The following is a 71,354-nucleotide window of genomic DNA, read 5'->3' on the forward strand; positions in this document are numbered from 1 at the left end:
AACTGATCGTCGATCATCACCTTGCAGTTTGATGGCCCTCCAGAATGTAGCAACGCAAAAATGATTTGGGCTAGCTGTGGCTCCTGTAGTTGACGAGTAGCACGCGTGCCATCGTCCCATCAACGATGGCACAGCTCGTGGCAGGGTGGCCCTGGTATGTTGCTCCCGTTTCTGGCAAGCGCACTACTGGACTTGCACAGAAACGTCCAGGTTTCCGGTTCAACATGCATATGGAGTGAGGACTCTGCATCCCTGCATACAGGTACTGATAGCAGTGCAGCCAGGCAGTCAGCAAGTCCCTCCTAATAGCTTCTTGGTTAGCTAGTACATACAGGTACTGATATATGAAGCTCCTACAGTTTCTATTTTCTACCATCAAACCAGACTACAAGCACTACATGAATCGTGAGCCAGTGACGTGTTGGAGAAAAACAAAAAAAACTTACCATCTCCATGTAGAGGCACGAGAGTGGACATGTCGATCAGATCCTTGCTTGGTATACTTCCTCATTCTCGTTTTGTGGTGATCTTCGAGATAGTAGCAAGAACGCGAACGCAGGTGGTTGAGGCCCTTCACGAGTACTGAAAAATATATCTATTACACCATCAGTACATGCTTGGTCGACTTCATGCATTGGAATGGTGGTTCCGACTTTGAATTCTGGCAACACGCATGGTTGACGCCCTCGCCCAAAGCCCCGGTGGACATCAGAGCTATTGTTGCTGTAACTCAGCATAAGTCATTGCCACAATTACCAAGTTTCCCAGTTGGAGAGCCTGTTAGTCGGCCACATGTGCGGCGATAGAAACTGAATTAATGTAACTTCCAAATACTTGTAATTTGAGATATATAGCAGCACGATCACTAAGACAATACTTTGATAGTAAATTATTAGTATTAAACATACTCAAAATATAGCGAATTAATGTTTAGTTTTCTGAAATAAATGTTCAAGATGATCTGGCTATACCATTTTCACAATTTCATTTGAAACAAAGAGATGTTAACGATCAGTTTCATTTGTCCTGCCCGATAGCCATGGTGATGAAAGCTGCTAATAAGCAGAGAGAAACATGCATATGGTGTGGACAAATTCATTTTTTATGAGATTAAATTAGCTGCTTGTGTCATTGTGTCTTTCAGTTTCTAGTCGTTTATTTCTGTAATTTATTCCTGTTGCAACACATCTGTAAGTTCCATCGAACCCAACATATCTTTTCCATGAAAAAGTAACATGAATAACTCGTGTTGCTCCAGTCAAATGTCATGCATGCATTTCAACAAAAAAAAATATCATTGTTTAAATGTTGGGAGCAGAGTTTGCAAATACTACAATAATATAACCATATTAAATATTTTCTAAACAGATGTGTATATTTTCAAACCATGTTCGCGACTTGAAAGCCATATGTGTATTTTTGAAGTGGAGGAAAAAAATGGAATTGTACAAGCTTATTCAGAAAAACAATGTATTATCCAAAAAGATATTTACAAAAGGTATTTGTATTTCATATTCATTTATCAGTACTTTCACATTAACGGTGAAATCCGGATGCAATATGCCATTATCAGGCCACATGCATGCATGCTTCCTTTGCTGTGTCCATGCATAAAGAGATCATCATTATTTAACGAAAAATGCATGACAGGTCAAGAATAAAGACAATCATGCATATGCCATGTGCATATCTGCTTCTCTGTGTATATAGTATCATTTTTTTCAGACATCTTATTTCTCCATGATTCATTTCTGTTCTTGTATGGTCAAGCCCACTTCAGCTGACCTGTGAGGTTTTGGAGAAAAACAAATCCAGTCGCATCAAGAGAATGGAAGCTTACCTGTGACTAGCCCACGAACATGATCTTTCGTGATTCATGTAGATTTGAATTCACTTTCTTTAGGAAAGAGAGGAGCGAATGAAGAAGAAGTTGGAAGCAGTTCATCGTCTGTGGAAGCTGTTCATCGTCCGTCGAAAGAGAAGAGCGAATGAAGAAGAAGAAGTAGTCAAGGCCCCTGTTTGTGTCGTGCCCTAACAAGAAAAGCTGACCGTAGGAGGGTGTCGACACTCCTCGACGACGGAAAGCCCCAGTTCAGGCATTGCAACACGAGTGTCGTCGTCGACTCATGGCACTCGCAAACTCTGTTGAAAAAGTCGGACGCCATCGGCATGACTCTCCGTGTGCGCCATGCGTACCCAAGGGTGGCGATAGAGTGTCAACATCCCTTTGAGTGACAAGCATGCAAGCAATGGCTGGCCATGGAAGAACTGTGCACATCCGGACTGAGATCGATGGAGGAACAGGGAGGAGATCACAGCTGTTGTATGAGTGTGATCACCACTCGATGATGATGCTGTTAGTCCAAATCCGCTTGAAACCGTTACAACAACACAAAATTTTTGAAAGGGGAAAAAGCGTAACCACTTTTCTCCCCTCATCTTCTTCTTTGTCCGTCCTCTTTCCTTTGCTGTAACAATTAGTTCGATCCTCTGGTGTACGTAGAATAAAAAGTTGGTGTGACTAGGTCCACTTGGCCAGCATGGACATGAGCCCAGCGCCGACGAGCATGGACACGTTGATGCCGAGCTGGAGCTTGCCCCTGCTCTGCACCTTGGGGTTCATGAAGTCCTCGGTGAGGAGGTCCACGAGCGCCATGTAGACCAGGATCCCTGCCACGACCGAGTTGAGGATGCCCTCCACGATGAGCGTTGTCCGGCTGTCCTCGTTGTAGACCGATGAGATGCCGATGCCGACGAGGATGCCCACCGGCGTCGTCAGGCAGAATAAGAGGACCATTGTCACGATTGACCGGAGCTTGAACTTCGCCTGTGTAAGAGATACAAGTCAGTGACGGAGCTGGCTAGAAAACATCTAAAGAGAAAGCCAAACTAGTATATATCTTAAATATAAGAGGTAAATTTTTGACTTTTTATATACCAAATTTAAGCTTGTAGAAACCACATGTATGTAACAGTATCGATTAAGGAGGGGGGGTGTGGCATGGGTCCTCCTAGGTATGCCTTGCAACAGATTGTTCAAGTTAGCTCATTTACATGTTCAGTTTATTTATTTGGAAAAATATGGTGCATGGTTTATCCATTTGAATTTGTATAGCGCTATTGAACACTATCCAAGTGTAAGCACAATCAGTCTGCTTCTCCAGACAAATGCGCGAAGACAGAAGAAAACGTGTGAAACTAATCTTTTTTTTTGGGGGGGGGGGGGGGGCAAAGTGCAGACCATAACTGTCATGTCTGTTTGACTACATTAGCAGGTGGAGTACAAGTAGAGGGGGGAAAACCAGTTTTGAAAAAGGGCATCCAAGTGGCGTCCCTAACTTTGTTCAGTGCATGCCTGGGAACCACCCGAAGTGCTGTGCTGATGTACTTTATTCTCGCAAAAGGGTATCGGACACTCTTTCCTCAGTTGATCATATCATATCATGCTTTAGTGCGATCGGCCGTACCTCTTCGTCACCTCTCATTTCAAATGCCCAAGTCAAATCATGATGGTAATTTGAACTCCATCGTCCAAGGATGAAGTGCTCGCTCAGCTACTTTTCAACAAAAAGAAAAAGCAACTGCTCTTTATTTGGTTGAGTTATTCTACTTCTAGTACGGACCATTGTATCTAAGATGAGATATTTTTCCCCTTCTTTTTTAACACAAATGATGCTAGAAATTGGTCGGTCGGTACAGATGTGAGGGTTAGAGGAAGGAATCGGGGAAAAAGAGAGGTCGGCAAGGAAGGAGGCGACTCTCTACATTTGTTTCATGCATCCGCCACTTGGTATAAGTCTTAAATCTTTTCTTTTTATTATATGAGATAAGGTACCTGAACGATGCAGTCGCCAGAGGCCCATGCCCTCGAACATTTGGTGGAAGCTCAAGGCGATCACCAGAGGCTTGATGGTGCTCGGGTCCTCCAATGCGCCGAGGGAGATGCCGATGATCACTGAGTGCACCTCGATCCCAAGCTCCAAGACCTACACAATCAACCACTATTGTTGATCACAAATTATGTGCAAACAGTATGATCATTGTCGATTGTTTTCCTCGCAAGTGTTTGTTTCAAAGTTTCAAGCCGGATATGTGTCCTTCGAATAATTCCATTTGCAAGGATGTGTGACTCTTTTTAAATCAAACTGGATTCTAACCATCACTGAATACATGCCACATTTTAGACATTAGAGAACATATATAAGTAGCTTTCAGTGAATCTAACTTTTTTCTTTTTTTAAAAAAGTCTCCTCTAGTGTTCGTCGCTATTAAAATTTGTTTTTCAACGGTGATAAATAAATAAATCCATAGTTTAACTTAAAACACAGCTGTTACTCTTAGAGGAGACCGTATGCGTTGTGCAACTCACGATTAGCTGGAAGGAATTAATTACCTGGGCGATGGCGCAGCGCGTGCTCCTTGTCGCCCTCGCCGCCGCCGACGGCGGCCACGAGCGCCGTGGAGCCGTGCGCGTGGCCGTGCGTCGCGTGCATGTGCATGTGCACGTGACCCTCGTGATCGTCGCTCCCTCCAGCGTGCGGCGCCGCCGCCGTCGCCTGCTGCTGCTGCTTCTCCACGTCGTCCCCGACGGCGGTGGCCGCGGCGGCGGCGCTGTCCTTGAAGTGGAGGCGCGTGAAGTAGCCCGTGGCGACGGTGTCGACGACGAGCGTGCCGATGGCGCCGACCATGGCCCCGAACCCGGCGAAGGGAAAGTGCTTCCACGGCCCGCCGGCGGGGAGGCACTCGGAGTTGAGCTTCTCGAAGGCGTCGGGGAGGATGTGGATGAACCCCGTGGCGAGGATGACCCCCGCGGCGAACGCCTTGACGAGGAAGAACACGTCGCCGTCGGCCCGCAGCGCCGGCACGCGGCGGCCCAGCACGGGCAGGCAGCACCCCAGCGCCCCGCACACGAGGATGGAGAAGAACGCCGCGATCTTGAGCGCCCTGGCACGTGGTTGCGGCCGCAGCGGCGCGGGCTCCGAGCCGTGGCTTGGCTGACCGCTGGGCGCTGGTGGCCTTGCTGCTGCTTCATCGTCTGATGGTGGCAGGTGCTTGCTTCTCTGGTGCCATGCGGCTGAGGGTCTTGGGGAACTCCAGGCGAAAGCCATGCCCGATATACTGTCGGTGCTTTCGACGGCGGCGTCCGCTGATGTCGTTACCTCCTCGGAGGCGTCGTGATAGCTCTCTCTACCCTTCAGCCGCAAGGTTCCTCCGGGTGAAAATCTTGCTCTGGTTGTACCAGACCGACGGCGACGGCGTCCTTGACGTCGATTCCTACTTGTAGGCGTCGTTGTGGAGGAACCTGCTCGGCATCAACACCAAGTGCTAGCGCTACAATGTCTCTTTGCTTAAATCCTTCCTGGATGGTTGCACAAGCTAATTACCGGCGAGTGTCTGCTTCGAGTCTCTATGCTCCGTCATTATCCATGTCATTGGTTGCATCGCCTCACCAAATGCCGGGCTGCGAGACCATGAACCCCTCTTTGGGATCTCCTCGTTCTCCTTTTGTCGTCCCCCCCCCCCCCCACCCCCCTTTGAGGATTCCTCCCCTCGAATGGCGTCGGCGGCTCGTCGATTGGATCCTGGATATGCTCCATAGACGATGCAAATCACGATCGTCGTCTGTCAATTTGACTCTAAGCTTTACGATCACTTGTGGAATGAAGATTGATGGACTTAGCTATTTGGAGGTGGTATTGTTCGGTGATCAGTGACTTGCCCCCGTTTTGGAGGACAAACCGTTAGTCTTGTAGCTATGTGCGGGTGTGTGTGTGTTTTGGTGATGTATGCTCTTGTATGAGCACCTTAGCTTTTTTCTCAAATTGCTGAAGATCCGATTGTAACAGTTTTTAGCTTGCCCAAAGCCCTTTAGTGAAATTCAGGTGGTGATGCTCTCCCCCGGTGACCGTAAAAAAAATATATAGAAAAATGGTGGGAGGACATGTGTTTTACCGGCTCAGCAGCTTTCGCGGACATGCTGGCGGTGTGTAGTTTTTTTCAGTTTTTTTTCATGGATTCTGTATGAATAGAATTAAGCATAGTGAGAAGAACGGCGAAATGAAAGCAGCAGCTAGCACGCCCAGGCGGATCAGTGATCCATCGACACGGAGTTGGAGTTGGCCGAAGCGATCGACGACGTCAGGGTCTTTCTTAAGTTGTGATCCAAATTCATCTATACACATATAAAGACCGACTTCGGACATAGCGAAGCGGAGGTCCGTTGCCGGAGGCTTGGGCCGGAGCGAAGCGGAGCGGAGCGGAGACCGAAGTGGCCCATTGTGATGGACTCCTGCACCCGGGGACGCCTGGGGTGCGGGGGGCGTAGCCCCCCCCCTCCCGCGGTGTAGATCGATTAGGGTTTCTATATATATATAGACCTCTTGTAAGCCGCCGTTCGGGATAGAGCTAGATCATTGTAAATCCCCAGCGTTTGTAACCGCACTCGATATAGTGAAGTTCTGCTGGCTGGCGCCCGTAGTTTTTCCCTTCGGGTTTTCCACGTTAAATCCTCGTATCCTCTGGGTTGATCGGTTCTTCTTTATTTTTCTTTGTCATCTATTTTGTAACAGCATTGTGTGAGACATGCAGATATCCATGCTCTCTCTTATCTGCTCGATCAACCATTTCTTGGAAACGGCCGGCAAGGACCTACCCCGCTGCTCAACATGCATGCTTGCTCGTGCTCGAGCTTTTGATCGGCCGAAGCGCGGTCACTTCCAAGTTTCCCAATCTAGCTATACAAGCCAGGTCGCTGTCCTCTCTCTCCCATCCCGTGATGACTAGGGGCTGTTTGGATGGTTGCTTAAGATGCCACAACCTAACCTTAGACGTGCCAGACCATATTAGGCAAGCATTTGGACACGCTACTAATGTTAGCGCGCCACAGATTGTTAGGCACGTTGCCACCAGCTCGCCACAGCAAAATCACGCCACGGTGCGGCGCTCGATTTGGCCGCCGCACCCTCTGGATCGCGCCACACTCGCCTCCTTCCTCCCGTCCGCGCCGCCAGGTCCTCCCCCCCCCACCCCGCCGGGGCAGAGCCCGCCGCACCCCCCCCCCCTGGCGGAAGGCCGCCGCCGCCCCGCCCCTCCCGGGATCCGCTGGGGCAGAGCCCGCCGCCCCCGCGCGGACGCCGCGCGGAGCTTGCCGCTCTCGCTAGCATGGCCGGCCCGCCTGCCGGATGCGCCGCTGCAGCCGGCGTCGCTCGCCCTCCACCCTCCCGCACGGCAGGCGGCCTCCTCTCCCCAACCACCCACTGCCTCATCTCTTCCATCTCCGGCTGCTGAAATTGATCCTACAAATTGATATGTTCATGAGTTGATTTGGCCTTCCAATTGCACTCCTCACTGATACGAAGAGCAATCGAATTGATTAGTCAAATCAATCACACATGGGTAAGGAGGCGGTGGATGAGTATGGGATAGACCTTCACGGCCGCGACAAGGATGAGTGGATGATGGAGGAGGAGACGGGCCTCTTGGGCGCCGGCGAGCTGACCCCTCTGTCCCATGCGCCGGTCTCCGTGGAGCTCGATGGACCGCGCCCGCACGCTGCCGTGCGGCTCTCCGCGCCGCACGCTGCTGCCGGCCAAGCTTCTGCAGGTCGGGAGGAGAAAGATTGGGGACGATTTTTGCGGTCGGTAACCTCACCTTTAGCCAAGATATGGTTACTGTATCAGATGTACAAATAACCAAATACAATCTTGAACCTTACTGAGCATCAGATGAACCTTACTGTATTTTACCTAGCAATAATGAATGGAGTTTTTAATATCTTGGTCTAGTATATGATTGATTAGATGGATAATATTTTTGTGTCTCGGTGCATGGCTATTTTGGCACCTTTTCAACAAAAATGAAAAATAAGCAAAAGGCTGCAAGTGCATGGCCATTTGGTTTGCCTCAATTTGTGCTCTTACATGCCAAATTGCTTACAAAATTGTTTGGCGCGATCGAAGTTAGGCAGTGAAACAAACAGCTACCACACATACAATGATTTGCCTAACTTGAGTTGTGGTAGCAATCCAAACGGCTGCCACACTTTTTCCACGTACGCCTAACGTTAGGCGCAGGGCTAAGGAGAAGCAGCTTAGGCCGTCACATGTGTGGCAACCTGCTAACCTTAGGCTGCGGCGCCTTAGGCGTCCTTCCAAACATACCCCTAGCCTTTGTGATTGAGCATTAGCCTTAGCCTAGCTATCTAGCTTGCTCATCTTGCTCCCCTTTGAGCTTTGAGCCAACTTTGCAGTGCCGGTGGCCAAGCCAAGTCGCTCACAGGTCTGTGCTGCAGACTTGTACATGAGAAATGATGGTGATCGAGCAGATGGGACCAGACCAGACCGGACCGGACTTGAGCGCCTACATTATTGTTTGTACCGCACATCCAATTTTTTTAAAAAAGAAAGTACAAAATTAAAAATGATGACGAACACACAGACTGACAGACCTTCCATCGATCAAACTAAACCCACATCGCACCAAACCACACAGACACCGCTGCAACTCACGGTGCCGGCGGGGCGCCACCGTTGCCACCGGCTCCGGCGGGTGGCAGCACCTGCCCCTCCAGCGGCGCCTCCGGCCGGGAGCTGCCCCTGCCCCGCCGCTACTGCCGCTGCCAATGCGCGCCGCCTCCCAGTCCTCACGGAAGAGACGGAGATCATGATCCCGCCGCCGCCGCCGAGGCCGATCAAGAAGAGTAGGTCATTGACTAGATGCATGTCGTCACGAGCTAACTTCTCACAGTAGCATATGCATGGACGCATGGAGACGTACCACATGTCAGTGACGTGAGATGCAGTAGTATGGATGCCGTGCCCAAGGTTATTACTGCATTTCTCTGCAATATCTCTTCAGCTTCAGCAGAAGAAAAAAAATGAAGCCAGGATCTTTTCGTACTTGGTCTTTTGCTTTAAAGATGAAGAGTCTAACTATCTTTCGGAAGTATTGATGCTTCACCTCACTCTCTTGTTTACTTCAACTAAAAATAAATTATTACTCCTTAGTTGTCCCTCTAAATCATCTAAAAAATTGCTTCCAAGTAAGAGAGGCGCACATTGAAGCTTTAAGAAGAAGCGGAAACAGAGGAAAACATTAGTCGAAGCAGAGTACAGATCAAGAATGAGATGATATTTCGATCTTCACTTTCTCCATGCTATTTGATTCTCATTCATGTGTTTCTGACTTGTTCTCTTAGAAGCAGGACCGAAACACCGATTCATGGGGGAAAATGGAGCATGATAACATGTACGGAGCTAACAATAACAAGCTGAATTGGTTTATTTTTTTGTCTTTGAAAGGAGAATGACTCTGTTTTCATTGAAAGCATATGCACTTTTACAATTCAGATTTAGGTTACCGGTTAGCATAAAAGGGTACTACACAACACAACAGCAAAAACAAGAGACAATGCAAGCCACTCCCACAGCCCAACAGCCCCACTTTCTGTAGACGTCGTGAGCCAGAAATTGGTTCGTTGAGCATTAATGATTTAGTTTATTGAGCTCCAATATGTAAGTACCCTGAAATCCCAAGCTTCAGCTATACTCAGAGTCACTTTACCAGAGCCGATCCAAATCTTTAGTTTCCTCCAAACTCTCATTGTTCTTGCAGCACACTTGCTCATTCAAACTAGACCATCATCGAAGTGAGGGTGCATCATTCGGCGGTGCCAGACCAAAGTGGGTGCATATATAGCTGCAGATTACTTCTTCTTCTTCATTCGCCACCCTTGGGTACGCATGGCGCACACGGAGAGTCATGCCGATGGCGTCCGACTTTTTCAACAGAGTTTGCGAGTGCCATGAGTCGACGACGACACTCGTGTTGCAATGCCTGAACTGGGGCTTTCCGTCGTCGAGGAGTGTCGACACCCTCCTACGGTCAGCTTTTCTTGTTAGGGCACGACACAAACAGGGGCCTTGACTACTTCTTCTTCTTCATTCGCTCTTCTCTTTCGACGGACGATGAACAGCTTCCACAGACGATGAACTGCTTCCAACTTCTTCTTCATTCGCTCCTCTCTTTCCTAAAGAAAGTGAATTCAAATCTACATGAATCACGAAAGATCATGTTCGTGGGCTAGTCACAGGTAAGCTTCCATTCTCTTGATGCGACTGGATTTGTTTTTCTCCAAAACCTCACAGGTCAGCTGAAGTGGGCTTGACCATACAAGAACAGAAATGAATCATGGAGAAATAAGATGTCTGAAAAAAATGATACTATATACACAGAGAAGCAGATATGCACATGGCATATGCATGATTGTCTTTATTCTTGACCTGTCATGCATTTTTCGTTAAATAATGATGATCTCTTTATGCATGGACACAGCAAAGGAAGCATGCATGCATGTGGCCTGATAATGGCATATTGCATCCGGATTTCACCGTTAATGTGAAAGTACTGATAAATGAATATGAAATACAAATACCTTTTGTAAATATCTTTTTGGATAATACATTGTTTTTCTGAATAAGCTTGTACAATTCCATTTTTTTCCTCCACTTCAAAAATACACATATGGCTTTCAAGTCGCGAACATGGTTTGAAAATATACACATCTGTTTAGAAAATATTTAATATGGTTATATTATTGTAGTATTTGCAAACTCTGCTCCCAACATTTAAACAATGATATTTTTTTTTGTTGAAATGCATGCATGACATTTGACTGGAGCAACACGAGTTATTCATGTTACTTTTTCATGGAAAAGATATGTTGGGTTCGATGGAACTTACAGATGTGTTGCAACAGGAATAAATTACAGAAATAAACGACTAGAAACTGAAAGACACAATGACACAAGCAGCTAATTTAATCTCATAAAAAATGAATTTGTCCACACCATATGCATGTTTCTCTCTGCTTATTAGCAGCTTTCATCACCATGGCTATCGGGCAGGACAAATGAAACTGATCGTTAACATCTCTTTGTTTCAAATGAAATTGTGAAAATGGTATAGCCAGATCATCTTGAACATTTATTTCAGAAAACTAAACATTAATTCGCTATATTTTGAGTATGTTTAATACTAATAATTTACTATCAAAGTATTGTCTTAGTGATCGTGCTGCTATATATCTCAAATTACAAGTATTTGGAAGTTACATTAATTCAGTTTCTATCGCCGCACATGTGGCCGACTAACAGGCTCTCCAACTGGGAAACTTGGTAATTGTGGCAATGACTTATGCTGAGTTACAGCAACAATAGCTCTGATGTCCACCGGGGCTTTGGGCGAGGGCGTCAACCATGCGTGTTGCCAGAATTCAAAGTCGGAACCACCATTCCAATGCATGAAGTCGACCAAGCATGTACTGATGGTGTAATAGATATATTTTTCAGTACTCGTGAAGGGCCTCAACCACCTGCGTTCGCGTTCTTGCTACTATCTCGAAGATCACCACAAAACGAGAATGAGGAAGTATACCAAGCAAGGATCTGATCGACATGTCCACTCTCGTGCCTCTACATGGAGATGGTAAGTTTTTTTTGTTTTTCTCCAACACGTCACTGGCTCACGATTCATGTAGTGCTTGTAGTCTGGTTTGATGGTAGAAAATAGAAACTGTAGGAGCTTCATATATCAGTACCTGTATGTACTAGCTAACCAAGAAGCTATTAGGAGGGACTTGCTGACTGCCTGGCTGCACTGCTATCAGTACCTGTATGCAGGGATGCAGAGTCCTCACTCCATATGCATGTTGAACCGGAAACCTGGACGTTTCTGTGCAAGTCCAGTAGTGCGCTTGCCAGAAACGGGAGCAACATACCAGGGCCACCCTGCCACGAGCTGTGCCATCGTTGATGGGACGATGGCACGCGTGCTACTCGTCAACTACAGGAGCCACAGCTAGCCCAAATCATTTTTGCGTTGCTACATTCTGGAGGGCCATCAAACTGCAAGGTGATGATCGACGATCAGTTTGCAATAATGTATGCAAGCTAGCAGTAAGCCAGTAACTAGAGCAGCTCGATTGGCATCGAAATCAAGCATGATCACAAACACAGACAGACCATGAAATTCTTTGCACATTACTACTACCAAGACCGGCCATCCTCATCACGAACAGGCCATCTGCTCATCCTCCAACTTTTTTGTTTAGGGAGCGAGGGGAATGAAAGACATGACGAGGAAGGGAGCAGAACACTGGCCAATGCAAATTGTCGCGCATCCACCCCATGGATCAAACTTACCTTGCAGACTTCGATCGCACACGCTACAGTCAGACACACGCTACAGCCTACTAGCTAGCTTAGCTTGTTGCATTTGCATCCAATCTGACGCCGCTGCAGCAACTCACGGTGCAGGCGGGGCACCACCGTTGGCGGCAGCTCCGGCGGGGGGCGGCACCTGCTGCCCCTGCGGCGCGGCGGCGGCTCCATTGGGGACCGGCGCCTGCCCCTGCGGTGGCGCGGCGGCTCCGGCCGGGACCTGCGCCTGACCCGCCGCCGCCGCCGCCGAGGCGCGCCTCCTCTTCACGAACCAGACGGAGATCATGATCCCGCAGCTGACGACGACGAGCCCGATGAGGAAGAGTAGGATCGCGATGATGGTGTTCATGGAGCTAGCAAGCTGGACTGCTACTACTACTCAAGAGAAGGAAGCAAGAGCACTTGGCCGTTGGAGCAAAAAAAAATGAAAAATGGACACGGACTCCGGGAGGCGACTGGGACGGACACATGCTCTTGCTGACTAGATGTCACGACCCAACTCCTTCACAGTAGCATCGAGCCATGGAGACCACATGTCAGTGATGTGAGACGATGCAGCTAGTAGTACGCATGCAGGGGCCAAGGTGGCATCTTTCTACAACATAGTATTTTTGACACGAGAAAATTCAGTCTCTCCAACAATGTAATGGGTCGCCTTAGACATGACAATGCAAAGCAATAATTGGATCAAGGCCCTAGCACTCTTTTTATTTTTGTATTTAAAATCTCAAAATGGTTGAATTAGTTTGGATTCTTGCTAGATTTTTTAGATGATATTTTTTGTTTTTGTATTTTTCACCTTGGACGGAGGGAGTACGTATTAAGTGTGACATACAGGCAATGTGCAAAGAGTTGGTATCATTGATCAGCCATTTCAAATGATCTAGAGGCAAATCATGCATCCCACGCTCCCGTGAGTTGAGAGAAACAACATGTGTGTGATTCACCCATATATAAGAGTGCTTAAATACCCTACAGGCTGCACCTATTTTAGGGGCCATGGATGATAGTCAGAGACTGAAAAGTTTCGTGGGGTATTGGAGATGAACAAACTACGGGAGTTGCAAATTCCCCCCGGATTGCCTCCCGGATGTGAGTGAGCATTCAAGAGAAAGTGTCATAATTAGATCACCATGTCATTGATGGTTGTTCCTCTTCTTCTGCTCTGGTCAATCGTGACACAGGCGAAGTTCAAGCTCCGGTCAATCGTGACAATGGTCCTCTTCTTCTGCCTGACGACGCCGGTGGACATCCTCGTCGGCATCGGCATCTCGTCGGTCTACAACGAGGTCAGCCCGACGGCACTCGTCGTGGAGGGCATCCTCAACTCGGTCGCGGCGAGGATCCTGATATACATGGCGCTTGTGGACCTCCTCGCCGAGGACTTCATGAACCCCAAGGTGCAGAGCAGGGGCAATCTCCAGCTCGGCATCAACGTGTCCATGCTCGTCGGCGCCGGGCTCATGTCCATGCTGCCCAAGTGGGCCTAGTCACACCAAGTTTTTATTCTACGTACACCAGAGGATCGAACTAATTGTTGCAGCAAAGGAAAGAGGATGGACAAAGAAAAAGATGAGGGGAGAAAAGTGGTTACGCTTTTTCCCCTTTCAAAAATTTTGTGTTGTTGTAACGGTTTCAAGCGGATTTGGACTAATAGCATCATCATCGAGTGGTGATCACACTCATACAGCAGCTGTGATCTCCTCCCTGTTCCTCCATCGATCTCAGTCCGATGTGATCTCCTCCCTGTTCCTCCATCGATCTCAGTCCGGATGTGCACAGTTCTTCCATGGCCGGCCATTGCTTGCATGCTTGTCACTCAAAGGGATGTCGACACTCTATCGCCACCCTTGGGTACGCACAGCGCACACGGAAAGTCATGCCGATGGCGCCCGACTTTTTCGACAGAGTGTGCGAGTGCCACGAGTCGACGACGACACTCCTGTTGCAATGCCTAAACTGGGGCTTTCCATCGTCGAGGAGTGTCGACACCCTCCTACGGTAAGTCGGCCCTTTATACGTGTATAGATAAATTTGGATCACAATTTAATAAATGCAAGACCCTGACGTCGTCGATCGCTTCGGCCAACTCCAACTCCGTGTCGATCGATCACTGGTCCGCCCGGGCGTGCTAGCTGCTGCTTTCGTTTCGCCGTTCTTCTCACTATGCTTAATTCTATTCATACAGAATGCATGAACGAAAACTGAAAAAGACTACACGCCGCCAGCATGTCCGCGAAAGCTGCTGAGCCGGTAAAACACGTCCTCCCACCATGTTTTTATATATCTTTTTTTTTACGGTCACCGGGGGAGAGCATCACCACCTGAATTTCACTAAAGTCTTTGAGCAAGCTAAAAACTGTTACAATCGGAACTTCAGCAATTTGAGAAAAAAAGCTAAGGTGCTCATACAAGAGCATACATCACCAAAACACACACACCCGCACATAGCTACAAGACCAACGGTTTGACCTCCAAAACGGGCCGGCAAGTCACTTATCACCGAACAATACCATCCCCAAATAGCTAAGTCCATCAATCTCCATTCCACAAGCGATCGTAAAGCTCAGAGTCAGATTGACAGACGACGATCGTTATTTGCATCGTCTATAGAGCATATCCAGGATCCAATTGACGAGCCGCCGACGCCATTCGAGGGGAGGAATCCTCAAAGGTAGGGGTGGGGGTGGGGGTGGGGACGACAAAAGGAGAACGAGGAGATCCAAAACAGGGGTTCATGGTCTCGCAGCCCGGCATTTGGTGAGGCGATGCAACCAATGACATGGATAATGACGGAGCATAGAGACTCGAAGCAGACACTCGCCGGTAATTAGCTTGTGCAACCATCCAGGAAGGATTTAAGCAAAGAGCCATTGTAGCGCTAGCACTTGGTGTTGATGCCGAGCAGGTTCCTCCACAACGACGCCTACAAGTAGGAATCGACGTCAAGGACGCCGTCGCCGTCGGTCTGGTACAACCAGAGCAAGATTTTCACCCGGAGGGACTTTACGGCTGAAGGGTAGAGAGAGCTATCACGACGCCTCCGGGGAGGTAACGACGTCCACGGATACCGCCGTCGAAAGCACCGACAGTATATCAGGCATGGCTTTCGCCTGCAGTTCCCCAAGACCCTCAGCCGCATGGCACCAGAGAAGCAAGCACCTGCCACCATCAGACGATGAAGCAGCAGCAAGGCCACCGACCACCAAGCGCACGCTGGTGGAGTAGCGACCCGGCAGTGCCCAGCGGTCAGCCAAGCCACGGCTCGGAGCCCGCGCCGTTGCGGCCGCAACCACGCGCCGCAGAAGTGGGCCTCGGAAAGCCCTTGCCGCTGTCCGGCGACGGGATGTGCAGATCGGCCAAGGGACGCACAGGTCCGGCCGTGGGAGGACCGGATCAGGCCCGGGGACGCCCGCGAGCACAAGGCGCAAGATGTAGCAGAGGGGAAGCTGCGAAGATGGGGCGGCGCCAGATCCGGCCGTGTACAGTGTGGATCTACTCCTCACCGGCCCGTAGCGCCGCCGCTGGCACCGGAGCTCTTCCGGCCACCATGCTTACTTTTGAGATGGGGGAGGAAGAGAGCCACAGGAGGAAGCTTGTGGAAGGAGGCCCGCTGCCGCCTTCCTTGAGCCTGGTCGGACTTCCGCGCGGAGGGTGCTCTGGCGGCTGCGAGGTGAGGGAGAGAGGGCGAGGGGGTATGGAGCGGGGTCGCCCCGGGGGACGACGCGAGCGGGAGTAGTCTCATGTTTCTATATACATTGTCTACCTTCAAACCAGATTAAGCACCAAATGATTCCAAATCGGTGAGATGTTGGAGAGAAACGAAGATTCCAGAGAGAAAGCAGCTAGCAGTCGTCAGGTCCTATGTTGATACACTCCTCATTCTCATTCTCAAGACACTAGGAAGCATCACAGTGCTCGAGGTTGAGACCATTGTTGCCGGCTACACAACCTTTCCATAGGCACACGATAAGTTCAAAACAGAAAAACATCCTTTGGGTTTCAGTACCGGTGGAGCACATCATTTTTTTTCCGTGTAAAATCGACAAACTTAATGTACGCATTTTAATTTTAAGTCGCGTGTAGTGAACCTAGACTGAAGGCTTTGGATTTAAGTAGAGCAGTAGTGTACTCGACCTTGCAGCAACATTGTTAATAACAGCAAGTATATTATTGTCGCACAATTGTGTGAAACGTACGGTGGATCGATCATATGGTACGGTCGAGAGTAAGGCCCATGGAAAGCTGCAATCCGTTGTTGATCTAGATGAGTTCTGCTCCATGCAAATGTTGCTACTTTTCTGCATGCTTGGAGCAATTCACCTGCATATATAACTCACATTGACCTCGCGTCCTTTATTTTCGTTAAACATTAGTAAACAAAGAGATGAACTCACTTCGTAATAGGCTCACATTTTGTTACTAGCAACAGTATTACACTGCATGTCTGAGGTGTATTAGTTGCCATATACCTTACTCACAGTACATACCTATAATATTCATTCGTTAAACTGAGAAAATAGAAAAAAAATGCATATGACGTGAAGACTCCAAACATATATACACCGCAAATAAGTCCGTCCTGGAAGCTCCTCAGCCTACCAGTACCGATACAATGCTCATAACGAGTTTTAGTCTGCAGCAATCAAACCAGATACTAAGTGCTCAGTCGTCCATCGCAAATATGTGAAATATTGGAGAAAACCAAAGGTTTTTACCATCTCTAACCAGCGGATCAGAAGAGGAGAGCAACGACACTGACAGCCAGAAGGATCTTGCATCGCCGCCGCCATCTATCTGTGCCTGATGAGATCTGTTTTGATAGACCAGCGACGAACAGTCAACATGGTGTAAGCAGGGTCGTCAAGGTGTATACGTAGGGGTATGAATTAGTGCTAGTACTTAATTACTACTATTAATTGGATTGTAACCTCCTGGTGAAATTTGGCACATATAACATGCAGTGTGAGTAAGTGTGGTAGGATTTAATTACAACAATGAATATTGGGCTGTAACCTACCTGCTAAATTTTGGCATATGCTACAACACAGGAGAGTGAGTTAGTGGTAGTCCTTAATCCTACTGTGAAATAGACTGTAATAAATTAACCTTCCTGCTAAATTTTGGCATATACTAGCTAGAATACAGTAGAGTGAATTAGTGGTAGTCCTTTAATTATATTCTACCATGAATTAGACTATAATTAACCTTCCTGCTAAATTTTGCATATATACTATTGTAGTTGCCATTAAAAAAAACAGCAATTGCTTTTGTGCTAAAGATATGCTGTTTCATGGTTGGTGTCTTTTTATTTCTTGATTGATTTGGGCGGAATTGGATTGGATCTCGAATTTTATTTCACAGGAAACACACACTAGGATGTCGTCGTTGAACGTTGCTGGCATCAGCATGGACTGACTGATCATCTAGTTTTCAACTACGGTTGCAGGAAGAAAACATCACCATCTATCTTGATCTGTGCCTACGTTCAGTCTTGATCTTTGAGAGGACCCATCAATCTATTGTAAGTCCCGCACGTCTAGATTAGTAGCGTGAATAAGTGGTAGTCCATAATTACCATATTTACTATTATTGATAGAGTTGTAACTTGTAACCTCCCTGCTAAAAATTGTCATTTAGATAACGTTGCAGTGTCAGAAAAGAAGTATGTAATCCCTTGCATCAACAACCTTTGTGCAGAAGATACGTACACTGATACGCCATTTCCATGTGATACGTACTCTCTATCATTTCTCTCTCTCATTTTTGTGATAATACTCTACCATTTCTTTACCTGGAAGCATGCAAATGTCAGCATGTATCTTCAGGACGCTGGCTATAAATTCAGGCCTCGATCACCCTCACATCGAGCCAAATCACACAAGCACGTACACTCGCCGGCATCAGCATCCGTAGCTCCGGCACCAACATCTGCAGTCCCAAAGCTAGAGCGGCGTTCGTCGAAGAAATGGCCAAGTCTCATTCAGTCGTCTGCAAGATGGTCCTCATCGTCGCCATCGCCGTCGTCGCCAACCTCCTCTCCTTCTCCGCCGGTGATTATACTCAGCATCTCTTCGATCCTTCTCCCCTACGTACTCATCTGTCTAACCTGACACGCACGAACTCGGCTGGCTGGGCATGCTGATGCAGGGCAAGCGGCGGTGCCGTCTCCGCCGGACGTGCAGTACCCGGAGTGCAACTCCAGCCCCACCATCCCGGAGTGCGACACCTGCTGCCGGAAGGCAGGCCACCCGGGAGGCTACGTCAAAGGCGACCAGTGCATCTGCAACTCCGGCTAGTTTGCGTTGCTCGCCACAACGAGATGTTGATCAGTATCGATCATTTGTATTGACATGATGAAATAATTTATCCGCTTGCGTTGCTCTCAGCTTCAATTTTTCACATCCCTTATCCTTTTCAGTTTCACCATGTCTGGTGTATAATTTTTTTCAAGAAGGAAAGTCTTACTAATTTCAAGAACGTTACGTTTGCCTAGGTGGCACACAACCTTATATGCAGAGCGGAAAAAAAACAGGCACACTAATGACTATCAATCCGAAGACCAGACCACCACCCATGTGCCCAGGTAAAAAAAATTGTCACGCCAAGCATTGAGATACCGCTGTGATCAAAACATGTGAAGTAGGGATCTGTAGGATAAACCGGTGTATAATAGCCAAGCGCATATATACATTGAGTGTCCATACAGCAGTAATAAATTTTTTTTAAAAAAATCAGTTGTATAAACCCAAGGAAAGTTATCATCAGGGACAGCCATGGCGTGCTCCTATCAAATAATATGCTAACCTTTGGATGTTTATGTTTATCGTCAATAGCTTCGGAGACCAGTAGTTAGAGGAGAAACACCATGCATACGCCGTGCACATCTGACAAACATCAGGTCACTCTAGTGCTCGGCCGATGCCATTTCTAACGGTGTGAGATTTGTACTTACTGGTGTAAAAACACCGCATTTGAGCAATGGAGCAGGCTGCACGGCAGCAGGCATGCCAGGAATGTCAAGACGGCCATGCATGCTTAAATACGCTGATTAACAGGCATAAAACTAAAGTTTGTTGGAGAATGAAAATTCAACCTTCAATTCAATTCTATTACCCTTGCGGATTGCAGGTGATTGGGAGCGATTAAGGGCAATAATTTAGTTCATTTCCCTATCAGTCCCCTCCTGTTCCCAAGGGGAATGTTTTATGCAAACTAGCTCTTCACTTCATCTATACATCAATATTCTATCAAGCTAAACTAACAATCCTTACATACCAATAGCCAAAACTAGTAAAGATTGACCAGCACGGATGGATCCCAAAATGATTTATATTTTTGGGTCTGAGCACGCCCATGGTATTAAGCCTTCGAATCAAATTTTCTTAATTTGCATGCCATCTGATTGGTTTCATTATTCAACCATGGCCGAGGCCTTTGATCCGTGGTTTGCCACACCATTTGAATATAATTCAGGTGGGGATGCTCTCCCCTCCGGTAACCATTCAGAAAAAAAAGTCCCAAACCCAGCAAACCTTTTTTTGTTCGTTCAAAAGCCATAGATGCAGCAGAGCTTTACCTTATTAGAACCGGCAGACCATGCATATTATAGGGCGTTACATGTCCCATGCTATGCTTTAGTTCCTTCGTACAAATACAGGCGCCCAAAATAGGAGTACAAGGAAAGAAGCTGAAATCGCGGGGCCCACCCACCCCAGAGCAGCCGGCTAGCTACATATTTGGCTAGCCCCACCCGCACACGAGGATGGAGAAGAACGCCGCGATCTTGAGCGCCCTGGCGCGCGCGCGGTCGCCGCCCCGCGCCGCCGCGGCGCCGTCGGCACCGCACCCGCTGTCGGCGGCGCGCGAGGAGGAGGAGCAGCAGCGCCGCCATGGCGGCGAGGACGAGCGCGGCGCGCGGTGCCGCGGATTCCCGTAGTTTGTTCATCTCCAATACCTCACGAAAACTTTCAGGCTCTGACTATCATCCATGCCCCCTAAAATAGGTGCAGCCTGTAGGGTATCTAAGCACTCTTATATATGGTTGAAGCACACACATGTTGTTTCTCTCAACTCACAGGAGTGTGGGATGCATGATTTGCCTCTAGATCATTTGAAATGGCTGATCAATGATATCAACTCTTTGCACATTGCCTGTATGTCACACTTAATACTTACTCCCTCTGTCCAAGGTGAAAAATATAAAAACAAAAAATATCTTCTAAAAATCTAGCAAGAATCCAAACTAATTCAACCATTTTGAGATTTTAAATACAAAAATAAAAAAATGTTAGGGCCTTGATCCAATTATTGCTTTGCATTGTCATGTCCAAGGCTACCCATTACATTGTTGGAGAGACTGAATTTTCTCGTGTCAAAAAATACTATGTTGTAGAAAGATGTCACCTTGGCCACTGCATGCAAATGTTGCTACTTTTCTGCATGCTTGGAGCAATTCACCTGCATATATAACTCACATTGACCTCGCGTCCTTTATTTTCGTTAAACATTAGTAAACAAGCAAACCTTTTTTTTGGTTCAAAAGCCATACATGCAGCAGAGCTTTACCTTTTCTAATGGCAACCGGCAGACCAAGCATATTATAGGGCATAAAAATACAGACCCTATTATAGTAAAGAAGCTGAAATCGCAGCGTCCACCCACCCCAGGGTAAAGGAGCAGCCGGCTAGCTAAATATTTGGCTGGCCCCGCGGGCGCACGTCGTTTCGCGTTTCCGCTTGCCTTGCTCCTCTGGCCCCCTGGCCCTCCGAAATGCCGGGACCGGCCGTGGAGGCGGCGGCGGCTAGGGGCGGCGGAGACCACGACGGCGGCCGCAGGAAGGCGGCCGCATGGGAGAAGACGTACCTGGATGTCCTCGGCATCTGCTGCCCCGCCGAGGTCGCGCTCGTCGAGCGCCTCCTGTCACCGATCGACGGCGTGAGGGCGGTCACCGTCGTCGTCCCCTCCCGGACCGTCATCGTCGAGCACGACGCTGCCGCCGTCTCCCAGCTCCACATTGGTAACCAAATCATCCTGCCGGTCTCCTCCTCTGGAATTCTTCCACAGATGGATGGGAGTCAATTCTCTCTTGCCCTTTCCGGATCAGTGAAGGTCCTCAACAAGGCGGGCCTCGAGGCCTCGATCCGAGCCTACGGCAGCGGCGGCGGCGGCGGCGCCCGCCGGTGGCCCAGCCCGTTCATCGTCGCCTGCGGCGCCCTGCTCGCCGCGTCCATCTTCGCGCCGCTCCTGCCCGCGCTGCGTTGGCTGGCGCTGGCGGCGGCCTGCGTCGGCTCCCAGCCGATGCTGCTCAGGGCGTTCTCCGCGGCGGGCAACCTCACCATGGACATCAACATCGTCATGCTCATCGCGGTGGCCGGCGCCGTCGCGCTCGGCAACTACACGGAGGCCGGCGCCATCGTCTTCCTCTTCACCGTCGCCGAGTGGCTGGAGACCCTGGCGTGCACCAAGGCCAGCGCCGGGATGCTGTCGCTCATGTCCGCAGTTCCCAAGCACGTCGTGCTCGCCGAGACGGGCCAGGTCGTCGGCATGCGCGACGTCGGCGTGGGCACCATCGTCGCGGTCAAGGCCGGCGAGGTGGTTCCGGTTGACGGCGTGGTTGTCGGCGGGCAGAGCGAGGTCGACGAGAGCAGCCTCACCGGCGAGTCCTTCCCGGTGCCAAAGCAGCCACAGTCGGAGGTCTGGGCCGGCACCATGAACTTGGACGGTAAAAATAGCTACATTTTGCACACACCTCTACATGTGCAAACACCATCTGTTTCAACAATGTTCATACTTCTTCATACATATGGTGAGCAGAATCTGTCACGTTGCAGGCTACATTGCCGTGAGGACAACTGCTCTGGCCGAGAACTCCACGGTGGCCAAGATGGAGAGGCTGGTTGAGGAGGCGCAGAACAGCCGGTCCAAGACGCAGCGGCTCATCGACTCGTGCGCAAAGTACTACACCCCTGGTACGCCGCACGGTCACCTTCCGAGACGATCCTAGTCTGAAGACATGGAATTGACAGCAATTCAGCAGAAGCAGTGCTCTTTTGCAGCCGTGGTCGTCGTTGCAGCAGGGGTGGTTCTCGTGCCCTTGCTGCTGGGAGCTCATGACCTGAAGCAATGGTTCCAGCTGTCCCTGGTGCTGCTGGTGAGCGCGTGCCCGTGCGCGCTGGTCCTGTCGACGCCGGTCGCCACCTTCTGCGCGCTCCTCCGGGCGGCGAGGATGGGGCTCCTCATCAAGGGAGGTAACATTCTTGAGTCGCTGGGTGAGGTCAGGATTGCGGCGTTCGACAAGACCGGGACGATCACCAGAGGGGAGTTCAGCATCAGCGCATTCCATGTGGTTGGGAACAAGGTTGAAATGGATCAGCTTCTTTACTGGTACAAGAATTTAGCCTCTTTGAATTCAGTAAGACCTAACAATTTTACAGCTTTTTAGTGAACGAACGTGATGCTATTCTGACGTGTCATTTGTTTATACCTATTTAAATCGAAAGAATTGATGCTATGTTACTAGTGTTTGAGTTAACTGTATATACTGCTGAAGCTACTGATGAGTGAATCGTTTCTTCTCTAAGGGTATCTAGCATGGAGAGGAAATCAAGCCATCCAATGGCTGCTGCACTTGTTGAGTACTCTCAGACCAAATCTATCCGGCCGGAGCCGGAAAACGTGACTGAATTCCACATCTATCATGGCGAGGGCATCTACGGCGTGATCAGTGGAAAACACATCTACATTGGAAACAAAAAGATCATGGCAAGGTCCTCATGCCAAGAACGTAAGCAATGCAAACCCCTAGAACTTATTCACGAAACTATTTTTTTTAAAAAAAATAGCATCACGAGAACCTGAACTGATGACTTCTGACATGATGAAATTTGACCGTATACAAGCTGTCCAAGAAATGGATGATCACAAAGGTGTGTCCATCGGTCACGTGATCTGCGACGGCGATCTCGTCGGGCTGTTTTCGCTCTCCGATGACTGCAGAACCGGGGCAGCGAAGGCGATCAAGGAGCTGAGATCCATGGGGATCAAGTCGGTGATGCTCACCGGGGACAGCGCGGCCGCGGCCAAGCACGCGCAGGAGCAGCTCGGCGGCGTCCTGGAGGAGCTCCACTCCGAGCTCCTCCCGGAGGACAAGGTCCGTCTCATCGCAAAGCTCAAGGCGACCGCCGGGGCCACGCTGATGGTCGGCGATGGCATGAACGACGCCCCGGCGCTGGGCATGGCGGACGTGGGGCTCTCCATGGGCCTGTCCGGGTCCGCCGCGGCCGTGGAGACCAGCCACGCCACGCTCATGTCCAGCGACATCCTCCGGGTCCCCAGGGCCGTCCGGCTCGGGCGGCGCACCCGCCGGACCATCGCCGCGAACGTGGCCTTCTCCATCGGCGCCAAGGCCGCCGTCCTCGTGCTCGCCGTCGCGTGGCGGCCCGTGCTGTGGGTGGCCGTGCTCGCCGACGTCGGGACGTGCCTGCTCGTCGTGCTGCACAGCATGCTGCTGCTGAGGGACGCCGCCGCGGCGAGGCGGGCGTGCTGCGGCGGGGCGCCAAGCAAGGCGCACGCGTGCTGCGGGGCGTCCAAGTCCATGGCGTGCTGCTCGACGGCGAGGTCGTCCCACCTCGCCGGAGCGCCGAACGCCAAGGGACCGGGTGACAACGACTGCCACTGCTGCCAGAAGCAATGCAAGCCGTCCGAGCACTCCGTCGTGATCACCATACCAGCGCAAGCCGTCGCTGAGCACAGAAAGGAGGCGGATGCTCACTCGATGGCGGGGGAGGGCGGGGGATGCTGCGGCGGCGGCGCCTCGTCCGCGGCGGCGCAAGGGAACGGTGAGGATGAGGTGTGCATTATCATTAGCGCGAGGACGTCCTGCAGTAGCAAGGCCAGGAGTAGGTGCAGCTCGCCCAAGGATGCAGTGTGTTGCTCCGGCGGTAAAGATAGCATCTCGTCACCCCTCGTTGAGCTCAGCCCCTGTTGGGATTTGGGAAGAGATACGAGTCAGTGACTTGCATTGGTTGATTCATTGCCAGGCTTGTTTTGCATGTATCTGTGCATGTTCTCGGAAGCGAAGTAGTGCCAGGACCCAACGTGCTACTGTTCAAGTTTCAGTTAGAAGGTGGCATGTGCAAATAATTTTAGACAACGAAGAAATGACTTTACGAGCGAACACATAATTTATGAACATGCAATAGTAACAATAAACAAAATAGATTCACATACGAATAAATAATTGTACACGAAGAACAAACACGCATCCACCTCACGAACAAAATATATACACATGGTGAACAAATAAGTACACAAAAGAAAAGGTAAAAACAAGAAATATATATATATATATATATATAAAGGGATAGGAAAAAAGTTTCCACATAGCAAAGAGAGTATACATACATGAGGAACAAAGTAAAAAAGAAAAGAAAAAACAATAAATGAAAAGATAAAAGGAGCAATGTGGCCTCGTCTTCGTTCTCAACCTCCTCAGCAACAACGAGCATCCGTACGGGGATGGAGAAAAATATCTCCCGGGAGTGGTGATGGAGATACGAGTAGAGAATTTTCCCCTACATGGATGAGGATGGTAAGCCAATCTCTGGCTGTATATTCCCTACTTACATCGACTCAGCCGCAAATGTATACTATCATGGGTCTATTTTGCCACAGAATCTGTGATGATAAACTCGGTGCTGGCTCAAAGCAGTGGTCCTTCGTCAAACTCGAGCGATAGCTCACCTGTCTGCCTCAAGGGGTCTTTGTCCATGAACTGCCATGTTCATTGATTGAGCAACGCCTGTGGAGTTTGGCATCACACACGTCAAACAAGTTGGGTGGCCATGTGCATCAAGGCCCCCTGTTTGTGCCATGCTCTAACAAGAAAAGGTGACCGTAGGAGGGTGTCGACACTCCTCGACGACGGAAAGCTCTAGTTCAGGCATTGCAACACGAGTGTCGTCGTCGACTCGTGGCACTCGTCATCGACACTCCTAGTGAACCTATGGGTATGTGATCCTTCCACAGTAGGGCCTGGAAGGCGAGGACTGTGCCATGGTGCTGCGCGAAGACAATCTCTACCTTGCTGCCTTCACGCATCTCGATGAGGTACGCGATGAGTTCACTACATCATATATGCGCTGGGAACGATGGTGCTCACGATCCTAGAGGCAAAGCCCTTCGCTTCCATCATCAACGGGTGTGAGGAAGGAACAACCATCAATGACGTGGTGATCTAAATTATGACGCTTTCTCTTGAATGCTCACTCACATCCGGGAGGCAATTTGCAATTCCCGTAGTTTGTTCATCTTCAATACCCCACGAAACTTTCAGGCTCTGACTATCATCCATGCCCCCTAAAATAGGTGCAGCCTGTAGGGTATTTAAGCACTCTTATATATGGTTGAAGCACACACATATTGTTTGTCTCAACTCACATGAGTGTGGGATGCATGATTTGCCTCTAGATCATTTGAAATGGCTGATCAATGATACCAACTCTTTGCACATTGCCTGTATGTCACACTTAATACGTACTCCCTCCGTCCAAGGTGAAAAATACAAAAACAAAAAATATCTTCTAAAAATCTAGCAAGAATCCAAACTAATTCAACCATTTTGAGATTTTAAATGCAAAAATAAAAATAATGTTAGGGCCTTGATCAAATTATTGCTTTGCATTGTCATGTCCAAGGCGACCCATTATATTGTTGGAGAGACTGAATTTTGTCGTGTCAAAAAATACTATGCTGTAGAAAGATGTCACCTTGGCCACTGCATGCGTACTACTAGCTGCATCGTCTCACATCACTGACATGTGGTCTCCATGGCTCGATGCTACTGTGAAGGAGTTGGGTTGTGACATCTAGTCAACAAGAGCATGTGTCCGTCCCAGTCGCCTCCCGGAGTCCGTGTCCATTTTTCATTTTTTTTTCCTCCAACGGCCAAGTGCTCTTGCTTGCTTCTCTTGAGTAGTAGTAGCAGTCCAGCTGGCTAGCTCCATGAACTCCATGAACAAATCCAGTCGCATCAAGAGAATGGAAGCTTATCTGTGACTAGCCCACGAACATGATCTTTCGTGATTCATGTAGATTTGAATTCACTTTCTTTAGGAAAGAGAGGAGCGAATGAAGAAGAAGTTGGAAGCAGTTCATCGTCTGTGGAAGCTGTTCATCATGTGTGGAAAGAGAAGTGCGAATGAAGAAGAAGAAGTAATGTGCAGTTATATATGCACCCACTTTTGTCTGGCGCCGCCGAATGATGCACCCTCACTTTGATGATGGTCTAGTTTGAATGAGCAAGTGTGCTGCAAGAACAATGAGAGTTTGGAGGAAACTAAAGATTTGGATCGGCTCTGGTGAAGTGACTCTGAGTATAGCTGAAGCTTGGGATTTCAAGGTACTTTCATATTGGAGCTCAATAAACTAAATCATTAATGCTCAACAAACCAATTTCTGGCTCACGACGTCTACAGAACGTGGGGCTGTTGGGCTGTGGGAGTGGCTTGCATTGTTTCTTGCTCTTGCTGTTGTGTTGTGTAGGACCTTTTTATGCTAACCGGTAACCTAAATCTGAATTGTAAAAGTGCATATGCTTTCAATGAAAACAGAGACAGACAAAAAAATAAACCAATTCAGCTTGTTATTGTTAGCTCCGTACATGCTCCATTTTCCCCAATGAATCGGTGTTTCGGTCCTGCTTCTAAGAGAACAAGTCAGAAACACATGAATGAGAATCAAATAGCATGGAGAAAGTGAAGATCGAAATATCATCTCATTATTGATCTGTACTCTGCTTCGACTAATGTTATCAGTTGTATAAACCCAAGGAAAGTTATCATCAGGGACAGCCATGGCGTGCTCCTATCAAATAATATGCTAACCTTTGGATGTTTATGTTTATCGTCAATAGCTTCGGAGACCAGTAGTTAGAGGAGAAACACCATGCATACGCCGTGCACATCTGACAAACATCAGGTCACTCTAGTGCTCGGCCGATGCCATTTCTAACGGTGTGAGATTTGTACTTACTGGTGTAAAAACACCGCATTTGAGCAATGGAGCAGGCTGCACGGCAGCAGGCATGCCAGGAATGTCAAGACGGCCATGCATGCTTAAATACGCTGATTAACAGGCATAAAACTAAAGTTTGTTGGAGAATGAAAATTCAACCTTCAATTCAATTCTATTACCCTTGCGGATTGCAGGTGATTGGGAGCGATTAAGGGCAATAATTTAGTTCATTTCCCTATCAGTCCCCTCCTGTTCCCAAGGGGAATGTTTTATGCAAACTAGCTCTTCACTTCATCTATACATCAATATTCTATCAAGCTAAACTAACAATCCTTACATACCAATAGCCAAAACTAGTAAAGATTGACCAGCACGGATGGATCCCAAAATGATTTATATTTTTGGGTCTGAGCACGCCCATGGTATTAAGCCTTCGAATCAAATTTTCTTAATTTGCATGCCATCTGATTGGTTTCATTATTCAACCATGGCCGAGGCCTTTGATCCGTGGTTTGCCACACCATTTGAATATAATTCAGGTGGGGATGCTCTCCCCTCCGGTAACCATTCAGAAAAAAAAATCCCAAACCCAGCAAACCTTTTTTTTGTTCGTTCAAAAGCCATAGATGCAGCAGAGCTTTACGTTTTCTAATGGGAACCGGCAGACCATGCATATTATAGGGTGTTACATGTCCCATGCTTTAGTTCCTTCGTACAAATACAGGCGCCCAAAATAGGAGTACAAGGAAAGAAGCTGAAATCGCGGGGCCCACCCACCCCAGGATAAAGGAGCAGCTGGCTAGCTACATATTTGGCTGGCCCCACCCGCACACGAGGACGGAGAAGAACGCCGCGATCTTGAGCGCCCTGGCGCGCGCGCGGTCGCCGCCCCGCGCCGCCGCGGCGCCGTCGGCACCGCACCCGCCGTCGGCGGCGCGCGAGGAGGAGGAGGAGCGCCGCCACGGCGGCAAGGACGAGCGCGGCGCGCGGTGGCCTCATTGCTGTGGATTCCCGTAGTTTGTTCATCTCCAATACCCCACGAAACTTTCAGGCTCTGACTATCATCCATGCCCCCTAAAATAGGTGCAGCCTGTAGGGTATTTAAGCACTCTTATATGTGGTTGAAGCACACACATATTGTTTCTCTCAACTCACAGGAGTGTGGGATGCATGATTTGCCTCTAAATCATTTGAAATGGCTGATCAATGATACCAACTCTTTGGACATTGCCTGTATGTCACATTTAATACGTACTCCCTCCGTCTAAGGTGAAAAATACAAAAACAAAAAATATCTTCTAAAAAATCTAGCAAGAATCCAAACTAATTCAACCATTTTGAGATTTTAAATACAAAAATAAAAAAAATGTTAGGGCCTTGATCCAATTATTGCTTTGCATTGTCATGTCCAAGGCTACCCATTACATTGTTGGAGAGACTGAATTTTCTCGTGTCAAAAAATACTATGTTGTAGAAAGATGTCACCTTGGCCACTGCATGCGTACTGTGAAGGAGTTGGGTTGTGACATCTAGTCAACAAGAGCATGTGTCCGTCCCAGTCGCCTCCCGGAGTCCGTGTCCATTTTTCATTTTTTTCCCTCCAACGGCCAAGTGCTAGCTCTTGCTTGCTTCTCTTATAAGCCTGTATAAATACACGTTAATTATATTCTACCATGAAATAGACTATAATTAACCTTCCTGCTAAATTTTGCATATATACTATTGTAGTTGTCATAAAAAAACAGCAATTGCTTTTGTGCTAAAGATATGCTGTTTCATGGTTGGTATCTTTTTATTTCTTGATTGATTTGGGCGAAATTGGATCGGATCTCGAATTTTATTTCACAGGAAACACACACTAGGATGTCGTCGTTGAACGTTGCTGGCATCAGCATGGACTGACTGATCATCTAGTTTTCAACTGCGGTTGCAGGAAGAAAACATCACCATCTATCTTGATCTGTGCCTACGTTCAGTCTTGATCTTTGAGAGGACCGATCAATCTATTGTAAGTCCCGTACGTCTAGATTAGTAGCGTGAATAAGTGGTAGTCCATAATTATCATATTTACTATTATTGATAGACACTACTATAAAACGGTCTATCGGTACCAGCACGTTAGTGCCGGTCAAAAACGAGCCGGCACTAACGTGCCTGAACAGTGCAAGACGGGCACGTTAGTGCCGGCTTGACATCCCAGCCGGCACTAACGTACCATCCCCCCAACAGTCAGACGGCTGCTACAACGATCAAAACGCACGTTAGTGACGGTCGGAATATCTAGCCGGCACTAACTTGGTCAATTACATTTAGTGCCGGCTGTCTGCTCTAGCCGACACTAAACGTACACAGTTAGTGCCGGCTAAAACTACCAGCCGGCACTAACTTGCCCCGTAAATACCGGCCACTACATCCCCAGCCCTCCATTTCATTTGCCAGTCCTTCTTCCCGAGACGTCCAACCGAGCTCCTCCTCACTCTCATGGCGTGTTATAGGGAAGATGCTGCCCATTTTTCCCTAAATTTGTGAGGATTTCACCCATCCAAGTGCACCAAAGGTTAGTAGCTTCTTCCACTCTTCTTTCATGATGTTTATTCTTTGTTTCATGCTTTCTAGATAAAGAAAATATTGATTTTAAGGTTGAGGAAAAATGAGCATAATTTTTTGATTTGTTCATTAATTTGAGCAAAATAGAATTGATTTGTTACTTTTTAGAGAAGGTTTTCTAGATAGTTTGACCATCACACATTTAGAATGATTTTTTTGAATTATTTCACGGGAACATGTGTATATGTTATTGTGCAAAATTTTAGGGATTTTAAGGATGAGGGACAATGAGCATGATTCATTAATTTGAGCAAGGTAGAATTGATTAGTTGCTTTTTAGAGAATGATTACTACATAGTTTGACCATCACACATTTAGAATAATTTTTTTGAATTATTTCATGGTGACATGTGTATATGTTATTGTGCCAATTTATTTTGCTATTTAGTTTAAATTTACTAGATAGGTGGCCTATGACACATTTATATTTTTTTTTTTGAATTACTTCATAGTAACCTGTTTTTAGGGATAATAAGCATGATTTTTTTTAATTTGTACAGATGGACCGGCAATGTATGCACGGAAGCCGGAGCACCTCGGCGTGGATTCAGGGTTTAGATTCTTTTCTCAAGGCAGCAATGGCAAATAGGTCGCCAAAGGGTTTAATGTGTTGTCCATGCAGTGTTTGCGAAAATAAAAAGAAATTCCGGAAAAGAGAAACTCTATGGAATCACCTGGCCTTGAATGGTTTCATGAGTAACTATAGCCTTTGGACTAAGCACGGCGAAGTTGGAGTTATGATGGAAGATAATGAAGAAGATGACGATGGTGATAACAATCTTCCAGATTGGGCATGGGTTCATGAAGCAGGTGGCTTTCAAGATAAACCAATGGACGAGGGTGAAGCAAATGTTGCACAAGAGGAGCCACCTGACGAGCTAGGTCAGGCGTTGCTTGATGCACAGAAAGACAGTGACACTGTGAAGGAGGCATTAAAGTTTGAGAAGATGTTGGAGGATTACAAAAGGCCGTTGTTCCCTAGTTGCAAACCGGAGCAGAAGAAGTTGGGTACCACGCTAGAGATGCTGAAATGGAAGGCAACTAATGGTGTCACCGATAAGGGATTTGGTGAGCTATTAAAGATTGTAAAGAACATGCTTCCTGAGGGTAATGAACTGCCGTCAACAACATACGAAGCTAAAAAGATGGTTTGCCCTCTTGGATTGGACGTGCAGAAGATTCACGCATGTCTTAACGACTGCATCTTGTATCACGGCGAATACGAGAACTTGGAAGCTTGTCCTGTTTGTAGCGCATTGCGGTATAAGATCAGGCGAGATGATCCAGGTGATGTTGATGGGGAGCTGGTAAAGAAGAGAGTTCCCGCAAAGTTGGTGTGGTACTTCCCTATAATACCACGTCTAAAGCGCTTTTTCAAAAACAAGGACAACGCTAAGTTGATACGGTGGCACAAAGAAGACCGTAAGGAGGATTACATGATCAGACACCCAGCAGATGGGTCCCAGTGGAGAAACCTTAACCGAGAGTATCCTCAATTTGACAACGACCCAAGGAATATAAGATTTTCTCTAAGTGCGGATGGAATGAATCCGTACGGTGAGTTTGGCAGCGCTCATAGTACATGGCCCGTGACCCTATGTATGTTCAACCTTCCTCCTTGGTTATGCCTAAAGCGTAAGTTCATCATGATGCCGGTGCTTATAGAAGGGCCAAAAGAACCTGGCAACGATATTGATGTGTTTCTGCAACCCTTAATGGATGATCTCTTACTGCTCTGGAAAGAAGAAGGTGTACATGTGTGGGATGAGTATAAACAGGAGTCTTTCAACCTCCGAGCTTTGCTTTTTGTATGCATCAATGATTGGCCTGCACTTGCAAAACTTTCGGGACAGTCGAACATGGGATACATGGCCTGCACCCACTGTTATGATGAAACCGATAGCATTTATTTGAAACACTGTAAGAAGTGCGTATACATGGGCCATCGCCGATTCCTTCCTACCGATCACCCCCTAAGAACCGAAGGGAAGCATTTCAAAGGGGAGCCCGAAACTCGTCGTAAGCCTCTGTTCCATAATGGAAAGCGTGTGTTCTCGATGATCAAGGATGTGAAGGTAGTATTTGGAAAGGGTCCCGGTAGCCAACCTGTTCCGAAGGATGACCAGGGACATGTTCCAATGTGGAAGAAGAAGTCTATATTGTGGAACCTACCTTATTGGCAAGTCTTACAGGTTCGCAACGCAATTGATGTGATGCATCTATCGAAGAATCTTTGCGTCAACCTACTAGGCTTTCTGGGAGTGTATAGTAAGTCAAAAGACATATTGGAAGCAAGGCGCGACATGTGGATGCTAGCTGGACGACAAGGCTTGCAACCCGAGAAGAGAGACAAAGGACGCCACTATTTAAAACCTGCCAGCTATAATCTGAGTAAAGAGGAGAAGGAAAGCATGTTCGATTGCTTGAACAGTATCAAGGTCCCGTCTGGGTACTCCTCAAATATACAAGGCATAATAAATGTGAAAGAGAAGAAAATTCAAAACTTGAAGTCCCATGACTGCCACGTTCTAATGACACAATTACTTCCGGTTATACTGAGGGGTGTTTTACCGGAAAATGTGAGATTGACAGTTGTAAAGCTTTGTGCATTCATGAATGAAATTTTACAGAAAGCAATTAATCCAAATAATCTAATAAAGCTGCAGAAAGACATTGTCGAATGTCTTGTCAGCTTTGAGATGGTCTTCCTACCTTCCTTCTTCAATATTATGACACACCTTCTAGTTCATATTGTGACAGAAATAACTATTCTGGGTCCTATTTTTCTACACAATATGTTCCCTTTCGAGAGGTTCATGGTAGTATTGAAGAAGTACGTGCGTAAACATTCTCGCCTAGAAGGATGCATTGCTAAGGGCTATGGAACCGAGGAGGTCATTGAGTTTTGCGTTGACTATCTTCCTGATCTCAATCCGATTGGGCTCCCCGTGTCACACCATGAGGGGCGATTAAAGGGAAAAGGCACACTAGGAAAGAAATGTAATGTGCACATCCCTTGTAGTGAATTCAGCCAAGCAAACTTCACGGTTCTTCAGAATTCATCCAAGGTGGCTCCATATATTGATGAGCACATGAATATTATACAGTCTGAAAATCTACAAAAGAATCTTGCTTGGATTACATACCAACATATAAAAACTTTTGACGGCTGGTTCAGACGAAAATTATTGGGCAACAACACAGTTGATCAAGAACTTCAATGGCTGGCTAGGGGACCATCAATCACTGTCCAGCAATACCAAGGGTACGAAATCAATGGGTATACATTTTATACGAGAGCTCAAGATAAAAAAAAGCACCAACCCAAACAGTGGTGTCCGTATGTGTATAGTAAACAGTAATGGAGAAAAGAACAACTACTATGGTGTCATAGAGGAGATATGGGAACTTGAATATGGACCCATAGTTGTCCCTTTATTTCGTTGCGAATGGATGGCTGGAGGAGGCGTAATGAAGGACCGGTATGGGATGACCATAGTTGACTTTAAAAAGATTGGATATAAAGATGAACCATTTATTCTAGCCAAGGATGTGACACAAGTGTTCTATGTGAAGGACATGTCGAGCAAACCGAAGAAGAAGTCAAATAAGACGCCTGAAGCAGACAAGGCTGGAAATGAGCCGAAACGGCACATAGTTCTTCCAGGAAAAAGAAAAGTTGTTGGAGTTGAGGATATTTCGGACAATTCGGAAGATTATGACCAGATTGATGACCTTCCTCCATTCTCAGTTGACGTTGACCCTAGCATCCTCTTATCCAAAGAGGACATACCTTACTTACACTGTGATCACGCTCAAGGCACTTTCGTCAAAAGGAAGATTATCAATGTTCCAGTAGATAATGATAATGAGTAGTAGTTTTATATAAATTATGTATTAAATTCTCTCAATCAGTGATGTAATGTAACGCACCGCATCGTATTTATCTCAATTCTTGATACTATTTCTCCAATTATGAAATAATATCATCTTCAGATAATATTATATTTTTGCATGGTATAAATATTTTTACATTCACTAATTTTGCATTACTAGAAGCATTGAAACATTAAATTACAAACAAATAATCAAGTAATATGCGAATTGATTACATCATTGTATAGGCTACTATTGAAAAGTTTTTTGAAGAATTTTGCATGGATCAAAATGAAATGTTTTCGATTTATTATGAATAACAGAAACATATACACATATAAACCCTTTACACTACACATAATTGATAATGGTTGCATATTCGTTAATTTACTTCAATTACTATTATTATTGTGTACATGTAATTACTATAATTATTGTGTAGCTAACAATAAGATATAAATTTTTGTTATATTATTCTAATTATTAAGCCTATTATGAATAAATTTATGAATACTAAATTTTAGTGTAAATGGGAACTGGCGTGGCCAATTCCCGCGCGCCAATTCCCGCGCGGATGGTACATGTTAGTGCCGACTGGTAATACTAGCCGGCACTAACGTGTCCATCTGACGTCACGTGGGCGTGTTAGTGCCGGCTGGTGTTACCAGCCGGCACTAACTTGAGCACGTTAGTGCCGGCTCGTAATACCAGCCGGCACTAACTTATCCATCTGATGTCACGTGGGCGCGTTAGTGCCGGCTGGTAATGTCAGCCGGCACTAACCGCGCCATCCCCCCAACAAATTAGCCCCTTCGCCCATTCAGATTGACGTCGCCCCCAACTTACCCGCCGCCCCGACCCTCGCGCCATTGCTGCCGCCGCCCGAAGCTCCGGCCACCGCGCACCTCGTCGTCCTCGCGCGCGGCCCGTTCCGCGCAGCCCGGCCGCCCGGCTGCCCCTGCCGCCTCGAGGTCCTCGCACCACTGCTCGGCGTCCTCGCGCCATTGCTGCCGCCGCCCGAAGCTCCGGCCGCGGCGCACCTCGTAGTCCTCGCGCCAGTGCTGCCGCCGCCCGAAGCTCCGGCCGCGGCGCACCTCGTAGTCCTCGCGCGCGGCCCGTTCCGCGCAGCCCGGCCGCCCGGCTGCCCCTGCTGCCTCGAGGTCCTCGCGCCACTGCTCGGCGTCCTCGCGCCATTGCTACGGCGCCCGAAGCTCCGGCCCCCACCGTTGACCCCTCCCTCCGGACCTCCTCCTCGCCCTCCGAAGAATCTGCTGAATCCCTGGCTTTTTGAGAAGAAGGTTTATATCTGCATTTGCTTGATCTTCTCAACTTTGATCATTAGTAGATGAGTTATATTCTTCGGTAATTGGAATACTGATAAAAGTCGAACAAACTCGAAGGTCGATGGAGGAGGTATATGAGTTATATTCTTCGGTAATTGGATTGTTGCTGCCAAGTCTGCACTGCCACATGTCATTATCATCGTGATTCACCATGCACATAAACAAGATCTCCACTTTTTCAATAGTTTTACTGTCTGAATATTTGTTGTCATTTAACTTCTCAAATTAAGCATATCATGAATTCATGATCACTAATTATTCAGCCCATCTGGATCCCACCGATGATTATAAACTTATGTGCTTTGCCTTCCTGGGAATAAGAACAGTAATCATTATTAGTATACCAAATTTATTCTACCTTTAGATGTGAAGGACCATCAATGTTTAAACAAGTACAATCAGTTACATACTTTGTCGTCTAGAGTTCAGAAATAGTTTGATATGTTTAGTTTTCAGATATATATATATATATATATATATATATGCACTAGATAAATTGGCATCTTTTTAATTTTCAGAAGGTGTTTACAAACTACACGTGCTTGAATTTCTGCACTAGATAAATTGGCATCGTTTTTAGTTTTCAGTAGCTTGCTCATATATGTTGTTAGTTTGCTGCATAATCTGGCGTGCTTGTGATCATCAATTTGTACAGATACATGCTTCTAATTTGGTCCATGGTGGTGCCAGACAGTAGTAGAGACTAATAGAAATAGATCAGAAAACAGCTCGAGTGATTGCTTATACTCTGAATTTTTACTCTTGAGCACTTTCAAGTTTATTGCTTGCCTGTTTGGTCTGCTAAGAAAGAATTGCAGATATATGGTGGTTTTCATTTTGCAGCTATCATATTCTTATTCTGATACAAAATTGCAAATTATGTCATACAAACTGCATGTATTAACCAGCTACTTGCACGTGAATTTCATAAACATATGACCAGTGCTGGATAGAATCTTGTTTTTCAGTAAGGGAACTTCTATATTGTGTTAGTTTTCTAATGGCCTATGAACAAGTGCTCTTTAAACATGGATATATCTATTTGTGCTTGAATAAGCTTTGTGATGGGCTGATGGATGCTTATTTCTGATCTCTGTTTGTATTTTCTTTAGCTTCTTGCCCTAGCTGTTTGCCTGTTTTAGTATCCAATTACAAAGATTTCTGCAGTAACAGAAGCCATCTTCTTGACTGATATGGAGCTAAACACAAACACAGTATATCCCAGGAGGTAGGAGTCAAAGACATTTGTTAATGTAGTCTAGATTTCCTATATTTGAGATTTACTTGTTTATTAGCAGTAGACCACTCAAATAAAATTTATGTCTGATCTATGAGTTGTATGACATATTGTGTGTGGTCAATGCTTGATGTACGTGTAATGCTCAATGCTAATCCATGTTAGAACACCATTTCTATAATTCAAATGTCAATATGGGTACGTGGGGTTTAATGTGTTGGTTTCCGTTGATATCATCAAGCATCACGCTGCTGGAAGGTCTGTTAATTTTTTATTTTATTTTTGCTTTTTTCATTTGAATATAATTACAGAGGCTATTCTTTCATTTATGTGACATTGTGTCTAATTATATTATGTGTTCCCTGTACTCTGTGTATTACTGTAATTTTTTTTCATCGCCCGTAGCAATGCACGGGTACGAATCTAGTTATAGTTAAATTTATAATTAATATATTTGACTTTGATCAAATCTAAAAATTGCTATAGTTTGGGACAGAGGTATAGCATATCATAATATAAAAATACATGTATGACACCTTGATGTTGAAATGTTAAGACTGAAACCTTGCAAATACATACATTTTATTAGTACTAGACAATACTTAATGTTTTTTTATTATTTCGGGTAGTGGAAATGGATCCTACGGACAACCAAGACGAGTTAATGCACGAGCTCATTTGTGGTAGTACTGGGCACATAGCTCCAGAGTTTCATGAGGGCGAGAACGATGGCAGCCAATTTTTAAACTTGCATTATCATGGCGGCGAGGAGCAAGATATTAGTGAGGAGGAAGAAGAAAATGTCGAGGAAGCCGAGGTATGAAATTTAGTGATTCTTCCAGGCATCAGGATAAACGTCCACTAGTTGCTAGCAACACGCTTGATAAATTTGTGATTCTTTCAGGCATCAGGATCGACGAAGCCTAAACGGAAACGTGGCTCCAAGAGGAAGATGGTAGGATGTACGACCATCACGGAGATCAACGAAGCAACCGGCGAGCCACTAGCCCCTGGTCAAATTAAGACGACCTTTGTAAATCAATTGGGATATCTTGTTAGGGAGAGCGTCCCCATAAAGTACAAGCTTTGGAAGAGAAATAAAGTCTCTGATCGACCTGAAGATATCGTGCCAGATTCAGAGAAAGATTTGTTATGGAAAGAGGTGTCGTTGCACTTCAACTTTCCCCCAGGCAAAGCTGACAAAGTAAAGGGATGGGCATTTAAGAAGATGGCAATTCAGTTCGGCTCGTTCAAGAAAAAATTGGTGGCAAACTTTGTCAACAAGGGCCTCATACCAGATTTTGATAAAGTCTGGAAAAAGCAACGAGAGTGGTGTAATGAATTCGTGAATTACAAGCACAGTGCTGACAGCATGGCAGCCTCGATTCAAGGCAAAATGAATGCTAGCAAAAAGACAAACTTCCATAGACTTGGGCCTGGAGGTTATAAGATTGCTGTTCCGAAATGGGAAAAGATGAAAAATAATTTAATTGCAAAAGGAATCGTACCGCAGACCTTGAGTTGGCCCAAACGAGCAAGGTATTACTTCTATGCTCATGGAGGCACACTAGACCCCGACACTGGAATGTTTGTGACTAGCGACGTACTAAGAGAGGCTGCCCAAAGACTTGACGACGCAATGAGGCGTATGGAAGAAGGAACCTTCCAGCCCAACAGAGAGAATGACGAGCTGACTTACGCTCTTGGGAATGCAGAACACACTGGACGGACCCGAGGCGTGGGCATAGTTCCATGGAAATATGGCTTTTCCGAAGATCTCAAAACCTACCGAAGCCGATGCAGAAGCAAGGCAGTAGTGGCAGAGAAGATCTGTAGCCTAGAAAACCGGATAATATCACTTGAGGCAGCAGTTGGGCAACGCTCGGACCAACCAGCTGCCAATGTGGAGTTCAGCACCCCTTCTCAGCGTCATAGCAGTGTTGCTTCCACAGAGCACCCTACTTTGGGTGCCGACAGGACGAGGGACCCCATCGACGACATCCCCGTTAGGACCCAATGTGAGCTTCTGGTTCTTTATGGGAAAAAGCTCAAAGTTTGTGCTGAGGGTTATGCGGAAGTCCAAGAAGAAGGCAGGATAATACATTGCCAGCCAATTTCTGAAGGATTCGCCAGAGTCTTTGTTGACCGAATTACTGAAGAACGCTGGGAAGACTTGGACCTCCCGATCCCTATAGGTACTGAAGAAACAGAACTACAACATGCCGTACATACATGGATTGCGTGGCCAAAGCGCGACATAAGATTGGTGCAAGCAACCACAGATTCCGCTTGGTGCTCAAGGCAAAGATCACCAACGCCAGCTGATGACAGGAATCCTAGTGTTGGCCCACCTTCTCCACCGCCTGCACGGGACCCCAGCATGGATCCGCCATCACCAGCCGCACAAAGCGAGCCAATTTCGGCATCATCACCAGCCGCACAACAGAATTAGAGTCAGCGACAGAAGGCATACACAGTACCTTCGATCCAGCCATCTCATAAGCAGCAAAGAAAGAAGAAAGCGAAGGCTCCAGAAGAGAAAGAGGCAGAAGAATCGTTTGAAACCTTCTTGCTGAAGCGCAAGCTACTGAGGGAGGCTGCGAACAAGAAGCCAGAAATAGATCCGGTTGCGAAGGCACACTTCATTAAACACTTCATTAAAGATCCCACCAGGAGAAAGAAAGGGAGTCGGATTATGATCGGCAGATCAGAAAGTGCTACAACAACCCCAAGAATCGACGGATCAATGCAAAGACCGTTCCCCAGCTCGGAGAGCAGTCCAAACAATCGATCCCTCCGTTGATAGTGCTACGTGAAGAATGTCCTGATGAATCAAGAGATCCGTTGACCATGGCTGGGATGATATTGCAAACTGATCTAACAAGGGCTCAGTTGCTTGGGGAGGCCCTACAGAATGCCCGCGGTGGAAAAAGTTTGTACTTGGTGAACCTTTGATATGGCCAGAGTTGCTACCATCCCTACCAACGAGAATGGCCGAGTTACACAAATGGTATGCCGTGCAATCTAAAGCTAATGAATTAGAGATGTTCCCAGCCCGGATTAAAGATGAGCATTTTTGGCGGGGGGCAGATGATGTATATATCGAGTTTGAAGCACTTTACGATTTATACCATCAAGATGCCCTTCACAAGTCCCTCGTGAGTGTATGGTGCATGTGAGTATTGTCTCTCGTTTCATTATTTTTAGCCTTGTGTGTTGACTGATCCCCGTTTTTCTTGTGTCCCGTAGGTCAAAAATTCAAATTTGCCGAAAGAACTTCCATAACGTCGGGTTCTTCGACCCCGATATTATACACGAGAAAATGGTAGAGCAAAAGCCTGAAGAAATAGTCAATGTTATATACAGGGGGTTGCATAAGAATAGCATGTGTCCCTTCATTCTCTTGCCATACAACCATCAGTGAGTCGTTCTTTGTTAGCCTCTTTTTTTCAATCCCTTCGTATTAATAATACTATTTAATAACTATTATAATCAACATTAATTGGTTATGCGTATGTATATGCACAGCTTTCATTGGATATTGCTTTATATTCGGATTGACGAGCACAAGGTCTTGGTGTACGACTCGTTAAGGCAAGATAAATCAAAGTACCAAGATCTCATCGAGGTGGTAAATACTGCATGGCGTCGCTACCTCTGCAAACACATAGGCTTGCCCATAGGTGAAATCGAGCCTCTTTGTTGGGTGACTGATTTTCCGGTATGAATATACTCTCGCTACTAATGTCATTCGCAATAAACATCAGAAAAATTATACATCTTAACCCACATTTGTCCACAGTGTTGGAGACAGGAATAAGAAAACAACTTATGTGGATACTACGTATGCGAGTGGATCAACACTTTTGCAAGTGAAAAAGGGCAAATGACAGTGGAGGCATTCAATGTACGTGAGCACAATCACATCTGCTCATCATTTTAATTCATTATCTTTTATTCTCATGTTTTTATCGAAAAATGTGACAGCATTGGCGGATGAAAGAAGAACTCATTGAAATGGCTCGGATCAGGGCAATTCAAGAAGCTATATGCGGATTCCTGCTCGATGAAGTCATAAATCCTAAGGGCGAATTTTATGGCGATGTCCGTACAAGCGTCGCCAAAAAAGATCCGACGACGGGGAAGCTGATAAATTACTATAGTTGATGTTCTTAATAATTTGTAATATCTCAAGTACTTTTAAACTCCTAAGTGTTCCATACAGTACATGATGAATATATATATATATAATATTAGTGTAATATGCTGTCCGAATATTACTGTGCAATGCAAAAAGTACGATTATGTAGTCGCATACGGTAGAAATACGCATAGCCATACGTATAAAAATGAAAAACAAAAGATAAATAGGAAAAAAGATTTAGTGCCGGCCAGTTATACCAGCCGGCACTAATCTTGCTGCCAGGAGCCGGGCGGGGTCGGGCATGTTAGTGCCGGCTGGTATTTCCGACCGGCACTAACACTAGCCCTTTAGTGCCGGTCAATATAGCCGGCACTAACGACTGTCACGTTAGTGCTTGCCATTTAGTGCCGGTCACAGGGACCGGCACTAAAGCTTCCTGTGACCGGCACTGATGTGCCTTTCTCCAGCTGTGAGAGTTGTAACTTATAACCTCCCTGCTAAAAATTGTCATTTAGATAACGTTGCAGTGTCAGAAAAGAAGTATGTAATCGCTTGCATCAACAACCTTTGTGCAGAAGATACGTACACTGATACGCCATTTCCATGTGATACGTACTCTCTATCATTTCTCTCTCTCTCTTTTTGATAATACTTTACCATTTCTTTACCTAGAAGCATGCAAATGTCAGCATGTATCTTCAGGACGCTGGCTATAAATTCAGGCTTCGTTCACCCTCACATCGAGCCAAATCACACAAGCACGTACACTCGCCGGCATCAGCATCCGTAGCTCCGGCACCAACATCTTCAGTCCCAAAGCTAGAGAGATGGCCACAATGTTTCCTTCTGCAGTCTGCAAGGTCCTCCTCATCGCCGCAACCATCATCGCTCTCATCCTCTTTGCTGGTAATTAACCAATCGCCGATTTTCTTCATAGTAGTAGCACAAATCTTGGAACGAGTATGATTCAACTTACTGATGTGGTGATGCCTGGATCGCATGCAGGGGAAGTGTGTCCCTCGGTCGCCTACTATGATGTTTGCGTCGAGGGTGCCCCAACACCTAGTTGCAGGACCTGGTGCGTGGATCAAGGCTACCCCAAGGGAGGCGACTTCAACCTCGGCATCTGTTGCTGCATCCTATGAACTGTCGCAGTGTTTTTTACAGTACAATAATCCGCAATGTGCGTGTGAAATAAAGAGCTTTCGCTACCTGTAGCGAGTGTTTGCAAGAGAGATGTGTTTCCATGTGATGATGAATGTTTCTCGAAAAATAAAAACAGTTGTTGCAGCGGTAGGTTGTGTTTGCTGAGAGATGTCCTAGCTACTGTTCTCGTGGAGATCGAATCTGTGATTTCTTTTACCTACATTTCAAAAAAGAGAAAAGGCTCTCCAGACTTTTACCTACAAATACCCATGTCAAGGCCCAAGACCAACGTTGTTTCAGCTGAAGTCCAACCAAGGCCTATACCCTACCCTAGCTGCTCAGCACCCATCTCTCAGTTCTCTTTCTATACATCAATAGCCCAAATCTACACGTGCCAAAATTAGTAAATAAAATAATTTAGGATGTAATAAAAATGTGCCCAAATCAAATAGTACGTGTTCTTATAAGCCTGCATAAATACACGTTATCCTACCAAAGGTTTAGATACTAAAAATTAACAGTAGTAGCGAATATTACCTTAGATCCGATCCATTTCATTTCTCAAGTCCAGCTCAACCTCAAGATTGCTCCAAATAAATATACAACTAGATATTTCAAAATGCCTTTTCACACTAAGTTGCTCTATTTTGATAAAACAATGTTCAACATTTGACATTGATAATCAAGCTAGCTAAAACGAAACATGCCTTGTATCTTTAAACAGAATGAGTAACACACAAATACACGCCAAAATTATTAATTGTGGCCAAATAATCAATATGAGATATATTAAGCTCATATCAAATATGTTTTTTTTTGTGTGAATCGTATCAAATATATATGTTTAGCAGCTAACCATTACGCATGTGTGCTTACCCTGCCCAAGCTATATTTAGCGTGTATTGAATTTACCTAGCAGGTGACAGCTACGTGCTTATTGTAAAAAAAGATTTGGGTACAAACAAAATAGATCTTGGCAAAAAATAAAAAAAAATAGTAAATGTTTTGCTGACTCACCAGCTAGCACTATATATACACACTCACCCTCGTCAAGGCTAGACTCCACTCCTACGCCACGTACGGCTAGATCCGAACAGCAAGAGTTGGGTGTTGACAGACAGAGAGAGGTCGATCATCGACACCATGGCAGCACGCAAGAACCTTCTTCTCATGGCCGTCCTCCTCCTCTCCGCCGGTAAGCAGCGATCAAACCGCTCCCTTGCTCTCCATAACTCTACCACCAAGATACCCTAGCTAGCTAGCTTAAAAGCGACCGCCATTGTTGTTGCATGTGGATGATTTCAGTTGCGGTTCACTCCGTGGCGGCGGCGGCGGGAGGCGGTGAGGTAGGAGGAGAAGGCTACGCGGACCCGGTGGCCGCCGGCGGGTACGCGCTGTGCCGGCCCGGGTGCCCGGACGCCTTCTGGGACTGCAACGACTGGTGCAGCAAGAACGGCTACAAGAACGGCGGCGTGTGCGTGCCGCCGCTGCGCCAGCAGTGCTGCTGCTACGGTGCATCGGTGTGAGGGAGGCACAGAGCTTGCTGAGAGATCTTTAATTTTGACGACTAGCTAGTTTCTGTTTCAGCAAGAACAAAAGGTGGAAAAATCGATCAGATGATGAAATCTTGTAATGGGACGAACCAAATAATGATGAGACATAATATGAAATTTGAGATTTTGGAAATGTTATTAGCATGGATCTTTTTCATTCGTTGCTCAAAACATGGAATTTTTCACGATTAGTTCCATCTGACTTACCCGGTTTCTTCTAAAATTTTTGTTCATCAAACGGACAAATCAAGAGTTTAGACTAGACTCATGTATACTCATAGATATCAACAATCGACAGAATGGTCAAAGAACTTTTGACTTCGTTTTGTTCTTCCATTCAAGGGAACATTTTATTTTATTTTTTGAAAGGCAAGAGAACATTAAGTCAACGGAGAAACCAAGCACTTCAAGCTCGATATCTTTGGAATTTCAACTCATTGCGACAACAGACAAGAGTCTGCCGGTGTTGGTTGTACAGAGAGTAACATCTAATTGAGGCCCACTAAACATTCTACGCCAGTGAAGATAATTAAGGCCCACTAAACATTCTACCTATATAGGCCCACATTAAGGCCCGACACGTGATAATCCAGCCCAGATAACCCTGGTCTGGGTCTAGCTGAAAACCAACTAAGGCCTAATATTACACCAGACCTCCTCACTAATTCTCAATTCCAACCTTACATCGAGGACATGCAAAATAAGTATAAATAAATCATCCTTTACCTTATTATAAAAATATAAGCTAATTTTCCAGGTAACAAATAAATGTAAAATTAATGTTTCCCCTCAACCAATACCTACGTATCTTATGCTTGCCAATTTAGCACATTCTTGACTACGTACAGCAAGCGCGTGCTTATTATCCTTGTAAAGATTTAGGTATAATTTATTTCCTAGTTCCTCCAACTCACGAATATATATAAGTCATTTTCGTACAGTACACATGATCCACATAGGCAAAACTCTTACTAACATTTTCCGTATAATTATGACATCCAAATGAAAAATGCTCTTATATGCTAAGAAAATACTTTTCATGATGGATACTAACTTCTTCTTTTTTTATATCGGTGATAAAGTTTGATCACCAGGAACCTAAAATTACTATGTCTGTGATAGGAGGGATTAATAATTAAAGATTTAGGTACTAACCATATAGCATTAGTTGCTGTATAACAAATTAACCTCACCAATACTAGCTCTATTCAGATATTCACACACACCCCTCGCCATTTTCAGCTATCCTGCCCACGGATCTGAACATCAAGAATCAGACTAGCATAGATCACAGGGTGCTCGATCGACAATGGCAGCATGCAAGAGCAAGACCCTTCTCATGGCCGTTCTCCTCCTCTACGCCGGTAATCAACTCTGCTGCTGCTTCTTCTCTCCCTGATCGATCTCCCCAGTGATGTGATCGATCCATTCACTGACCGCCGGGGCTCGCCGTGACAATTCAGCGGCAGCCTATGCCGATGCCACCACCGCGGCCGCCGGGGACGGCGGCGAGCTGATGATGCGAGCAGCGGATGAGGAGGGCCCCACGGTCAGCCTGCCGACCGGCGAGTACGGGCGGTGCCTGCCGGGGTGCCCGGGCGGCTTGGACGGCTGCGACGAGCCGTGCAAGAAGGAAGGCTACGACATGGGCGGCGAGTGCGTGGCGTCCATCCACCAGTGCTGCTGCCTCGGCCTACCACTGCCCGCTTGAATAGGCCCTTGGTTTCCGGCCATCCATGATACTGTATCTCTGTCTGCATTCACCTCCGACATAAATGGGATATGTAAGAGCTATTTTCGACCAAAAAGAAATTGAATAACAAGAGGTTTCAAATTATTATTATTATGAAATGCAGATGGGATTACCTGTTAATAATTACCTTCTGGATCTTTACTGAAGAACAGGCGATGAACTGGTGTCAATAAAATACTGCACTGTAAAACTTTTTTTTAATGGCCTATGAACAAAATGGACCGGTCAACCTTTTTTTTTTTGCGAAGTAATGGACCAACCAACCTGGACATTACGATTTACGAGCCCTGTCAAAAGGCTCAACAATAGCCTAGGTCAGCCAAAGCCCAACAAAATTAAGCCTGGCCCATCACGTTTCCAGCAGGACATCGTGCTTCCTTCCGTTCCAAAAGATATTTACATCCTCGGGCCCACTTCACGAACTACGTTAGAATATGGCAAATTAAAGAAGGAAAATTAATTACATTTGAGTTCATAGTAGCAGCAATTAAGGACTACCACTAACTTAGACTTCGTCATAGTAGTACTCCCTCTGTCTTAAAACAAACCTATTTCAAGTTACAATCTAGACAATCAGAAGCACACTTATTTCAGGACGAAAGGATATATAAATCAAATTTTGGTACGAAGGTTTCGATTCAATTGATAGAAGCAAGTAAAAACTACAACTGATTCCCACCACTACATATACGCCGTGACCCTTACACTATGCTAAACATTCCTCGCGTCTAGATTTAAGACAGATCTTACTATCTCAGGTATTGATAGATGGCGGCAACGACTATCTTATGCAAGATCCTTATCGCTGCCGCTCTTGTTTCCCTCATCTTCTCCGCGGGTAATCACTGTTCCTTAATTATATTTAACGATAATATCATCTATATTATTTCAGATGATGGAATATAAATTATTCAACCAAATATACACATAGCCATTCATTTAGATTTTTTTTTGTTTTGAGAAGGGGTGGATTTTATTGATTCACACACATAACATAGTTACATGGAGGGAACCTGATGAAAAAGAAAACTACATTAATGCCATCACAGGTCCTATGCACCCCTATTCTTCTCCTCCAGTCGCCACCACCACGCTGGGCCGAAGGAACCGGAGATGAGACAAACCTCATCCGACGAGAAACAGCTATAAAAGACCTTCACAGTTTTTGAAGCCACTACAAGCGGAGCCCCAAAATAAGGACGCGTTAAGATCGTTGAACGAACAGGACGACCTCGCCGGACAGAGTAGGAGACACCTTCCCTTTTAAGAGGAAGTAGGAGCAACAGCACCACCGAATACCAGTGAGACTGCCGGAGAAGAACTCTAACCAGAGGAGCACATCAACCACCGTACCACCCTGTCGATTATGGGATTACAAGAGAAACCATGGTCGGAGAAACCACTGAGGAACAAGACGCTTCTGCAGTCGTCTCCGAAGAGGCGGAAGAACAAGATCTGGTGAGGATTTACCAATAAGCAATTTCACCGGAACCCTGCCCTTAAGATACCAAACCTACATCATAGCAACTATGAAAATTCTCTGCTCACCATTCCGGACGTACGTCGATCTACCGTTTTCTCTTCACTCCGGTGCCGGTGAGGCAACCAGAGCAGAGGAACCGGGTAGATCGACGCCGAAAATAAAAGTGGCCTGGTGCTACCGTGGATGGGCCGGGGAAGGGGAACGACGGTTCCAAATACTGTGGATGAACGCATGACATTATTCATGCTCATCTGGTGCCGTCGCATGGGCTTCCAAACAGGCCGTACAGCTACAGTGCCAGTGGAAATGTTTTCATATGTAGGTAGGGTCGATGCCTGTATGTGCATGCCAATAAGCTAATTGGGTAAACATTTTCCATATACATTTTCCATATGTGCGCGGGATACATATTTAATTATTCGCCTTAGAATATGTCAGGTACTGTGGCTTTAATTTGATTTATCGATCGATCCATCGGATAGGACAGCAAAAGTGCGTAGATTATGTGACCAATCTATGCAAGGAGGAACTTGTATTTTCCTTTAAAATATGCATATATTATGTATACTATGAGAGCATGGAGCAACGCTGATTTTATTTTACATGTAGGAAAATCTAGGATTTTCCAAACAAGAGGAGAACAAAATGAAAGGAGGACAGATGGAAGAAGGCAAAGATGATTCACCAGCAAAAGATATTATTGGAAAAGAAAAAATTGATGTGGGAATAAGAACAAAAGAAAATCATATTATGTGATGTGAGTACCTTGGATCCGGATCAGAAGACATATGTGTTGGCAATGAGGGCATAAATTGCAGCACAAAAGATGGCTGCTTTCAGTGCTGGGTTTGGTGGTGGGTTTGCTGCTTCCAGTGGTGGTAGTGGAGGTGATGTCGAGGGAGCAGCAATTTAGTTTATATTGGGTTAGTTTTTTGCTCATTTATTTGCTACTGCCGGTAGTTTGGAAAAGGGAACCAACAGCTTCAAGTGGTTTCTGGATTACATGATCCAATTATTCTGCGATTACTATTTACTGAGTCTGAAATTACATAGTTCAAGTAACCTTTTATAAGTTCTGTGATCCTATACAAGGAGTAAATGAATATGGTATTTGCATGTTTTTATCAGACAAAGTTGAGAGTTGTTTATCTATTTAGCCTTGCTGGTTGTCATGTCAAATATGTGCATGAATATTGCCTTGCTGGTTATCTCCATCGCATGAAAGCTGATATTTTTTTCTATTTGAAAATTTTTAAATTTGAATTTGAATTATTGTGTCTGAAATCATGAGTTTCAATATGGTTCATTGCTATATGCTTCCAAAATATTTGCATTTAAATTGTGATGTAAAATGCAAGATATACATAGAGAGTATCTTGAAATAGGAAAGAAAAAGAAATAGGAACTGAGAAGTAGGGACTCTTGCTGGACTTAAGAATTCCAGAAAGTAGGGAAAACCACTGCTCAAAAAGTAGGGTCTATTGCTATTGCTAGAGTTAGCTCTTATCCATCTTTCTTTCTTTCCAATATAACAGCAAATCTTTTGCGGTTCGTTTAAAAGCACTGAAAACGAGAGGCCACCGATCGATGCCAAGAGAAGGGAGGAGAATATACCGAGAGCAAGTGCTACCTTCATTTCATAAAGAAACAAATTTTGACAAACAATAATCCTATTTAATCAGCTGATGAACCATTCACGGAGTGCAATTTTGGAATAATCCTATTTTATCTTTAACCAAACAATATGCTACGTTGCTACATGGATGTGTAGAGAAGACAAGTTTGTTTTTTGAAAAAGAGGAGAATCAGAGAACAGACATTCGCTCGCTTGGATCAACAAAATCCATGGCGAAATCCAACCAAGATCGGTGGCGAGCGGCGGGGAGACACGCTGGGCCACACCACGCGGGAAGCCGATAAGCCCCGGCGCATCGCGGCCGTCCGTTTCGAATTCACGCTTCCCAACGGTCGCGCCACCCACCCGATCCGCCTCCCGCGCCACCCGCGCGCCACTGACCGCTCGGGCTCCGGCCGCTCGGGCCCACGCGTCGGCGGCGGTGGGCGGAGCTTATTTAGCTCCGGGGGCCTGGGCGGTGCGGGGGCCTCCTGAACCCTACCAGTGGGGACACGTCACGCGCCGGCCATGGGCAGGGGCAAGAAGGCCAAGCGCGGCGCCGCCGTGGCAGACGCCGACGCCGACGAGACAATGCCTTCCGCCGACGGGGAGCGGGAGCAGGCTCCGACGCCGGAGCCCGCGGCCAACGGGGACTCGGCACCGCCTCCGGCCGCGCCCAACGGGACGGCGGCGGCGGCGGGGGATGCCGATGCGGCGGGGCGGGACTCGTCACCGGAGCGGGACGGCGGGGAGGCGGAGCGGCGGCTCCAGCTCCTCAACGCCATGCTCGCCACCAGGGCCAAGGAGGAGCGGAGTCGGGCGGCGCTGCTCGAGGCGCGGCTCGGCGAGCTCGAGGCCGACGCCGCCGCGCTCGCCGCCGGGGAGCGCGGGGTGCTGCTCGCGGCGCTCGCGGCGCCGCTCCGGGACGCGGAGGAGGAGCGCGCGGTGCTGGGGGCCCGCCTCGCGGCGGCGCGGGAGGCGCTCGGGCGCGCCGAGGCGGAGGCGGCGCGCGAGGCGCGGGCGCGGGCCGAGGCCGCGGCGCGGCTGCAGGCGGCGGCCGCGGAGAAGGGGTCGCTCTCGGAGCGGTTGGGCGCCAAGGAGGCCGAGGCGGCGGCCGCGGCCGAGAAAGCCGCCGGATTGGAGGCGGAGTGCTCCGAGCTGCGCGCGGAGAGGGGCCGATTGGAGGAGCAGTTGGAGGCGGCGAGGGCATCGGCTCGTGCTGTCCAGTCTCAGAAGGCGGAGCTGGAGTCAAGCTTCAACGAATTCAAGAGCAACGCAGAGGAAGCGAAGAGGAACGCAGAAAAAGCGAAGCAGGGGATGGAGGAGAAGCTCCAGGAGATGCTGAGGGAATTGGAGGCTCTGCTATCCAGGAAGGCGGAAATGGAGGTGAAGGTCGGTTCTCTGGAGGCGGCGCTCTCGGCGGCCATCGCTAGGAACAGCGAATTGGAGTCGGAGGTGGATGAAATGAAGATGGAGATGCCTGCTGCAAGGAAGGAGGTGGAGAGGCTCCAGGCCGAGGTTGCGGAGGCGGTTGAGAAGCACAGCGCGGCGGTCGCTGAAGCGGCTAGGCTCCGGAGCGAGATTGACAAGGTGGTGAAGGCGAATGAGGCTGCTGCAGAGGCACATGATACTGACAAGAGAAGGTTGGAGGCAGAATTGGAGGCACTGAAGGGGGAGGTTGCCCGGATTCAGGCCGAGAAGGATGCTTCTTTGGACATGGTCCATGCTAAAGATGCAGAGGTTGGAGAGTTGAGGGATGAATTGAAGAAGCTCCACGGATCCATGGCTGATCTCCGTACTCTCTGCAATGATCTTGAGGGGAAGTCTTCCTCCCTGCAAGATGAGAGGGATTCAGTTCTGAAAGCACTTGAAACGCAGAAAGCTGAAGCTGAGGAGCTGAGGCTGACTCTTGAGGAGCTTGATGCTAAAGATGCTGAGGTTGGAGTGTTGAGGGATCAATTGAAGAAGCTCCATGGTTCCATGGCTGATCTCCGTACTCTCTGCAATGATCTTGAGGGGAAGTCTTCCTCCCTGCAAGATGAGAGGGATTCAGTTCTGAAAGCACTCGAAACGCAGAAAGCCGAAGCTGAGGAGCTGAGGTTGACTCTTGGGGAGCTTGATGCTAAAGATGCTGAGGTTCGAGTGTTGAGGGATGAATTGAAGAAGCTCCACGGTTCCATGGCTGATCTCCGTACTCGCTGCAATGATCTTGAGGGGAAGTCTTCCTCCCTGCAAGATGAGAGGGATTCAGTTCTGAAAGCACTCGAAACGCAGAAAGCCGAAGCTGAGGAGCTGAGGCTGACTCTTGGGGAGCTTGATGCTAAAGATGCTGAGGTTCGAGTGTTGAGGGATGAATTGAAGAAGCTCCAAGGATCCATGGCTGATCTCCGTACTCTCTGCAATGATCTTGAGGGGAAGTCTTCCTCCCTGCAAGATGAGAGAGATTCAGTTCTGAAAGCACTCGAAACGCAGAAAGCCGAAGCTGAGGAGCTGAGGCTGACTCTTGGGGAGCTTGATGCTAAAGATGCTGAGGTTGGAGTGTTGAGGGATGAATTGAAGAAGCTCCACGGTTCCATGGCTGATCTCCGTACTCTCTGCAATGAGCTTGAGGGGCAGTCTTCCTCCCTGCAAGATGAGAGGGATTCAGTTCTGAAAGCACTCGAAACGCAGAAAGCCGAAGCTGAGGAGCTGAGGCTGACTCTTGGGAAGCTTGATGCTAAAGATGCTGAGGTTCGAGTGTTGAGGGATGAATTGAAGAAGCTCCACGGATCCATGGCTGATCTCCGTACTCTCTGCAATGATCTTGAGGGGAAGTCTTCCTCCCTGCAAGATGAGAGAGATTCAGTTCTGAAAGCACTCGAAACGCAGAAAGCTGAAGCTGAGGAGCTGAGGCTGACTCTTGGGGAGCTTGATGTCTGTAATGGCGAGAAGGATCGTGAGATTCGGACACTGAAGGCAGAAGTTGAGGGCAAGGGGTTCGAAATCAGTGACTTGAACGGGGAGCTTGAGCAGCTGCAGCTCGCAGTTGCGGAAGCACAGCGCAGGGGGAAGAATGAAGTCTGGAGATGGCTGGGCCCAGCTACCACGACCGTGTTAGCAGCTGCTTCCTTTGTCTACGCCGCCCGTAGTCGGTGAACAGCTAGCTCTTTTACTCGCTTTTTGTTCACTTGCTCGAGTATGTATTACTCAGAATAACCAGGCTTCCTACTCATGATACTTGGTATATGGTGACACTGCTCCTTACTATAAAATAAAGCTATTTTTGGACAATTTTGTTTGCATCTGTTGCTCATTAGTCAATTTTGGCACTTGGGTTATAGCATCTTGGATGGATACATGAATTTGTCATTTAGGATTTTGACTTATGATAGGAGTCAAGGATCTGATGTCGTATTGTTATTAGTTCTAGTTCCTGAACGATTTATCAGAATAGTTAGAACAATACACTGATTCTGAAACATGGAATGCACGCTTAGTGTCGTGCTGGCTGGCTGTTGAATAGGTCCTTGCTGCCTTGCTGGTTTGGTTAAACTAATTTCTGTCATGTCACACCCCACACTAAGCAGGCAAAAAACTTTTCTTTCTTGAGCCAAATAGGCCCTTTTAGAACCATGTAACAACAATAAAGCCTTTAGCCCCAAGCTAGGTGCAGGCTAGAGATAAAATCCTACAAGAGCCAAATTAAAAAAATACAGTAATAATATAAAAACAAGCAATACATTACAAGTACTAATTAGTAATTATAGAACATTCATATTTTCTGAAAATGGAACATTTTATATTTTTCCCACTACTTTTGCATAGAGTTTTAAGTTCTAGTAATTTTTTATTTTGACAGCCCACCAACATTTTCAGCACAATCCAAATAACTCAGTTTTTCAAGGGTTTTGTTGCTTTTGTCCTTGTCAGGCTGCTGTAGTACATTGGCCGTTAATATTGGTCACAAAAGATTGGATTATGCTTCTCCCTTGTATAAAAAAGTGCCATTTACCTGGATACCATCTTATCTGTATCAACACCTGTAACTCTGCTAGTGTGAATTTTTTATGCATTGCACTTGCACATATAAAAATTGTTAGTACCTTAAGTTGAAGTTAGCATGTTTTGTTGTTCATTTGTCATCTAGTCATTGAAAAAGACAATAACCGTAGTGCATCTGCGGGGTCAAAAAACACAAGTAAAAAATTGCATACGTGTATAACATTTCTTGAAATTTTGTATAACCTTTTATTCTCCTATAGACAAACATCTGATAATTTCTCAGATTTTATATACAAACCTCAGATTGAGTATGAAATAAAGAATAAATCTTAGAAAATAAAATCAAGCTATATACGTTACTGGGCTAACAAAAACCCTACTTCCTGGCTTCCGAATTTTTTTCAATGTTCTCAGTTATTTGGCTTGAGTGTCCTCCTCCGGCAAAACAACTCGATCCTGTCGCAGGCTTCCTGTATTAAACTAACAGGTGCTCCAAAAAATATCCTAACCCAGTTCTTCAACCCAATGACAGATCCTAAAAAATAAGAAACAAAAACAGAGCTACGTTGTCATTGAGATCAATTTAAAGTTTAAAGTAGATTGAGCATGCTAGCATGAAGAAACTTGTACAAGAATATCAAGTTACGAAAAATTAGATAAACAATGTTACGAAAAATCTAGTAAATTATACCAGGCAGAATCAAGACACTTTCTTCTTTGATCAATTCACGAGCAAATTCTATGTCATCAGCAACACCACATAGAATTGAAGTGTTGATTTCAACCTGCAGGATTTTGTGAACATCAACGCTGTATACTATAGCAAACTATCGAATACTGAATCTGGTGTAATTCCGACTAACCATCATAAACATTGAGCCCTCAGGCTTTGAGTAGCACTGCAGGGCTTCAATCTGGTTCATTCTTCTGTACAGAGCGTCAGCTGCAGACTCAAGCAGGTGAACAACATTGCAATGGAACTCATGGTGTTCATTTGAAAGAACCTCAGGAACTGCTGCCTGTTTGTCAACAATTGTGGCCTGCATTAGTATATATGTATTCACTGATTTACATGTTAAGTCATTTTTAGGAGTTGTTTGCTGACCTGAACTATGGAGGTAGGGCCAGAAGTCACATTCAGCAGCATCTCGGTCGCTGTTTTGACCTTTTGAAGATCAAAAGTTTAAATCTACATGTGAATGTGTGGATAGAGAAACGTGACAACATGGTAAGAGTCAAGTGCCTTACATGCTTGAGTGCACCATTAGGGTCACAGAATGCCAACCAACCAAGACGCCATCCTGGTAGCATGAATCTCTTTGACAAAGCTCCAATGGTGATAACAGGTGAGATGTGCGCGAAGGAGGCCATTGGAACAAATTTGCTGCCACCAAAGGCCATATGTGCATATACCTCATCAGCTATGACTGGGATCCCCAAGTCTCCTGCAGTTTCAACAATCTGCAGAATTCGGTGGTATGCTGTCAAATGTACAGTTTGAAGCATGGACATGCAGATCATATGAACCTGCAAGGGGTCCATTTGGTCCTGGTATTCATAGCAGGTAGATGCTTTTTTTTTTCATATTATGTTCTTAAGTGAAATGAGATTTTTTTTATCGGATAAGTGAAATGGATTACCCATCAACTGGCAATGAATTTTGCGGTTAAATGATCACCTGAAGAAGGTGGTGTGCAGAGTATACAGCGCCACAAGGATTGTTCGGGTTGATGACGACAATGGCAGCCGTGGAGCCATCAGCCAGGGCGCGCACCCTGGCAAGGTCCGCCTCCCACCCGCGCCGCGGCAGCAGGTCGTAGAACCGAGGCTCGGCGCCGGCTATCTCGCAGGCCGCCTGGTAAGGCGCGAAGCCCGGGCGCGGCAGGAGGATGTTTGCTCCCTGAGCCCCGCCGAGCACCGTGGTGATGGCGGTGATGGCACCCGTGCCGCCCACCGTCAGGAACACGTCGGAGTCGCGGGTACGGTGGCGCGCCCCGGCGGAGAGGTAGTCGGCGACCGCGCTGTGGTTGATTCAGCAGGCACACATTTTCATTTTTAAGCATGATCACAGATGGCACCAAGGTTTGATGCTGTTGCCAAGGACAGAAATCTTCAAATCCATGCATACGCATAGAAAACATTATTGCTGTCTGTGGTCCTCCTACAAAACCTACATCACCTTCTATAAAATTGGTGTTCAGTTGCCTGCATTATACTTTGCATCCTAGTTGGCTGTATGGGCATGAATATGGCTCTGAATCTGAAAGGGAGTTGCAAGAAATGGAACAGTGCTCAGAGAAGCAAGTGATGGCTACTGCTTGGAATTGTGCTCTGTTTTTTCCTTTAGCTTTTTGAGTGGTCACACCACAGGCACGTGATGCCTTATTTATAAACGTGGTTGCAAGTAGCCACCGTACAGTAGCCTTGCAATCTATTGTGAATATATATATGTATATGTGGGGTGGGGACTGCAGAACGTGGAAGATGGTAAACTGTAAGTTTGCAGATTGAAACGAAAATGTTCAGTCATTATCTATGGAGAAAATGGGTCTGCTAGCTTGCGAGAGAAAAGGGTGCCGAGAGTCCACGTGGCGTGGAGCCTGGATGCCACGTGGACAGGACCGCTTTCAGTGACACATCCTGTGACGCGGAGTTACCCTCATCATCAGATGGGAAAAATCCGTGCACTACTGGAGCCATGTTAGCGCCATGCTGCCATGTCCAAGATGGCGCCAAATGTTGCTTTCTTTCGTTTCTCGACGCAACATATTGTCCTTGCCACAATAGACTGCTGGAGCATCGTTTTGTCAGACTACGTACCACACGACTCCATCAACGAACGCAACCTTTTCTAGATTAAGCATGCTGATTAACTACTAACTATATAAGCTAGACGAAGAAGAGCAAACACCAGGGCCCACGAAGGATGAGGCCAGGCTGATGGTTTTAATTTGTCAGGGCATGGTATCATCCCGGCTGTGTCGTCTGTCCACACTGTACTAGCAGCTTGTAGGGTGGTGTCTGTTCGGACACTAGTGACTCTGGTACTGCTACAAATTGACATCTTTTAAAGGATGGCATACCAGAGACACTGAGCATCTTTATCGGGATGTATGCCGTACGGCCGTGTTTTTACTGTTCCTACTACGTTTTACCACTTTTATGCTAGTTCTGTAAGATGGTCTAATTTAGGACAGCTTGCGACTGCCGTCACAGATGTTTCTACCAGTGGCATGGCAGTTGTTTGTCCCTATGATGCCAAGTCATAAAGAAAAGCAGCCATGATCTGGTGGTAAGCATGCAGTCTAGTTTGTTTAACCTTGTCAATAGTAAATTACTAGTTCATCATGTCAGTATTTGTTCACTTGTGCCACATTACCAATTCTGTTAAAAAAATCGAAATATCATCAGATACTTCTTGGAGCAGCGAACCTTATCACCAATTCAGCAACTTTCTTGGCATGAAGGCAGCATCGTCCCGAATTCCCAATAGCACACCGAAAAACAAAGCAAGAATCGAAACAATGCATGCAGATTGAAGGCTCGATCGATTGCTAGCTAGGAGCATGAAAGGGCTAGCGCCGCAGCAAGATAGAGGCGGGAGGACTCACCGGCGGGCGGCGGGCAAGCCGTAGGACGGCGCGTAGCAGTCGAACTCCCCGGACCTGGCGGCGGCCGCGACGGCCTCGGCGGCGAACTCGCCGCCGCGGCGGAAGCAGGCGTGCGCCGACGCGTCGCCGACGCCGAGCGAGATGAGGCTCTTGCCCTTGCCGGCGGCCGCGAGCAGCTCGCCCACCACGCCCCTGATCGACGCCTTGTGCTCCGCCAGCGCCGGGTGGCACCTCGCCGCCCTGCCATTGGCCTTGCAGCTCTTCTCCTCCTCCGCCCGTGCCGCCGCCTGACGACGAACCAACAAGAGATAAAACTTATTAGCCATGACCTGTTCACCAGCTAGTACTATACCCGTGGTTGATTGGTAAATTCGATTCGCATTTGGTGATACCTTACCTGAGCAGTGGGAGCCATGGGAGAGAGAGACAGAGAGAGATCGAGATCTTGGAAGGAATTGAAGAACAGGAGGTGCGTCCAAGTCACGGATTTCTGGAGCTTGGCTGAGCCGTGTGGGGGCCTGCGTATTTGTAGCCGTTGTGTGGTGCAGAAACTCCCGGGTGATCCGCAAACCGGGCCTTTTGTTCGCTACCTTCGTCAGACTTGCTTTCACAGCAGCCAGGAGATGACATCTCTGCCCTGGTCTCCCGGGCAGGGAGAGAGAGAGAGAGAGAGAGAGAGAGAGAGAGAGAGAGAGAGAGAGAGAGAGAGAGAGAGAGAGAGAGAGGCGTGCCAAGGAATAGATGGAAAGGCGAACAGGGGCACGCATGTCGTGTCAGCAGATAGAGCTCACAAAACTTGCGGAATTGTGCGGCTCCACTTGTCTTTTCTTTCACTACGTGGAAGTGTGGAACTGTTGGGATGCTTAGCTTGCCGGATTGTTCAAACAAGTTGCATGGAAAAACAATTTCAATCAAAGTTCAAAATAAGTTGTACCGAAAACATCTTCCAGCAAGCTCTCTTGGAAATGATTCTTAGTAGTTTGGAGGAACAAAGATTATATATGCGTGTGCAAATTTGTTTTGAAACGAGTTCTCCTGATTTCATATATTTATTGGATATAGGAGTATATTTTAGTAGAACATAATGGTGAAAGATACATATTTTTGGACCGTATCATGTCCAAATCGTCAAGTAAGGAACTAAGGATTGAGTGAATAGTTAGCATCCAATGCATTGTTTTATGTGGTCAAAGATCAAGAAGATCATATTTTCCTAATTGATTGCATACACTTCTTTTTCTTTTGTCCAGATAACGCTTGAACCTGCTAGTCATTTATCTGCTGAAAAATATGATTCTTTCTACTGGTCGATGATGGTTATGTTTCGAGAACTCCATTAATCTAATAAATAAATGAACATTCAGTGCCTAAAGATATCGACATACTCCACTTAGAAGATATTTGAAATATGCCGTCCAACATATCGCCCCAGGATATTTCTTCTCTACTCAAACCATATGCAGTATTATTTGTGCCAACTTAATTAGAATAGGGTATTTGCTGGTAACTTTGAACATACAAAAATCCCAAGTTGAACTTCTTGTGTGCGTGACTACAGTTTCATCAGAGAATTGTTTGCGTCAGAAGTCAGCCAAAAAAAAAACAATTGAGGTGCATGCAGTTCTCATGGGTATGTAGAATTAGCCGGTTTAAGTTGTAACGGCTTTGACTGACTATCTCCTGCAGCCAAACCAGAAACGCATGGCAATATGCAAAGTTGTGGAACAAGCAGTAAATAAATACTCTCCCTAAAAAAAGCAGCAAATAAATACTTTCCCTAAAGAAACAGTAAATAAATACTGCCATATATACCGTACACATGAAAGGCTATATATATGCTGATATACTGCAAAGCGTCCCACCAAAAACCATACTGCAAGTGAAGACTCCTCCCTTCTACCATTTCCAGTTACTCTACACTTCTAAGATCATCAGAGATATCAGAGGTAGCAACAATGGGTTCTTCCTCTGCTGTTTGCAAGATCCTTCTCATCACCGTAAACATCGCCGCCGCCGTCCTTTTCTCAACCGGTACATGATGCCTCTCTTAGTCTCTTTCCCTCTTCTGATGTTCATTATGCAAACTATTTTTCTTGTAAGATTCAGTTACTGAGCCAATGCAAATTATGCGCTGTGTGTGTGTGTGTGTGTGTGTGTGTGCAGGGGAAGCGCAGAAGAAGGTATGCGAACACGAACAGCCATGCTCCTTCTACCTAGACTGTGACCTCTGGTGCAAGGGCCATAGCTACCCCAAGGGAGGCAACTGCTTCAGTTCCGACCACACCAAAGTTTTGTCACGCCCAGAGCAAGGAGGAGCCCCGCCCGATCTGTATGGGACCTGCTGCTGCTTTGTGTGATGAAATGTTGCTCATCACAGACAAGTTAAAGCGTGTAGGCGGTAGGCCTGCGTGTGGAACAGCAGTCTTTGAGTTAGCTATTTCTGATAGAAAACAAATATGAATGAGAATTCTGTGAGGAAATTGCAGCAATAAAATGGATGCTTTGTTGGCAAGAACACCCTTTTCTTGCAGTCTTTGGATTCTTGAAGAAATGGGATTGTGCATGGCATGAAATCAAAACTAAATGGGATTCTTGACGAAATCAGGAGCAAATTGGTGAAAATGAAGTTGATCTCTGATCCTAATAAAGATCTGAAGTGCGAAAAAATTGGCATGTCCATCAACCGATGAGGACAAGAAAAACCTATTCACGACTGGAGCTTTCATGTGCGAGTACAAGATCATTAGAGAATTATTGTCATGGCTTGAATATGATCCATGCATGCCACCGTATCTCCTACACCTAATTAGCCATTAATTCAATTCATTATGCAAAATTAAATTTGTGGAATAAGTAGTAAATAAATACTGTATATCTTCCTATATTTAGATAGTTAATCCTATAAAAATGCACCAAAAAGGCTGTATATAAGTTGATATACAACAAGTGATCAAGACTCCATTAATACCATTCCCATTTACTCTGTGCTTATAAGAGCAGCACCAGCGTATAATTCATGGGGCATTGCTAAGGTTGGACACGTCATCCGGGTGCCATCTAGAACAATCCTCTGCGGTGTGCAGCTTAAGCATGGGAAGTCCTACCTCGAAAAAAATATTCTTTCGAGGTAACCAGTTACTAGTTACTGAGGACGGTATTTCATTTGCCGTCCGGGCTGGGCTGATCTATTTCTGCAAAATTCTTGAATCCAAAACAAGTCCAGAGTAACCAGTTACTAGTTACTGAACCAATGAAAATGAAATGATGCGAATGCAGGGGAAGGGGTATGCGTGGGGAAGTGCTCCGTCTACATGGACTGCACCATGGTGTGCAGGGACTTGCAGTACAAAGAATAGATGATGCGGCCACAAAAACACTTGCCTGTTAGCGGTCAAAATATGCCAAGCCAAAATATGGACATTGCCAAACCAGGGCATGACAAACTTTGGCCATGAAGTAGATGTTTGTGAAAGAGTGTTTAGCTAACAATGCTTGAATACATTGATGAATGATAGAGGTACATATACATACATACATACATATATATATATATAGGCCAGTGACCTATCCAGTGGGAAAGGGACACCTAGTATGAAAGGGTCATCTAGTGTGAAAGGTCTCAGCCAACACTCCCCCGCAGTCTAATCGTGGCGCTACGCAGAACGCATACAGACTGGAGAAATATTACAAGTAGAAGAAAAAGAGGAAGAGCAAGACGAAGAAGACAGTGTCTCACTCCCCCGTCGTCGCAGCATCGAACTCCCCCGTTGTCGCAGCTGGAGACGTACCGACGTTCAAGTTGCGGTGAAAATCCAGAAACAGCGATGAAGGAAGGCCCTTTGTGAATATGTCGGCATACTGGAGGGCAGTGGGAGCATGAAGGACACGAACGTCCCCAAGAGCCACCCGCTCATGGATAAAGTGGAGATCGATCTCAACATGCTTTTTGTGCGCTGGTGCTGGACCGGATTTGTAGAGAGGTAAACGACATTGACATTGTCGCAGTAAACAATGGTGGCGTGACGAAGAGGCTCCTGAAGCTCCTGCAGTAACTGACGTAACCAACAAGCTTCAGCGACACCATTGGCAATAGTGCGATACTCGTCCTCGGCACTGGAGCGGGACACCGTATGCTGGCGCTTGGAGGACCAGGAGACAAGGTCGTCACCAAGGAACACGACAAAGCCCGATAGGAAGGTGAGGGCGAGCTGGCGGTCGGAGAGGGGGTCATCGAGAGCAGCAAGGTCGTCAGCCATGGACCGGAGGCGACGGGAGTAATTAGAGATCGTGAGATCCCCTTAGGAGAACTCGCGGAAGGCGGCCTCCAGGTGTAGGGCGCGGCTCTCCTTGTTGCCGAGGAATTGGTCCTCAAGGAAAGGTCATGTCGCACGTGCCGAGTCAAGGGACATGATGTCCTCCATGAGCCCGGTGGAGATGGTGCCGTAGAGCTAGGTGAGCACCGTCGACTCCATAGAGTCCCAAGAAGCGCGATCCAGATGGGGTTCTTCGGAGAGGACGTGGCCCGTGAGGGTGTACTTCTTGAGGATGGTGAGGAATAGGCGGCGCCACTTGGAGTAGTTGTTGTTGGCGAGGTCGAGAGTGACCGGGATGAGCGAGCGGATGTTGAGGATGGCCACTGCCTGAAGGTGAAGGGATGCCGAGGTGGTGTCACACCCGGTTTTTAAAGACAAAACCGAATGCATAACTATATGTATGCCAGGATCAAGTTCCATACATATAGTGACTTCATCAGTGAATAATCAGCAACAGTATCACGAAAAGAGATTTAAAAGACTATAAAGATTATCAGAGTTATACAGCTTATCCTGGAAACGAAGACTCCAAACTTCACAGGCAATCGACCGGGGGTTGCGCAAGCCTAGAACTCAGCATCATCTTCAAAAGACTTCACATCACTTTCTCCTCTGAGCAGCAATTATAACAAGCGTGAGTACACTTATGGTTGGTACTCAGCAAGTGTTGGGAAATATATGACATGAAGGCCAAAAGCAAGGAAAGGCTGACTGGCTTACTGCGATAAGCAATTTTAGTTGGTCAAGTTTTATTAGCACCTAATTACTAAGGTATAAGTTTATACCAAAAACCCACATTAAAAGAGAGAGAAGAGATACAGCATAAGCATAACCACAACCATAAACATGGTCCACATAATCATGATCCACGATTTAATTCATCTTCAAGTTCAATTATCATATGAGGGTCCAAGCCGCTCTTAACCGTGAGCACGGCTGATATATCAGTTTTCACTCTGTAGAGGTTGTACACTTTACCCACAGCTCGTGTTTCCCTTTATGCCCGGGTTTGCAAGGCCCTTAAACACTTCCGAGGTGAGTGGCAGGGATTCACTACGAGGCCTTTACAAAGATTCCCTAACTCATGATAATCCGCTAAGGTTTCAAGTCAAAACGGTCATAACCCTCCCTATTGAGGAAAAATACCTTAGCCAAGGTTCACATAGCTATGTGCCTCAAAGGACCGAGCTATACCCCGTCAATGCAACCCCTCTTGCCCTTTCGGTAAGATCATCACAAGCTAAGGTTTCTAATTAATTAGCCAAGACCAGAGCCATATAGTACTGTGGTTGTACTGTTTTCCTGGGTGGTTCTCCATGTTCCGATTAAACATATAATCTTGTGATTAACAACACAAAGAGCATGAACATGGATAAAACAGGTGTAGCATCATCATTATCACCATCATGGTTATATATTATTCCCGAACCGGAACCAGTTATAGCAACTAAGCAATAGCTACCCAACAATAAAGATAAAACCCAGGTTGACAAGAAATTGATCATAAAGACTAGGCATATCCTTAATTAGGATCCATCAAAATTAAGACACATGCATGCATAAAGAAAAAGTTATATTTATGGTGATTATTAGGACAAAAGCATGATCAAGGAAACACTTGCCTTTCTTTTAGAGAATAGCTGCTCAGAGTCTTCAATTCTTGTTCTTGAATCTCTAAATCTTCAAAGTTCTTCGATCGCACTCCTTCTAACGTCACACAAGCAACGGCCCAAAACATACAAGCAAGCAAACAAACAAGAACGACTAAGAATAGATACAACAAACAAAAGAAAAGCTTTACAAGAGCGAACTAAAGGATAAGGCTCGCTGCTACGGTCACGAGGGCGAAAGGAACGCGGAAAACGGAGCTAGGGTTGAAAAGATACAGCTATCGGGAGATTTATATTATAAACGAAATAAAAGAACTATAGGCTTTCATTTATTTTAATTTAGAAGACTAATATAAAAGATATTCAAAAGAGAATATCCCTAATTATAATTAACTCATATTATATTTGCATTTATAAAGACGAAGTAGAACTTAGTCAAATTTTATATACAATTCTCTATGTATAAATTACACTAATTAAATAATTAATTAGAAAAGAAAACTTGTGAGAACATCTAAACGCATAACTTTATGATTCGAGTTGAACTAAACAAATTGAATTACAAACACATTTAAGTTGATATTAATCAAAATAACATTAATTATGAAAACCGGAGAAAAGACTTAATTGGATTTTATTTCGGAAAACTAGATGAGAGGATATTATTCAAATTAAATTGATATTTATTTTAAAAACAGGAAATACGGCACAACAACGCTACTAAACGATAGCTTAGGGTTTTAGAAGACTAACGCAAAAAGAACGGATCGAAACGGATCTAAAACGCGGAAACTACGCGTAAAACAGCGCTGCAAGGACCTATACGCAATTAACTATAGACTTCAAGGGTTAGCTGAAAAGAAATACAAGATACAAAAAATAGTGCTTGCAAAATAGGAAAAGATTAGGGTTAGATCTGAAAAAAAAATTCCATGGTGGGGCTGGATTGAAAAGATGGAAAAGATATAGGGGGTTTCCTACAATTTTTGCAAGACACAGGAATTTTTACGGTAATTACAGATTTCTTCCAGGGACTAAATCGTAAAAGCTTCAAATCAGGCAGCAATGGTGGCGGCGGGTACTGTAGCTCAGATTCCCGTCGATTTAGGGCACGAGAGGTCGCGGGAAGCGGGGCAAAAGAAAGAGGACGATGAGGGGATTCCGTTCCATACCTAACTTACCCCGGGGATGCATCGTAGAGATCGAATTTCGCGGAGGAAGATGAAGGGCGGGTCTGTTTCTGTTCCTGACCGTCTGCTCCTGTTCCTGGTGGTTGTGGACATGCAGGGCTGGGCAGGGGCGGTGCTAGAAGAGGGGGCGGCGTCCTGTGGTTGGCAACAGGCGACGCTGCAGTCCCGGCGCACAGGAAACAGGGGAAACTGATGGCGGCGGTGGTCCTATTCTGGTGGCACACAGGGCAGCAGGGCTCAGACGCCTGGCCGTGGGTGCACAGGAGGAAGGCGACAGCGGGCAGGGACGACGCACGGCACGGAGGCGCGCGGCGGTGCCGGCTGCAGGAGATGCGACGCGACAGAGGGACGGCCTGCTAGCCGCGCAGGGACGCGAGGGCGGCGGCTGTGCGACAGGGACGCAGGGGCTAGGGCACAGAGAGAAAGGGATGTCGCAGGGGCTGAGGATTTTATAAGCAGGGGCGAGGCGGGGCTCTGGCGCACGGCGCAAGGGTAGGGGCGGCGCACAGAGGCAGGGTAGGGCACAGGCCCGAGGGTTTTGGCTCGCCCTTTATAGGGGTGCTGTGCAGGGAGTCCGAGCTGTCCCCGTGCGCAGGTTGGGCCTGAACAGAAAACGAAACCAGAAAAGAAGATGACAGGTGGGGCTGCGATGTCGTAGAGAAGGATCAGGGAAAGGAGCGACTGTCTGCAGGAACTCGGGGGCGATGCAGAAGGAGGTCGCACGGGCGCAACGGTTCGGGCGCTCGGCCTTGCGAGCAGGAGGGTCGTGCAGTCTCAGCGCTCGAGACTTCTATCATGGGCGCACGGTCTCGCAAGCGGCGGCGGCGCTGCGAGCGCGAGCTCGGGTGAAGGCTGAACAGGAAAGCGAGCTGACAGCGCTGGTTAAATGTGAACCATTTATTCGGAAGCGCGAAAAGACAAGGAAAAGATCGGGCCGAGTCGCTGGATCTGATGGTGATCGAACATCGTCGGAAAAACACTGAAGACGAGCCACGAGGCGTCGTTTTCGAGCATGACCTGATCGTGGAGAACTGTTAGAGGATCGGGAGCTCGATGGAACTTCTTAATGATTCGGAGAGGATAAGGTTAAAAGGATATACAACAAAGATACGGCTCGGTCTGACTGCGATGAAAATAAAAAAAAATATAGAAATATTTTCCATAACATATTTTCAAGTTTAAAATAAATCTAGAAAAGTCCAGATAAATATTTCAAACCAAGAAAAATATATCCGGAAGAATCCCAAAAATTTCCGAGAAAACTCAGGAGGTAATTTGGGTCACGAGGATTCCAAATAAAATATTTGGGACTCATGAAAAAGAATTTTAGAGCTTTCCAAGAAAAAAAATGGATCTAGCTCTTGGATAAATAGAATAATTGCCAGAAAAATCTTTAAAATTCTCGGAAAATCCTTTTGATAGATGAACACATTGTAAAAGATAGTCACATCCTAAAATTAAATATTTTAGGGTGTGACAGAACTACCCCCCTTAAACAGAATCTCGTCCCGAGATTCGCAAGGGCTGGTGACAAGGACAAGGGTTAGGGCAAAAAGATTTCATCAAGGAGGCGACAAGATAATAAGGTCGGTATAAAGAGAGAAAGAATTTGGATTGGGATCTTCACTTGCTTTTAGCTGGATTGACCAGAAGGCGTTGACGAGAGATTCACAAGGGCTCGTGATTGGAAGGGGAGATAGAACATAGAGTTTTTTTTTTAAGGGGTAAGACAAGATGGCAAGATGGGTAACAAGAAAAGAAGGGACGATGATTGGGTATTCTTCACATGCTTCCAAGCAGATGGGGTTGATGAGGGATTTACAAAATCTTGTGGTCAAAAGGAGGCGACAAGGTAACAAGATGGGTATCAAGAAAGAGAGAAAACGGATTTGGGTCTTCTGTGCTAACTTTCGCTTAGGAGCAAGAAGACGGCGTCGACGAGAGATCCGTAAAGTCTAGAGATAGAAAGGAGAGATAAGGCAAAGAGCTTCTGACAAGGAGTAGAGCGATATGATAATATGGGTATTGAGACAAAAAGATGGAATTTGGGTTTGGGTGTTTTCTGCCGGCTTATGCTTGGGAACGTGAGGATATCGTGGTTGAGAAAACTAAGGGAGAACTGATGTCATTGCAGGCACAAGTCTGACAACGCATCAACGAGCAAAGACAAGGAGTCTAAGCAGACAAGAACAAAACAACAAGCATTACAAGCACACCAAAACAAACTATCAAACAACCGAAACTAACGTTTTACAACTGAAAAGGGAAAACCTCTTAAGCATGGGTCATATCCTAAAGCTTCGGCATTCTTGATGTAGGCATCTCTCTCAGCTTGTCTGGCGGAACATTGACTTCTTGAGTGTAACGCCTATGAGTCCAATGTAGTCTTCAGTTGCTCTAGCTTGACTTCTTGTAGTAGATTATTACTTCCATTCTTCGGGGTACAAGATCGGACAGTCTAGCGTTTGTAACAAGAGAAAAAGGATGAAATAAATCCACTTGGAATAGAATATAAGGGGATTTCCAAAGTGGGCAATCTTGAAATCAAGGAGGAGGTAAATTGGAACAAATGGATACAAGGTAACCAATGCCATTGAGGGTACAAGCAGACAAGGGAAATTGTGAGATGTAAAAGCAATGAAAATGAACGAATAAAAGAAAAGAATACAGAGTTAGATAAAAGCAGCATCAAGGATGAGATAAATGAAGAAGGATGAGGAATAAACAACAAGAGTGTCAAGGATATGGTAAAATATGACTTTTATGTCAGAATAGATCATAGAAAATGACCATTGCTATCTAGGCTGGCGTCCTACGGTCGACACAGCTCTGATACCACCTCTGTCACACCCGGTTTTTAAAGACAAAACCGAATGCATAACTATATGTATGCCAGGATCAAGTTCCATACATATAGTGACTTCATCAGTGAATAATCAGCAACAGTATCACGAAAAGAGATTTAAAAGACTATAAAGATTATCAGAGTTATACAGCTTATCCTGAAAACGAAGACTCCAAACTTCACAGGCAATCGACCGGGGGTTGCGCAAGCCTAGAACTCAGCATCATCTTCAAAAGACTTCACATCACTTTCTCCTCTGAGCAGCAATTATAACAAGCGTGAGTACACTTATGGTTGGTACTCAGCAAGTGTTGGGAAATATATGACATGAAGGCCAAAAGCAAGGAAAGGCTGACTGGCTTACTGCGATAAGCAATTTTAGTTGGTCAAGTTTTATTAGCACCTAATTACTAAGGTATAAGTTTATACCAAAAACCCACATTAAAAGAGAGAGAAGAGATACAGCATAAGCATAACCACAACCATAAACATGGTCCACATAATCATGATCCACGATTTAATTCATCTTCAAGTTCAATTATCATGTGAGGGTCCAAGCCGCTCTTAACCGTGAGCACGGCTGATATATCAGTTTTCACTCTGCAGAGGTTGTACACTTTACCCACAGCTCGTGTTTCCCTTTATGCCCGGGTTTGCAAGGCCCTTAAACACTTCCGAGGTGAGTGGCAGGGATTCACTACGAGGCCTTTACAAAGATTCCCTAACTCATGATAATCCGCTAAGGTTTCAAGTCAAAGCGGTCATAACCCTCCCTATTGAGGAAAAATACCTTAGCCAAGGTTCACATAGCTATGTGCCTCAAAGGACCGAGCTATACCCCGTCAATGCAACCCCTCTTGCCCTTTCGGTAAGATCATCACAAGCTAAGGTTTCTAATTAATTAGCCAAGACCAGAGCCATATAGTACTGTGGTTGTACTGTTTTCCTGGGTGGTTCTCCATGTTCCGATTAAACATATAATCTTATGATTAACAACACAAAGAGCATGAACATGGATAAAACAGGTGTAGCATCATCATTATCACCATCATGGTTATATATTATTCCCGAACCGGAACCAGTTATAGCAACTAAGCAATAGCTACCCAACAATAAAGATAAAACCCAGGTTGACAAGAAATTGATCATAAAGACTAGGCATATCCTTAATTAGGATCCATCAAAATTAAGACACATGCATGCATAAAGAAAAAGTTATATTTATGGTGATTATTAGGACAAAAGCATGATCAAGGAAACACTTGCCTTTCTTTTAGAGAATAGCTGCTCAGAGTCTTCAATTCTTGTTCTTGAATCTCTAAATCTTCAAAGTTCTTCGATCGCACTCCTTCTAACGTCACACAAGCAACGGCCCAAAACATACAAGCAAGCAAACAAACAAGAACGACTAAGAATAGATACAACAAACAAAAGAAAAGCTTTACAAGAGCGAACTAAAGGATAAGGCTCGCTGCTACGGTCACGAGGGCGAAAGGAACGCGGAAAACGGAGCTAGGGTTGAAAAGATACAGCTATCGGGAGATTTATATTATAAACGAAATAAAAGAACTATAGGCTTTCATTTATTTTAATTTAGAAGACTAATATAAAAGATATTCAAAAGAGAATATCCCTAATTATAATTAACTCATATTATATTTGCATTTATAAAGACGAAGTAGAACTTAGTCAAATTTTATATACAATTCTCTATGTATAAATTACACTAATTAAATAATTAATTAGAAAAGAAAACTTGTGAGAACATCTAAACGCATAACTTTATGATTCGAGTTGAACTAAACAAATTGAATTACAAACACATTTAAGTTGATATTAATCAAAATAACATTAATTATGAAAACCGGAGAAAAGACTTAATTGGATTTTATTTCGGAAAACTAGATGAGAGGATATTATTCAAATTAAATTGATATTTATTTTAAAAACAGGAAATACGGCACAACAACGCTACTAAACGATAGCTTAGGGTTTTAGAAGACTAACGCAAAAAGAACGGATCGAAACGGATCTAAAACGCGGAAACTACGCGTAAAACAGCGCTGCAAGGACCTATACGCAATTAACTATAGACTTCAAGGGTTAGCTGAAAAGAAATACAAGACACAAAAAATAGTGCTTGCAAAATAGGAAAAGATTAGGGTTAGATCTGAAAAAAAAAATTCCATGGTGGGGCTGGATTGAAAAGATGGAAAAGATATAGGGGGTTTCCTACAATTTTTGCAAGACACAGGAATTTTTACGGTAATTACAGATTTCTTCCAGGGACTAAATCGTAAAAGCTTCAAATCAGGCAGCAATGGTGGCGGCGGGTACTGTAGCTCAGATTTCCGTCGATTTAGGGCACGAGAGGTCGCGGGAAGCGGGGCAAAAGAAAGAGGACGACGAGGGGATTCCGTTCCATACCTAACTTACCCCGGGGATGCATCGTAGAGATCGAATTTCGCGGAGGAAGATGAAGGGCGGGTCTGTTTCTGTTCCTGACCGTCTGCTCCTGTTCCTGGTGGTCGTGGACATGCAGGGCTGGGCAGGGGCGGTGCTAGAAGAGGGGGCGGCGTCCTGTGGTTGGCAACAGGCGACGCTGCAGTCCCGGCGCACAGGAAACAGGGGAAACTGATGGCGGCGGTGGTCCTATTCTGGTGGCACGCAGGGCAGCAGGGCTCAGACGCCTGGCCGTGGGTGCACAGGAGGAAGGCGACAGCGGGCAGGGACGACGCACGGCACGGAGGCGCGCGGCGGTGCCGGCTGCAGGAGATGCGACGCGACAGAGGGACGACCTGCTAGCCGCGCAGGGACGCGAGGGCGGCGGCTGTGCGACAGGGACGCAGGGGCTAGGGCACAGAGAGAAAGGGATGTCGCAGGGGCTGAGGATTTTATAAGCAGGGGCGAGGCGGCGCTCTGGCGCACGGCGCAAGGGTAGGGGCGGCGCACAGAGGTAGGGTAGGGCACAGGTCCGAGGGTTTTGGCTCGCCCTTTATAGGGGTGCTGTGCAGGGAGTCCGAGCTGTCCCCGTGCGCAGGTTGGGCCTGAACAGAAAACGAAACCAGAAAAGAAGATGACAGGTGGGGCTGCGATGTCGTAGAGAAGGATCAGGGAAAGGAGCGACTGTCTGCAGGAACTCGGGGGCGATGCAGAAGGAGGTCGCACGGGCGCAACGGTTCGGGCGCTCGGCCTTGCGAGCAGGAGGGTCGTGCAGTCTCAGCGCTCGAGACTTCTATCATGGGCGCACGGTCTCGCAAGCGGCGGCGGCGCTGCGAGCGCGAGCTCGGGTGAAGGCTGAACAGGAAAGCGAGCTGACAGCGCTGGTTAAATGTGAACCATTTATTCGGAAGCGCGAAAAGACAAGGAAAAGATCGGGCCGAGTCGCTGGATCTGATGGTGATCGAACATCGTCGGAAAAGACGAGCCACGAGGCGTCGTTTTCGAGCATGACCTGATCGTGGAGAACTGTTAGAGGATCGGGAGCTCGATGGAACTTCTTAATGATTCGGAGAGGATAAGGTTAAAAGGATATACAACAAAGATACGGCTCGGTCTGACTGCGATGAAAATAAAAAAAAAATATAGAAATATTTTCCATAACATATTTTCAAGTTTAAAATAAATCTAGAAAAGTCCAGATAAATATTTCAAACCAAGAAAAATATATCCGGAAGAATCCCAAAAATTTCCGAGAAAACTCAGGAGGTAATTTGGGTCACGAGGATTCCAAATAAAATATTTGGGACTCATGAAAAAGAATTTTAGAGCTTTCCAAGAAAAAAAATGGATCTAGCTCTTGGATAAATAGAATAATTGCCAGAAAAATCTTTAAAATTCTCGGAAAATCCTTTTGATAGATGAACACATTGTAAAAGATAGTCACATCCTAAAATTAAATATTTTAGGGTGTGACAGGTGGCCTCCTTCTCCTCCCGGCGACGCTCAGCGTCAAGGCGTGCCTGCTCCTCGGCTGCCTGGCGGAGGCGAAGCGCATCGGCCTCCGCCTGACGACGGTCAGCCTCGGCTCTCCGGAGGCGTTCAAGTTCGGCGGCGCGGAGACTTTCCAGATCGGCGATGTCTTCGGGCGTCATAGCAACAAGTGGCGCGAGCGTCGAGGGTTGACGGCGCGGGTCGGTGACGCGGAGAGGAGCGGCGAGCGGCGCTAGGGGTATGACGGCGATGAGCAAGGCCGTCGAGAGGAACGGCGATGCGGATCAGCGGCGCGGGAGGAAGCGGCGAGTGGCGCAGGCGTCACGTGGACGGCGGTTGTGTGGGTCGGCGGCGCTAGGGTTTAGTTGCGGAAGCGGAAGTGGTGGAGTGGCCACAGGAAACAACCTCTTCTGATACCATGAAAGAGTGTTTAGCTAACAATGCTTAAATGCATTGATGAATGATAGAGGTACATATACATACGCCGGTGGCCTATCCAGTGTGAAAGGATCATCTAGTGTGAAAGGTCTCAGTCAACGGTTTGGATTGGAGCCAAGCCAAAATACATGAACAATGTTGAGGTCATATTGTTCGTGATTATGACATGTGGACCCCATGTGTCAATAAAGTTTTTAGCACCAAATATAAGCAGTATGGATCTTGATTTATAGATTTAATTGCAAGAAATGCAATTGTTCAAGCACTTTGCCCGTTGGGCAACTCACACAAACAACTTGTCTAGGCAAGGACTCAGGTATGGGCAGCGAACCAAACAGCCTGAACAAGCAGCTCCTTTCTTCTGAAGCGTTCCTTTCTTCTTCCTGCTAGCAGCTCGAACAAGCAACCATGGTGGCCAGCATGGAGATGCAGGCATAGAAGGCACCTCCGCCCCTGCTGGCACCTCGAGCTCACAGTCCCTTTGAGCCACCTCGAGGTCTAGGCCCTTTGAGCCACCTCGCCATGGGACCTCCGGACGAGCCGCCGGAGGCGTCACTGGAGAAGAAGCAGCTGCTGAGGGGCCGTAAGCGCAAGAGGTCGGCGCCGAAGGATCCACCGGAGGGAGTGCCGGTGGAGGGCATGACGGGATCGCCGGTGAAGGAGCAGCTGCAAACTCCGTGGAAGGACAGGCTACGTCCTCGACGCGCGACTCCGCCATCAGAGAGCGTCCGGCAGAACAGCGGGTCGCCACCCACAAGGAAAGGTGAGTTATTTCTTCGCATTTCCTCTCTTGATTGGCCTCCACTAGTACTAGCTGTAGACGCGGAAAGGAGAGACATTTATCCATGTTCACCTGATATATATACGGCCTCTAGCAGCAGAGTGGTCACCGGAGGGCTTATGCGTCGTGAGCTCTGAGCTCTACAAGATTCGTACGAGCACCGGCGACGGGATCTCTGGCTGTGAGAGTAGTGGAGCGTTGGTATCGGAAAACGGAGGTTGGGGTGGAGCCAAAAGAGGTTTGTTCCGTTGTTTCCAGGATCATTCTCATCACTCTAACCATCGCCGCCATCCTTTGCGCAACTGGTATCATATCTGACTCTCTTTAGTCTTTCCCTCTCTTGATCTCTGGGCAAACCTTGTAGTTCCTACAAACTAGCATTGATCTGTTTATGTAAAATTCTTGAATCCAAAACAAGTCCAGAGTAACCAGTTACTGAAGCAATGAAAATTGCATGATGCGAATGCAGGGGAAGGGGTATGCGTGGGGAAGTGCTCCATCTACATGGACTGCAACATGGTGTGCAGGGACTTGCAGTACAAAGGAGGCAACTGCATCTACTCAGGCCGCAGCAATGTTTTGTTAGGTCCAGGTGGACGAACAGAGAGCAATGTCCCTGAGAAATGCTGCTGTTTTGCGTGACGAAAATTTCCTCATCACAC

The 71,354-nt window shown here is 46.4% G+C and overlaps 4 protein-coding genes and 2 pseudogenes across 4 annotated transcripts; 4 read left to right on the forward strand and 2 right to left on the reverse strand.

Annotated features, from left to right (window-relative positions):
- Positions 1 to 2,260: 2,260 nt before the first annotated feature.
- LOC112902719 lies at positions 2,261 to 5,273 on the reverse strand (annotated as a pseudogene).
- A 15,717-nt stretch (positions 5,274 to 20,990) lies between these two features.
- LOC112872381 (cadmium/zinc-transporting ATPase HMA3-like) lies at positions 20,991 to 24,234 on the forward strand. Its single transcript, XM_025935462.1, has 6 exons — positions 20,991 to 21,237; positions 21,325 to 21,942; positions 22,052 to 22,189; positions 22,277 to 22,604; positions 22,802 to 23,004; positions 23,108 to 24,234. Exons 1-6 carry the CDS (start codon positions 20,991 to 20,993, stop codon positions 24,232 to 24,234), a joined length of 2,661 nt encoding a protein of 886 aa, XP_025791247.1.
- Positions 24,235 to 30,445: 6,211 nt separating this feature from the next.
- Positions 30,446 to 33,707, forward strand: LOC112903346 (annotated as a pseudogene).
- A 14,727-nt stretch (positions 33,708 to 48,434) lies between these two features.
- On the forward strand, positions 48,435 to 51,271 carry LOC112902249 (myosin-11-like). Its single transcript, XM_025971213.1, has one exon. The coding sequence runs from the start codon at positions 48,519 to 48,521 to the stop codon at positions 51,123 to 51,125; it is 2,607 nt and encodes an 868-aa protein (XP_025826998.1). The 5' UTR covers positions 48,435 to 48,518; the 3' UTR covers positions 51,126 to 51,271.
- An 897-nt stretch (positions 51,272 to 52,168) lies between these two features.
- LOC112902250 (nicotianamine aminotransferase A-like) lies at positions 52,169 to 56,140 on the reverse strand. The gene is made up of 8 exons (XM_025971214.1): positions 55,980 to 56,140; positions 55,583 to 55,869; positions 53,650 to 53,992; positions 53,220 to 53,432; positions 53,077 to 53,136; positions 52,835 to 52,990; positions 52,663 to 52,756; positions 52,169 to 52,506 (listed from the first exon to the last, which is right to left on the reverse strand). The coding sequence occupies exons 1-8, from the start codon at positions 55,995 to 55,997 to the stop codon at positions 52,382 to 52,384; spliced, it is 1,296 nt and encodes a 431-aa protein (XP_025826999.1). The 5' UTR covers positions 55,998 to 56,140; the 3' UTR covers positions 52,169 to 52,381.
- Positions 56,141 to 70,310: 14,170 nt separating this feature from the next.
- Positions 70,311 to 71,334, forward strand: LOC112872382. The gene is made up of 3 exons (XM_025935464.1): positions 70,311 to 70,674; positions 70,790 to 70,930; positions 71,162 to 71,334. Exons 1-3 carry the CDS (start codon positions 70,434 to 70,436, stop codon positions 71,332 to 71,334), a joined length of 555 nt encoding a protein of 184 aa, XP_025791249.1. The 5' UTR covers positions 70,311 to 70,433.
- The last annotated feature ends 20 nt before the right edge of the window (positions 71,335 to 71,354 follow it).

The sequence above is a fragment of the Panicum hallii genome, chromosome 8 (assembly GCF_002211085.1).
Source record: "Panicum hallii strain FIL2 chromosome 8, PHallii_v3.1, whole genome shotgun sequence".
Taxonomy (NCBI): domain Eukaryota; kingdom Viridiplantae; phylum Streptophyta; class Magnoliopsida; order Poales; family Poaceae; genus Panicum; species Panicum hallii.

What these genes read in the sequence shown, in the direction of transcription:
- LOC112872381 (XM_025935462.1), top strand. Translation starts at nt 20,991, where the DNA reads ATGCCGGGACCGGCCGTGGAGGCGGCGGCGGCTAGGGGCGGCGGAGAC. An exon ending in CGTCTCCCAGCTCCACATTG is followed by an intron (nt 21,238 to 21,324) that starts GTAACCAAATCA and finishes TTTCCGGATCAG; the next exon opens with TGAAGGTCCTCAACAAGGCG. An exon ending in ATGGATCAGCTTCTTTACTG is followed by an intron (nt 22,605 to 22,801) that starts GTACAAGAATTT and finishes TTCTTCTCTAAG; the next exon opens with GGTATCTAGCATGGAGAGGA.
- LOC112902249 (XM_025971213.1), top strand. Translation starts at nt 48,519, where the DNA reads ATGGGCAGGGGCAAGAAGGCCAAGCGCGGCGCCGCCGTGGCAGACGCC.
- LOC112902250 (XM_025971214.1), bottom strand. An exon ending in CTGCACACCACCTTCTTCAG is followed by an intron (nt 53,433 to 53,649) that starts GTGATCATTTAA and finishes CGAATTCTGCAG; the next exon opens with ATTGTTGAAACTGCAGGAGA. An exon ending in AGGGCTCAATGTTTATGATG is followed by an intron (nt 52,757 to 52,834) that starts GTTAGTCGGAAT and finishes AAAATCCTGCAG; the next exon opens with GTTGAAATCAACACTTCAAT.
- LOC112872382 (XM_025935464.1), top strand. Translation starts at nt 70,434, where the DNA reads ATGGGACCTCCGGACGAGCCGCCGGAGGCGTCACTGGAGAAGAAGCAG. An exon ending in GTCGCCACCCACAAGGAAAG is followed by an intron (nt 70,675 to 70,789) that starts GTGAGTTATTTC and finishes GGCCTCTAGCAG; the next exon opens with CAGAGTGGTCACCGGAGGGC. An exon ending in TTGGGGTGGAGCCAAAAGAG is followed by an intron (nt 70,931 to 71,161) that starts GTTTGTTCCGTT and finishes ATGCGAATGCAG; the next exon opens with GGGAAGGGGTATGCGTGGGG.